The sequence below is a fragment of the Canis lupus genome, chromosome 5 (assembly GCF_048164855.1).
Source record: "Canis lupus baileyi chromosome 5, mCanLup2.hap1, whole genome shotgun sequence".
NCBI lineage: Eukaryota > Metazoa > Chordata > Mammalia > Carnivora > Canidae > Canis > Canis lupus.
Genome location: NC_132842.1, coordinates 61432668 through 61504756, shown reverse-complemented (window position 1 = coordinate 61504756; position 72089 = coordinate 61432668). Strand labels below are relative to the sequence as shown.

General features: G+C 46.4%; 2 long non-coding RNA genes across 3 annotated transcripts; one reads left to right on the top strand and one right to left on the bottom strand.

Moving 5' to 3' along the window:
• The first annotated feature begins 36168 nt into the window (after window positions 1–36168).
• Window positions 36169–55643, top strand: LOC140633011 (uncharacterized). 2 transcript variants are annotated; one of them, XR_012030640.1, is made up of 4 exons: window positions 36169–36335; window positions 47608–47767; window positions 48647–48840; window positions 55428–55643. It is a non-coding gene; the product is annotated as an uncharacterized lncRNA (long non-coding RNA). The 2 variants fall into 2 exon arrangements; XR_012030639.1 differs by having other exon boundaries at window positions 48638–48840.
• LOC140633012 (uncharacterized) lies at window positions 44404–56690 on the bottom strand. Its single transcript, XR_012030641.1, has 3 exons — window positions 56630–56690; window positions 52528–52621; window positions 44404–45403 (listed from the first exon to the last, which is right to left on the bottom strand). It is a non-coding gene; the product is annotated as an uncharacterized lncRNA (long non-coding RNA).
• Window positions 56691–72089: the final 15399 nt, after the last annotated feature.

The following is a 72089-nucleotide window of genomic DNA, read 5'->3' as shown; positions in this document are numbered from 1 at the left end:
TGGGATTTGATCCCGGGTCTCCAGGATCACGCCCTGGGCCAAAGGCAGACACTAAACCACTGCGCCACCCAGGGATCCCTCACAGCAGCCCTTGTAAGAAGGTTGAATGGGCAAAAAGATATGCCCAAGTCCCAACCTCTAGAATCCATGAATGTGGCCCTATTTGGGAAAAGGGTCTTGGTGAGTGTAATTAAGCAAAAAACTTAAGACGAGACCACTTCGGATTATCTGGGTGGGCCCTGAGTCCAGCAACAAGGGTCCGTAGAGGGGCAGAGAGGAGGGAAAAGCCATAAGAAGACAAAAGCAGAGACTGGAGTGGTCCAGCCACAAGCCAACGAACCCTGGGACCACCCGAAGGTGAAAGAAGCAAGGAAGGATCCTTCCCTAACGCCTTCAGAGGCAGCACGGCCCTGGCCAGCACCTTGATTTCAAGCTTCTGGCCTCCAGAACTGCGAGAGAATACTTTTCTGTTGTTTTAAACCACCCAGATTATGAGACCTCGCCACGACAGCCCTAGAAAGCTAGCATGGCTCTGCAGGTTAAGGATTACTACCATCCCCATTTTATAGATAAGGAAAACGAGGCACAGAAAGACTGAGTAACCTGCCCAAGGCCACACAGCTGGTAAAAGGTAGGGCCCAGATTCCGATCCCGAGTCAGTGCTCTTAACCACGATGCCCAGCAGGGAGCGGTTATGTGACTCGGATGTACCTCCGCAGGGCAGATCAGGATTGGACCCCAGACACTCTGACTGCAGAGTGCACCAGGTTCCCCTGGGCAGGAGCGCCCCTTAGCTTTCCAGTCCTCCCCTAAAGGGCCCTTTTTGAGGCTTCTGACCAAGGAGCCGCATTCATGAAGTGGTGGGGGGCAGAAGAACAGGTCTGCGTCCTGAAGTTGCCCTCCAAATAGGAGCATCCTCCTGGCCGACTAGGCCCCAGGTTGTTCTACAAAAGACCATGATTTACACAGTGCAATCCGACACCTCCTCGCTTTATCTTCCCACAATTAAGCAAAGCCTGTGGTGACAAATGGCCCCCACGCCCATGGCATCACCGCTCCCAGGGACCCTGCCCTCAGCTGCAGGCCTCTGAAACTAATTCATCCTTTTCTGGCTGCCCAGGTTGGAGTTGATAAATCAAGCTAGCTTGTGAGCCAATTACAAGGTCATCGCTCAATGGAGAGAGAGGATTGCCTGGAGTTTCTGAACTTCATATTTTATTAGAACAGCTGGCAGGCCTGGGCCGCTGACCTCAGGAGAAGCATGGCTTCCAATCCGTCAACACAGCCCACCTTCCTGGACAAGGGGCCGCCGTTCCTCAAACTCACAGGGCTTGGTGTTCAGCCCTCACTGACGGGCCGTGGACACAGGGGTCCGAGGGTCCCAGGTCCCTCTACCCTCTTCCAAAGCTACCCCATAGCCCTCTTGCTTTCTTGCCTCTGAGATCACAGGTGAGCCTAGCCCAATGCCAGGGCAGGGGGGACTCCAGCCTCACACAGCTGTTTGGATTGTGGCATTTACTGTTCAAACCTTGACTCCATCGCTCACTAGTGTTTTGTGACTAGGTGCAAATTCCATACCCTTTGTTGACTTTAGTTTCCTCACCCATTTCCTGTGAAATGGGTCATGAGGATTAAATGAGATAATACACATGGTTCCTGCTTTCAGAAAATAAAAATAAATTTCTCATCGTATGGCATACTTGTTAAGTTTCTGGCACAGAAGTTGCCATACGATGGGTTTTTGCAAAGCCAGGCCTCAATGTCTCCCTGCAGAAAGGCATTGAGACAACCCAGTCTCCTTTGGAATTCTTGAGGTCAAGGCTGGCTTTGGGGAGGATGGGCAGGTTGGCCATCATGGTTTTGCCCTCCCTTCCAGCCCCTTGATCTCCTGGGTGCCAGAAGGGAATTGGTAGCCCCCTAACAATCAATTCACCCCTGTACAAATAGTAATCACATTTCTTGAGTGTGAAGCCCTTATCTTGCTATGTAAGTTAAGATTGGGCTCTGCTTCATAAAATAAAAAACTGATTGATGATGGCTTGAACCAGTGGTTCTCAAGGAACGATACCCAGACCAGCACCATCAGCATCACCTGGGATCATGTTTGGAACAAAATTCTGAGACCTCATCCCAGGCCTACCAAATCAGAAACTCTTGGCACTGGAACCCAGCTATCTCTGTTTTAACCAGCTGTCCAGGGACACCTGGGTGGCTCAGTGGCTGAGCATCTGCCTTTGGCTCAGGGCGTGCTCCTGGTGTCTCAGGATCTAGTCCCACATTGGGCCCTCCACGGGGAGCCTGCTTCTCCCTCTGCCTATGTCTCTGCCTCTCTCTGTCTCATGAATACATAAATAAAAAATGTTAAAATAAAAAAAAAACAGCCCTCCAGGTAATTTTAACACATGCTAGAAGCTTGAGAACAGCTGATTTAAGCAAATATAGAGGTCAAGTCTATCCCTTAGAATAAATCCAAAAACAGTCCAGAGCCAATGAGACCTCTCAGAACCTTTTGTTTCCACCGTCTTCAGTACATGGATCCATTCTCAAGATCACTTTGTACTCCAAGATGGTGGCTGGAGCTCCAGGCACCGTGTTTGCCTTCCAGGCAAGAGGAAGAGTGTAGCAAGGAGGAAAGGACAATAGGCTTATCTCTGTTGAGGCAGACCCCTATCATGCTCCTGGGAACTCCACCACCACGGCCAACAATTTCCACTTATACCTGATGGGTCAGTCTTAGCTGCAAGGGAGGCCAGGAAAATGATCTTTTATCTGGGCACTTTGTGGGCCAGATAAAGACAGTTGAGTCTGTGGATAACAAGGAAAAGGGAAATGGACATTGGGGGGTACCTAATAGACTCTCCCACACAAACAACCTCTCTGCTAATCCTCCCAGCAACCCTCAGAGGGAAATGTGTTAACTTCCCTCACTTTTCAAGTTGAGGGGAATAACCTTCAGAGAGATCAAGGTCAAGTTGCTAGAAGGAGCTAATTAACCTTGGCTTCTCTTGCCCCCTCCCCCTAGGCTCCCTCTCCAGCTGCAGGGGCACCTGGGGGGTGGGCACGGGCTTATATAACTTTCCCCTTCTCCAGATCCTAACAATTTACTGGCCTTCCCTCCCAGAGCCAGGAGGTTTCGGGCCTGATTGGAGTGGGGGACAGGAAGAGAGAGGAGGGTTCAGGCTCTCTCCCGAGCACAGGAAACCCCTTCTCTTTCCAGAGGTAAATAGTAAAACTTAATTAGCAGGTCACACGTGCCAGGCAAGTAATCCACAGGCTTTCAGAGGCATCCGTTCCACGTGCTCAGAGGGAATACTGCGAGCTCCCTTCCGCCTGGGTGCTGAAGCTCACGCCTGCCTGTACCGTTGGGGCTCGCTCAGCCACTGAGGGCCAGGGCTGGGGGCTTCCTTTCCCAGGCTGTGTCCGTGGGGTGCTGTCGAGTGAACCGCTCTGACCCAGGCTTTTTGAGGAGCCCAAGGTGTGGCCTCGGACATCTCTGCAGTCAGAGCGCTGACCACTAGACACGTGTCCCTCGTCACGTGGACTCACTGAAATATTTCCGGAAAATGGAGCTGACCAGGAGTGGGGAAAGAAAGCAGGTTCAGAAACACAGGGAACAGGTCAGGGCCTCGGGTTAGGTGGGGGGGTCACGGGAGCTGTGGTTTAGGAGCCCCAGCAAGGCTCCCTACTCTCCTCTGAAAGTTCTCCCCCTCCCTCTTGGCCTCCAACCAATTGCAGGCTTTGCAGGTCACTCCTTAGAGTTAAGCACTGCTCTGTCTTTTGGGTTAAGAATTACCCCATTCAGGGGCACTTGCATGGCTCAGTTGGTTAAGCCTCGACTCTTGAATCCAGCTCAGGTCATGATTCCAGGGGCGTGAGATTGAGCCCCATGTCAGATTCCGCGCTGGGTGTGGAGCTTACTTCGGATTCTCTCTCTCCCTCTCCTCCTCACCCATGTGTGCATGCTCTCTCTCTCTGTCTCTCAAATAAACAAATAAAATCTTTTAAAAAACAAAGAATTAAAAAAAAAAACAAAAAAACAAAGAATTGCCCCATTCCTACCTTATCAGAGCTGTACATCCAGTCCGCAGGCATACACTGGGAAGGAGCTTGGGGTCTTTTTTTCTGGACAAGAAGGCTTAAGTCTCTTTTCTCCAGAAGGATACAAAGAAAGAGACATAGACACCTGAGATGGGAGAGGTAGAGGGACCTGGGGAAACAAATAAAAGACCCCAAGTCAAGTTTCCCTCTGTCCCTTCCCAGCTCTGAGCCCACACAAAACTTAGCGTATCTGTGCTGGGCCTCAGTACCCACCTCTGTGAAAAATGGGGATACTCTAATCACGGGTCTTAACTGTCCTAAACTTTGACTACCCACTTTTAGGTAGAGACTGTGTATTGCATATATATTTTTTTTTAATTTTCTGTGTATTGTGATGTTTTGACATCTTAAAAAAACTGTTCTGGCTGGGAGAGACTGTCTCTCCCTGGCAGCCAATTCTTAGAGGGAGCAAAGGGCCCAGCTGGAGCATGTCTTTGATATGCAAACTAGCCAATCCAGAACCTACCTGTACCTCCTCTTTTTGCCCATGCACCCAAGAGGCAACATATTCCTCTGCCTTCATCATCCCGGGGCCAGAGGCCTGGCAACCAGAGACCACCCTACAGCCCAAAGCCCACGGAAATTATTCAAAGTTGCCATTCCAGGCTGTTCACCTTGCCCTGCTCTGCCTTTCCCTGCAGAAGCCCCCTCCCATCCCCCCTGCTGTCTTTCCCATGTGGCCCTACATGCTGTGCCTTCTGTCCCTAGAACCTGGGGAGTACAAAAAACGTTGTTCTTAGGATTCATCATTACTTACTACCGAGCCTCTCCTGTGCCTCCTCTTGTGGCTACATCCAGCTGGCCATCTCACAAAGAATATAAAACAGCCTGCCCCGAAAGTGGAGGCAATGATGTCTCTCCCTCTGCATCCTCCCTGGGCCTTCAGCCTTGGCAGGGTGGGGGTTGGGGTGAGGAGAGGCAGGGGGACATGAGGGCTCAGAGGGGGAGTAATCGGGTCAGTAGAACCTGGGATTGGGGCTTCCTGCTTCTCCAGTCAACTCTGGTACTGGAAGGCCCCTTCAGCAGGGCCTGAAGTCTGGCTGGGGCTGGGGTACGTGGTGGGGGCCCAGAGCCTCTTCCCCTATAGGTGTCAGCTCCTTCCCACCCAGGGCGGCCCAGCCTCAGGCAGCCAATCAGCTCAGCAGCTTCCACTGACCACCACCAGACCCTTCCTTCCACGCAGCTCACCCTAAGCCAGGCTCCGGATGCCAATTCTCTGAGGCCAGCCTGCCAAGCCTCAGGGTGAATGCCAAGCTCCAGAGGCCTCTCAAGGTTCCTCTTATTTTGTTCACCATTCTGCGTGCCTCTGCTCACCTGCCCGGGGCCCCTGCAGCCTCTGGGGGCAGGCAGGATTCTAAAATGGGCCCCAAGATTCCTGACCCCTCGTTATTCAATCCAGCACTAAGCTGGGTGTTGCTATGTCTGGATTTTTGCTGATGGGATTAAAAGTCCCAAATCAGTGGCACTTGAAATACCGAGATTATCTGGATGAGGCTGACCTAACCGTGGGAGCCCTTAAAAAGCAGTTTTCTCCCACTGGCTGCCGAAGGGGACTTCAGGGAGATACGCTGGCCTTGGAGAAAGCAAGCCTCCTTGCCGGGAAGTGCCCACCGAGAGGGGCACCTATTGGAGCCCAAAGCAGGCCCCGGCTCAGACCTATATGGATCCAGTGACCTGGGTCCAACAGCCACAAGGAAATCAGTTCTGCCAACAACTGGAGAGCTTGAACCCCAGGTGAGAATGGCAGCCCCAGACACCTTCATTTCAGCGCGTGAGGCTCTGAGCAGAGAGCTCAGTCATGCCAGGCGCAGACTCCAGACTTACAGACCTGTCAGCTGATAAATGCGCGCTCTTCAGTCTGCTACGTTTATGGTAGTTTGTTACACAGCAATGGGAAATAACACACTCTGCCTGGAGCCTCTCTTCCTCCCTCACACAGGCTCTGTCCTCCTTCACAGACCCAGGTTAAGCCTTCATTTCCAAATCTTGACATCTATTCAATCTCCAGGAGGGCCCAAATTAAATGCCACCTGGGCTGTGGATTTTTTCCAGAATCCACCTGAAAGCAGAAATATCCTACCAGCCCTGTTCCCTCCCATGCTCTGTACTCAATGTTTTAGCCATGTTGGGCAAATTAACATTCTAGGGATATTTCACGCATTTCCAGACTCCTGGGCCTTTGCAAACACTGTTCCTTCTACCTGGAATGTTCTCCTCTTCCCCTGACCCCCTCTACTCCAAACCCTTCAGAATCCTTATCACCTCCTCATGAAAGCCTTCCTGAAGAACAAAAAGTGACTACCACCTGGGTTCTATCATACTTTTCACTTTCTTGGGCTATAGCAGTTTTCCCTTCTCTTGGGATGACTTGTCTATCTACCTCCTACAGGAGGTTGGAAGTTCCTCAAGTGCAAAAGGCCTCGTTTCATCCTTCTTTCCAGGCTGGACACAGTGCCTGGCACCACCAGCAGCTGCCCAAGTGAAGGATGCTTGCCCTACCCGATTAGCTTCCCCCCAAGATACATACCAAGTTGCCAGGGCCTGGGTCAGGGTTTGGCATTGCAACATCCCACATCCCTTATTATTTAGCAGTGGATCAGATTCTAATTGGTCCTCGCTTGTCTGACCTCATGGAAAACAAAAACAGCCTTCCATCAAGCTGCAGGGGAGGCTGTAACAGGGAAGAGCCCCAGGGAGATGGCTCATCTTCCCAGATCTGGGAACCGATGGTCCACTGTTGGAAGATGGGCCTTGTGGTTTGCCCACTGGTCCTGCTTGGACTCCAGGACTGCTCACCTGAGGTCCACAGGCCCCGCTGTCATCCTCAGCTAAATCCTCTGGATACTGGGTCAGGATTGGAGCAGCCAGCCAATAAGCATCTAACTCTGGAGATGCTGGGCCCACAGAGGGGCCTGACTGGTGAGGCCCCAGGTCTGAGGAACAGGGTTTCAAGGTGAGTGGCGGTCTGCGGATCACTGGGGCTGGCCACCATCAGCTTCAGCAGGAGAAGTTGCAAAGGATCCCTACCACCACCACCACCCGGGAGTCACATGACCCCTTGGAGGTGACTCCTGAGCCCAGGGCTTTGAGGACCAGTGACCTGCCCCAGTGAACTTGGGGTCTGGTGGCCTGAGCTTTGCCAGCTATTGATGGAGAGACTCAGGCAAATCATCTAATTTCTCTGAGGCTCAGTTTAATGTGGCAGTAAGCAAGGAATTCATAACAGTAACTTCTTCTGAGGGCCTTTGAGAGGGTGACATGAGACAACACATGAAAAGCTTAAGCACGTGCCTGGCATATAGAAGATGCCGAATAAATATCAGCAATAATGAAGATGCCGGTGACGATGATGATGATAGAGATGATTCTTCTATCCTCTGCTTCAAGATTCTGGCATCTTCTGGCATCTTCCAGCCTAACCATAGGCTCAGAAGGGGGCTCCCCGTACCCTGAGAGGACTCCTGGACTCCTCTCAGGGATTGCCAGGGTTCCGAGATGCAGACAGTGGGGTGGGTGGTGGTGGAGGAACTTTCCGTTCTAATATCCACATGTTGCCTCGTAGTTCCCAGACCTCTTGCAGCGAGTAGGGCCTCGTGATTAATGCTGGTCGATGAGCAGAGGTGGGGAGTGTTACTTCTGGGCCAAAGCATTTGAAAGCTGATTCTCAACCTTCTAGTTGTGGAAGCCACATGTTGAGACAGCGGGAGCTGTTGGGATCACGAAGTCAGTGCATGGGGACCAGGTGCCCCTGAGAGTCTCTTCATCTACAGAGAAATTTTCATGGGTGACAAACGAGCTTCTGCTGAGTTCAGGCAAGTTTACCTCAATACTGTGGTATAACCTAGCCTGTCCTGAGAAATGCAGGATGGCTGAGCTATTGGATGCCATGCTGGTGATCAGCCCATGAGATGAGGATGCAATTTCCAAGTGTCACGATGCAGCCAGTGAATGCTTTAATAGGCAGACTCCATCGAGAGGAGCCAAAGCCATTTGTCTTAGAGGGAGCCTGTCTGCTACCAGGTTCCCAGGGTGGAGCGACAAATGACACCACTAGGAGAGGACCGGATCCTACAGAGGGAAGGTAGAGGCAGGAAAAAGGGAGGAGAACCAGAGAGTGCAGAAACAGCCCAACTCTTGTCTTGGGCTTTGTGGATTTTTCCCCAGGGAAGAAGTGCTTCACACCATCTTCAGTCTTGGATGAGTTCGTAAACAGCCTGTAGGTAAGACTGTAACACCTCTACTCTCCCTCTTCACTCAATATTGAGGGCATCGCTGAGAATTTACACAAGGCGGGTCCTCATGCGTCTCTTTTCAAGAGCATTATCTATCCTCAGAGTCGGAGCAGAAGACAAGAAGGAAATGCCATCTCCAGCTGGCATTCTGCTACAATATGTCCTATTACCCGGGGCACTGGGGACCAGGTCTCAGCCGGGCCCCTCTCCGAGGCGGCCGAGGAGGGCAGCTCTCCACCGTGGCCACCAGCCAAGCACAGCTCATTTGCTCCAAGACCTTAACAACAAACACACAAACCCTGAAAGCCATGGGCCTCTGTCTCCCTCCTCCCGTGGCTGATGGGGGAGCAGGAGGAGGCTGAGGTTATTGAAATGCTATTTTAAACTCCAAGTCAGTGTTAACCAAAACCTTGAGGCTGATTAAACACGACCTTTGGGCCACGGGGCTCCAGCTCAAAAGGCAAACAGCTTCCACCCTCTCAACAGCTCCAGGCTTGTTTATTGGTTTGAAAGCCCTTAAGGGGCCCGCCAAGCAGAGGGGTGAGCAAGGGGAACTTTAATATCTAAAGGGAAAGATCAAAAGTACTTGACATTTCTGGCAGAGAGCAAGCACGTATGTATCTTTATATGTATAATGTTATAGCTGAGCAGAAGGGAAAAGGCATTTCTTCTCTGGGTTAAATCAAATCAGGCCACATGTTCTTGATCTTGACTATGTTGTCTTGTAATCTAACCAAATTTAACTGACATTGAGCATTTCTGATCCGAACAGTTAACATGGAAATGTGGCCCAAATAACTTTATATACATTCTGAACATGAACTCGGTTCAGTCATCAGAAATGATGGGAAAGGCTCCCTCCAGGGAGTCAGGCACAGGGGTGGCTGGAAGGTAAGGCTCCTGGCTCTTTGTCATCCCTCCTGTCGATGCAGTCGCTGGGGAAAGCACCTCCACATGTGGGCAGACTATTTCCACATCTCACCCTGGGGCCTTGGGATTATTTCCCAGCTACCCAAAAGAGGGGAGATGATCTTGACCTGGCAAAAGCATCCAATGGGCCACCAGGTCCAGGAAGATCCCTGAAAGGTGTCTTTGGGATTTATCCACATAGAGGTTCCTGATGACCTTGGCCAGGGCAGCTTCAGTGTAGTGTTGGGTGGAAGGCAGGATGGCCTTAGATGATAGAAAAGATGTCCCTCCTCGGAGCTAGCAGAGTGCTTGGTGTGGAGCAGGTGTTCAGTCAACATTTGTGGGATAGATTTTGAATAAATGAGCCTGCAAGTGACTCAAGTAGCCGGTAACTCAATAGGCATCTCCTCTCCTTGTTTTTAGCTAATTGAATACTCTTTTAGTTCCAGAAGGCAATGTACCCAGTCCCAGGTGATGGAACATGATGCATATAAGCTCATCATGACAATCTTACTGTTCTCCCAGCTTCCTTTGCAGCTACGGTTGGACATATGAACCAATTCTGGCCAATGGAGACCTAAGTAGTTGTCTGCTAGAGGGGGAGGTCTTGTGAAAGCTTTTGCTTTCTTGGTTGAAGGAGACAGATGGCATTGTAGCACCCACTTCTTCCCTTTTCCTCTTCCTCCTACCTTCAGGGAGGACCTACCATGACGGGTGACTAGTTGTCATCTAAATTTGTCCCTTTCATTCCACACTTCAGAAGTGTCCCCAAGAAGTTGTCTGCCTTTCTTTCCATCTGGATTTGGCTATAACCCTAATTCTCATCAGTGGCATATGAAAGGCAGTGCTGCATGTCCCGGGTGGGCCAAGAAGTGAGTGTGCCTTCTCTGTGCGCTCTCTCTCTCTCTCTCTCTCCCCACCCCGCTTCACTGGATGTGTATGCCTGACAAAGATGAGGCTCCAGGGAATAATGAAGATACAAGATGGAAGGAGCCTGGGTCCCCAAAGCACCATGTAGAGGACACCACCCAGTGATCAGAAACACCAGCACTGGAGCGTTGAGGGTCTATAGGGAAATTTCTACTATGCTAAGCATTAACATTTGGGGGATTGTTTGTTATAGATCTGGTGCTACACTGATGAACACACTTTCTATATACTTGGAAGCAAGTTACTTAAACTCTCTATACCTCATTTTCTCTTCTGCAGGTGGAGATATTTGTAGTACCAACCTCCTAGGATGGGTTGGGAGAAATACATACATAATGCAATCAGCAGAGTGCTCATTATATAGTGTTTATTATATGTCAACTAATTTCATCATTATTATTACCATTTCTTTTTTTTAAGATTGATTGATTGATGAGAGAGAGAGAGAGAGAGAGCACATGAATGTGGGGAGGAGCAGGAGAGGGAGAGAGAGAGAGAATCTCAAGGAGACTGCCTGCAGAGTGCAGAGCCCGACACAGGGCTCTATCCCATGACCTGGAGATCATGACCTGAGCCGAATTCATGTGTCAGAGGCTCACCAGACCAAGCCATCCAGGTGCCCCTATTATTAGCATTTCTGAATCAGGAGTGGGCTACATGACCCTTGAAGTCCCTTGTAGCCTTGAGATGGCATGATTCTCTAGCCAGATCCGGAGCAGAAAGAGCAAGGAGATGTGTGTCTGAGCCTGTGCTACATCTCCAGCGGAGGGGAAAAAAAATGCCTACAAGGGGAGGGAGAGATAAAGTATGAGGCTCCAACTTCCTTCCTGCTGCATTCTCTGCCTCGTGCAGGGTGGGGTGGTTCCTGGAGCGCCTTCATTTCTTAAGCTGATGAAATATCGATTGGAACTGAGATCCGACATTCCGTAATCAATCTTTCCTCCCCATTTTTGCACAATTCATGCTATGAGACTAGGATGTTTAGTTGTTGTGGTTTGCTTCTGTCAAGCATTCCTGGAACCCTCTTAACATCTGGAGGGGAAGATGAGAAACACAGAGAACCCTGGAACAGATCCTCACTTGGCCTTGTGATGGGGTGATGCCTCTCTGAGCAGAGGGAAAGAGAAAGGGCCAGTGAGGAATCAGGAATGCAGCGTTCCAGTAGTCCAGTCCGGATTCTTCCTCTTCACAGCTCTTCTCCAGCCTCAATTTCCTTTTCTGCAGAATGGAAATCATAATGTTTCCTACTTAACAGGACTGTAACAAGAGGTAAATGAATTAATACATGTAAGATTATTAAAATTATCGCTGGCAGCTAGGGACGCATTCAGCTGCAATTAACAAACAATCCTTCAACAGTGGCTTAAACAGGTAAGAGTTCATTTTTTTTACACAACAAAATGGTTATGAACAGGCAGCCTGGAACTCTAAGTGACTCATCAGCAACATCAAAGACTAACTGTATCCTTCATCTTCAGTCCTGTAACCTCGTAGTCACAATGTGGCTGCTGTTCTTCCAACCTTACAGCCACATTCCAGGCAAGAGGAAAATGGAACAAAGAAAGAGAAAGAGGTAGTGCATGTATTGTCATCAAAAATGTCCCCATAAACCCTCAGCTGTGTCTCATTGACCAGAACTGTGTGGTCAACCCTAGCTTCACAGAAGTATAGGAAAGCCATTTTTTTTTCTAGCAAAGCACATTGCAACCCTGAAAAAACTGGGATTCAGATGGTCAGCAAAAAGGAAGAACAGATCTGGAGTGGGGAACCAGCAATTCTGCTTCAGAAGTAGAGGGTCAAAAATTATTAACCACCTCCTGACAACAACCCCTCGCTACTGATGCCCCACATTTCAGCTGTAGCAAACCATCGACTGAAGCAAACTGAGAGCCAAGTATTAAATAGTTAGCATTTTACAATCACACATTTAAGAAGCAGCTCACTGTTTTCTCTGCCACAAGCTATTTATAGAGCAGATTTCTAATAAACACAGATTGGCAGCTGGGGGTGGGGAGAGGTCAGCAGTGCACAGGCACGGCTTTATTGATGCCTTGTCAATCAACGGCTCTTATTTTGTTGTTTAATTTTTTTTAAGTGCATGTAAGCACTTTCCCTGCTAATAGCAGATTTATTGAACAGCTCCACAATGGAGTTCATCTCTCCTGTAGACTGTGGCAGCTGATTATCAACTTTGTGGCTTCGGGTCGGAGGGTAAATTAACCCCATATCCGTGGCCCCTTCCAGGGGAATTACAGGGGTCTAGACAAATTCAATAGTGTCCAATAAAACGTCCCACCTCTCCTACTCTGGGCACCTCACACCAGGCCTCAGCTTTGCTGTCGAAGCAAAGGATGTAATTTGACAAATGGAACATCCAGGCATGTGGTCGTGTTGGCCATTTTGTTAAGACCAAAGGAGAATTCCCTTATCTGAGAGGTTGGGCCTCTCTGAGAAAGCAGACTTGCTCTTCCTGAGAGCTCACACTCCCTGCTCGGACCAAAGAAGTCTCCTGGTTTAAAACCACACATGGCCCCTCCCTACCCCACCTTTGACCCTGCCATTGCGGCCAGGCCCAGCCCACCTCTTCTGTCTCATTTCCCCATCTCTGCATCTTTTATACCCACTCCAGCCAGTTTGGTACTTGCTAACCTCTAAACACATGTGGGCATCTCTCCTTCCACACCTCGCTTGGCCTCCCCCACCTGTCCTCTTCTCTGACCTACCATCGCCCCCCACAACTTTGCCACTTGTCCAACTTCTTCCCATTCTTCAAGGCCCATCTCCAAATCTTCATTATTTAAGAAGCTACCTTTGCTCCTTTTCAATGGATGGGGCCCAGTCCTTATGAAGGCCCGTTATTCTGTGTTGGTGTTTCTGGAAGTCCAGATAACAACCACTATGATGATGGCGATGATGATGATGATGATGATAGTGATGATAATGGTAGCGATAATGATGATGGTGGTGGTGGTGATGATGGTGATGATGGTGATGGTGATGGTGACAAAAGGCAAAGACATTTCACATTTATCAAGCTCTTAGTATGCACCAGACAGGGAGCTTTTCCTGTATATCCTACCTTTATAAGAGCTCCATGAAATAGGTGCTAACGTTATTTCCGTTTCATAAATGGGGAAACAGGAACAGAGTAGAGCTGTAATTGGCCCCGGGACCCTCTGCTGGTAAACAGTGGAGCCTTGTGCTCTAAGTGATACAGCTCAAGGCCCACACATTTCGCTTCATGTCTTTGTGTCCTTACCCCGTTCCTATCACCCATCACAGCTCAGTGTAACTACACCCCAGAAGGCAGGAACCCATGCCTATATCCAAAGGGCTAGCCTCCCCTACTCTCAGTTTACAGCATCTGAGAAAGGGAAACAAGATGAGAAATGGTCTAAAAAAACTCACTTGACCCAGAAGAGGAGGCTGTCAATTCTAACCCCAGGCCCTGGTGTGCAAAGACTTGGGGGGAAAAAAGTGCTTGGCTGGCAGCTCTGGCAAAATGAATCCCCAAGGGCTGGGGGCATGGTTCTCAGAGTTTAAAAGCCCCAAACCAGAGATCTTTTGGAAAAGAGATTGTCAACAGGCTCTCTAATCTGAAAACAATAGTCATCAACCCAGGGTTTACAAGACAGATTCTCAGAATACAATAGGTTTATGGTGAAGATTAACTCCCCTCTGGGGAGGGCCTGGCAGAGAACTTGTGCGTCTCTTTGTACATATTATCGGCCCTTTGGTTCCAGGAAGTGTTGTGGCCATGGAGGCAGATTGAGGCCCATTGCCTGGTGTCTGCTGTTCTTCCTCTGGCCAGGAAAGGGATGCCAGCAAAGATGGAAGTACTTAAAAAGGCATCATTTTTAATGACCCAGATCTGGAGATTTGACTTAGAAAAGGATTGTTAATCCCTCTCCTCTAGTTAATCCCCCTGTACCTCACCATTGAAACCAGTTAGCTGGTTAATCTTAGAATGAGCAAAAGAGCAGAGGACTTGAAGAATCTAAATGTCCTGCAAGGAAAAACCAAGACTGGCTGGATGGGGAGGAAGAAAAGAGTGGACCCAGGGTGGTGGTATTGCTGTTGGCCCCATGTAGGATTTGGGAGAGAACAAGGAGGTGCAAGGTAGGTGGCTTTCTTGTTATGGGATGGTGAGCAACTTGCCTGGATCCATGGCCCCCAAGCGCTCAAGTGTGCCAGTGTGCCAGTGTGCCAACGTAGCACTGAAAAGTTATTGAATCAGACAAGGATTGGGATGACAGGCCATTTCCTTTTGTGACAGGGCTGGACCAAATGGCTTAGAGCAGAAGTGGCAAAGCCAGACGGGTCATTGCAGAAGCCCCTAGTGCCCCACTCAGGGGCAGGCCCTTACCCTTCTGGTGCACTCCAATCTTCCCGCTGCCAGGATCAGCCTCTCTCTGCCTCAGGGCTTTCTCTGGTCATCAGATCTCTCACTGCTCAGACAGCCTGCAGTCATGACTGTATAACTACCCCACTTCCTCTCCTTTCAGGAGGGAAACTGAGGCATGTTCTTAGGATTAAACATCAGCTGCCCACAAGAGTAACTTTATCAGCTTTCTTCCCTACCCTGTCCTGCATCCCTACCCGCAGCACATGTGTCCCAAGCTCACCTCCCAAGTAAACTACTTGCTCTCCAATCCCAGTGTCAGGATCTGCACTGAGGGGAAGCCAATCTAGGATAAGGGGAGAGCTGGTCACAAGAATGGAGGTCAACATGGGAGGTGGACTGTGCCCTGTCAGGAGGCAAGTCCAGGCTCCTAGAGATGAGCTTTACAGGGAAGCCAGAAATCTACGTTTCTTACACGAAATGCCTTGTTTTCTTTGGTAGCAAAGGGATCCCAAGATAAAACCAGAAGTAGCCCCCTGGTCAAACCAAATGCAGTGAGATTAGCCTGCGGGCAACCTCTGACCCAGGGCAGAGAAGTAAGGCTGTAGGGAGGGATGAACTGGCACTTTTCAGGATGTATGCGGTGGGGATGACAGCTGGTCAGTCTCATTTTTCCTGGCAGGGCACTGAGATCTCTAGAGAGGCCAAGTGACAAAGAGAACCCCCTGTGGCTGTTCCACACGGCACCCATGTCCTTCTCCTTCTGCACTTTTGGAGACTCCACACTCCCGTGTCCCTCCCCCTGGAGGCCCTCCAGGCCTCAGACAAATTAGGTTCAATTCTCCACCCTGGGTGGGAGAAAGAATTAGGGATATCAGTGAATTGGAAGTGAGTGGGTCCTCTTTGAACATTTGGAAATTTGTCTTTAAAACACTGAAGTGTCTAACCTACCAGATGCGGCTGTTCGACCAGAGGTCTAGGGCTTCTGCGTCATTCTTCTCTGTTCTAGAAGCACAAAATCAGAATTGGAAATCACAGCATTCAAATGATGCTCTGGTCACAAGTAGTCACTCAGCCTCTCCTTACACACCCCCAGCCATGGGGGACTCACTATCATCCACATCAGTTCATTCTGTGGCTGGGTGGCTCTAACTTTCAGAAAGTCTTCCTTTCTATGCTGAAATCTCCCTCCCTGTAACTCATCCCCATTGGCTGAATTTTGCCTTGCAGAGCTACATACTTAAAATAACCAAACTCAGTGAGGAGGTAAGAAAGCAGGCTGAGTGAGGCTATGAGAATTTCCAGGGTGGAGATGGTGTCAGGGGTTTATTTCCCCATGAGACCAGTAAGAGGTTGACACCTGGCTGATGGGACACCCAGAGGGCAGAGCCACATGTGCCTTCTCAGGGGACAAGTTACCTGAGTCTCCAGGATGTACAGGATTTTTATATTTATTGAAGGAGACGCAGTGTTTCTCAAGAGTGAAGACACTGGTTTGATCCACGTTTCCCGTTCCTCTTCCAACATCGGAGGGTAAGTGGGCCATCAGGCCTGTCTCTGGCCCCCTCTGGGACAATCATGCCCAGTACGGGCAAACATTTCTCCTGGCTGGGATCGCAGCCCCCTCCCTATTCTGGCCACAATTCCTTAAGCTTCTTCTCAACTCCACTCATCATGCATTTTGCAAACCGGCACATGTACCTGCACAAATAATTGGAGATAAGGTCAAGATTGGGTGAGCCTTCAGAAAAAAATGTTATTTTAAATAACAACTGTTTTTAATATTAAAACAAAGATTGTATTATCAAGTAAATTACAGCAGAATAAACTTTTTAAAATAGTTTAAGCAACTTCAGAGATGGCCCTGGTGCCCCCTTCTAGCTTTGTCCTTACATGGCCTTTCTTCCAAGTGTGCGGGAGCTCTCTGTATCTCTTCTTATGTTTTTGTATAAAGATTTTATTCATTTATTCATGGGAGACACAGAGATAGGCAGAGACATAGGTGGAAGGAGAGGCAGGCTTCCTCCAGGGAGCCCGATGTGGGACTCGATCCCAGGACCCCAGGACCACACCCTGAGCTGAATGAAGGCAGACGTTCAATCACGGAGCCACCTAGGCGTCCCTGTGTTTCTTATAAGGACACAAATCCTAAAAGATAAGGGCTCCATCCTTACAACCTCATTTATAACTTTATATCCATATAGGCCCTATCTCTAAACACAGTCATATCAGGGGTTCAGGCTTCCACATAAGAATTTGGGGCAGATGCAATTTAGTTTCATTTCAAGCAGCCTGCTGGCATTGGTGGCTTTGGGGAGTGCCCCTGAATCGTGGAGATAACGAGTTCACACCTCTGTGCCCTTATTGGTGTTTTGTTGGGCAAGTCTGAGAAGTCCTGGGCTCTCAGTGGGTCTCCTCACAGGGAGGGGGGTGATGCCAGAGGAGGAGCCAAGTAGAGGGCAGTAGCCTCCCCTGTGCAGGACATATGTGAGGTGTGCATGCCTCACCATACTCCCCTTCATCATTGGCCAAAATCAAGCCAAGCTGGAGGCAGCCTTGGAGTATGCAGAGGGAATAGTTTAGAGCTTGGGAAACTTGGAAATCATCCAGCCCAAATCTGGAGTTTTTGGCCTATGGTCCCCCAGGTTCCAGATAGCAATAGGTCAGATCATTTTTGTTTGGACCTCCAAATATTACATTTTTTTTCAAAACCTTCTACAATCCGAAGAGCATGTGGTGACTTCTATAGTGACAATATGTTCATTTATTCACTAATTCAACAAATATTTATTGAGTCTCTACCATATGCCAGGAACAGTGTTTGGCAAATAGTGGTCCCCAAATACCTACTTTAATGACTAACTAAAATCCAATGTATTATTAGCAAACTCACCATTATGTGTGTGTGTGTGTGTGTGTGTGTGTGTGTGTAGGGCTGGGTGTTCCCTTAAGCAGGCCAAAGGGTTGGTTGTCTTATTTACATCTTTTTTTCTGTTGAATGAATCCATTTCCTCATGGTTTGAGAACATTCATAAGTTTTCACCTTGAGTCCAAATTACTGAGGTACAATGACTGATGACCTTCAGGCAGTCCAAGCTGGTTTGACCTCGGTGGTGACAGGAAACATCTAACCCCCTTCTGTTCGAAATCACCCTCTTCTCCCCACTTTCTCCCGCCCATCCTAGGAAAGGCACTCAGGGGTTCAAGCTTTGTGTTCAACAATGAAGATCCAGCACTCATAGTTCAATGAATCTTTCCTTTTTTCCACAAGTAATTCACCCAACTCAGTAGCTCTCAACTCTGACTGCATCTTAGAATTATCTTGGAAACTTTTGAAGACTAATGATGCCCAATCCCAAACCCAGGCCCTATGATTTGGTTGGTCTGGAATGTGGCCCAAGCATCAGATTTTTTTTTTCCAAAAAACTAAAGCACTAGTGTTAAGTTGCAGCCAGTATTGGGAAACATTGATAGTCATTTCCCCCAAGATAGCTTCAGGGTTCCTCTGAGGACCACAGCTGGATCATGGGCATAAGCTGGTCTCACCAAGTACAAACCCGATGCCTAGAACTTTGCTAGACGCTGTAAGTAGTTATGTAAGCTCTGAGCTTCAGTCATGTCATGTCCACAATGGGGTTAATTCTTCACCATGCAACATCCTGTGTCAATTCGCACAGAGACTCTAATAGTGGGACATAAGACAGGGGGCAGGAGCTGTTTTTGGTCAGGACAGCTCTGGGGGAGTCATCAAATCACAGTGTCTCCACCCAGTTCTCTCTTCATTGTCAGCCCCAAATAGGAGAGAGAATTAAGAAGCATTGCATGAATGTTTCCTAAATTGGAGTAGTGAGAACATATTATTGACTAGCTTCACCTGCAGGCCATTTTAGGCCATGACATGGTAAACACCATTCTCTCAAACTGTAGGTGTCTTGACAAAGAGCAGAAACCCAAACTTGTACAAGCAATAAAAACATCAACTATTGGGACACCTGGGTGGCTCAGCAGTTGAGGGTCTGCCTTTGACTCGGAGGCATGATCCCAGAGTCCTGGGATTGAGTCCCGCATCGGGCTCCCTGCGTGGAGCCTGCTTCTCCCTCTGCCTGTTTCTGCCTCTCTCTCTCTCTCTCTCTCTCTCTGCATCTCTCATGATTAAATAAATAAAATCTTAAAAAAAAAAAAAAAGTCAACTATTTGAGGATGCATCTTTCAACACCCAAGGAGAGACCACGAAACTGTGCCTCATGGAGGACCTGTCCATGGACGACCAGGGGCCCACCGCCAGGGTCTCTCTCAAGCTGCATAGCCTTGAATCGTTCCTTTTCTCTGGATCTTCTTCATCTTTCTTCCTCTGTAAACTGGCTTCTTTGTAAAGGGCAGCCAACCAGCATACCCAGAGTTTAGGCTTCCAGAGTGTGAGTAACACAAAGAAAGAGGAGCCTCTGCAAAGGCTAGTTCCAAAGGCTGGGCGGAGAGAGTCTGATTGTTAGTCAGGTGACCACGCCTGGTCCAATCAGCTACGTCCAGGGCTGGGATCTTCTGATTGAAATTTGGCTGGAAGCTGCTGTTCTCAGAGCAGGGAGGCCCGGAGAGGTGCTGCAGCCGGTGTCTTCTGTAGTCACACGTAGGGTGGTTTCGGTGACAGTCATACAGATGACCTGAGCTAGTCTGGGAGTTTAAAGGTCTCACCCACCACCCAGCTCACTTCAGGGCAGGAAGGCAGCGGCTGGGAGGTGAGCGCTCTCCCCTGGTGCCCTGACTTCCCTCCTCTCCCTTCATGCAGCTCTTGGGAGCTCTTGGCACAAACAGTCTCCAACCTAATTACCAGCCGGAATTAATCAAAGGTATTCCCAACTGCATGAGCGATGCTAGCCAGGAATGTCTCCGAGTTGAAATTCTTAAAATACTTTTGTTTATGAGGAAGTTTTACATGTTAACTTTTTCCAAAAGCCAGCGAGAGGAGCCTTCCCCACAGACATCTGAGAGCACTTTGGCTGTCCTAATTCGCTCATGATGTTTCATTAATATCAATTTTCTCCCCGCATCCCAGCCTGGCAGGTTCTTTTTACAAGTGTTCAATTCCCCCAACCTCTTTGTTTTTGTTTTGTTTTAACTTTTTCTTAAAATTCTCTCTCCATTTTCTAAGAAATTCTCCTAAATCTCCAGAATATACACATCTTTTGGCTTTAACAGCTCCATTTAAAAAATGGAGGACATCACAGACTACTTGGGTTTTTTGGCCCCCCACTTATAAGTTACAAGAGGGAGGTTGGAGGGAAAATCATCTAGAGAAACAGACTTTAATTGTGCTTCTTAATCCTGCCCTTAGGGTTAATGGTACTGAAATTCCATCTTCTCCCCCATCCCTCCAGACTCCAGGAGTCTTGAATGAGCATCATCTTACTTGGTCTTCTCAATGCCCAGAGACAGAGGGCCAGTAAAGAGTCCTAATCCACAACCACCATCGGCATGGTCAGAAGAAGTTAGTTGGATGTCATGCATGTCTGGCTAGTTTCTTGCCCCATGACAGTCATTCACTTATTTGCTCTCAGATCCATTCCCTATCGTTCTCCTTCTCTGTATTCCCAAGCTCCCTTGCCAACTGGCTTCTGGGTTCAACCAATGGAAGGCTCTGGCAGGAAAATGGGTGATGGAAAGAAGAGGAAAGTCAGGATATCTCTCTCTCTCCAGTTTGTCCTGTGATATCTGTGGCAGTGACCAGGTCTCTTCCATGGCTCTGATCCCTGGTGGAAAGCCTAGCCATGGGTCTAGCTCCCTCTTGACAACCTGAATCTTGTTTTTGGTTGCAACATATCATCCTGTTGTCCCTTCTACCCCAGCAGTGGTAGCAACTTCCTGAGGTAGCCAAAGTCTGAGTTGAATCATCATCCCTTGTTTGCCTTCTCAGGTCTTCCCTGGTCTGTGTAATCAGTTCCCTCTATTAAATTCTCTATGTTTGAACCATGTAGGGCACCTACGCACTCAAAATTAAAGTTCTCTCCCTGCCTATAAAACGGTGTGTTGCAAAACTATCAGTTGCAAAGAAATTATTTTTAAATATTTTCAATCCATCATGCATTGACACATAACCAGTATGCAGCTTGAACCACATGCTACTCACCATGCGAACTCAACAATAGTGGAACTGATCTACATTCTGTTCAATGAGACAAGTCTACCAAGCATGCATTTGGATGTCAGAGAAATGTCAAACTGTTATAAAAATTTCAAAACTTACTCTCAACCTAGATAGTTGTCTCATCAGAGCTCTCTTGAAAACAGTTTGCAAGCAGGTGTGGGAATGTGGACCACACTTTGAATTGCACTGTTTTTATTCACATATAGGACCATCCAATGGTTTGGAAAGTCTGGATGCAGCACAGATCATTTTTCCTTTGTGTTATGCACAATTCCCAGATAGAGCTGTATTTCTAGTCTAGACCATGTTCCCCACAACTTTCCAGTGATAAAGACATAACATGCTAAAGATAACACTTACCAGGGACTGACTTCCTTTTTAGACAGCTCATTTAATCTTCACAATGGCCCCATCTTGAGGTGCCAGTGTTATCCTCATTTTACAGAATAAAAAAGTGTATCTCAGAGAGGTTACATAGCTTCACCAGGATAACACAGCTTGACTCTCACCCAAGTATGTCTGATTCAATGCCCATGGTCTTGGCTACGATAGTGATTTGCCTGATTCATCTTGTGTCCTTGGTACTGAACACAAAGTCTGAGATATTAAACAAGAGATTATGAAAGATCTGAATGACCACGTGAAGCAATACCTGGTCTGTTCCTTCTTCTGCCGAATAGGGCTCTACCCAAACACCCTGCCATCGGAGCCCACTCTTTCCCAACCAAATTGTCCCCATCAAAATTCTCCTTAAAGAAGCCCTTTCAACCCCTCCAGGGCACCCTTCTCTGTTTCCTACAGTTCTGACAGCCTGCACCACACTCTCAAATTCATGTTGAATGCCATACAATCCTATTGTCCCCAGACTGTACTTTAGAGCACTTCTTGTCTCCCCATGAGTTTAGAAATTCTTCAAGAACAGAGGCTTTTATAATAACAGTGGCTCCTGGCACAGAGCTAATATTTATTAAGCACTTCTTGGCGCCAGGCATCACTTTAATTAATAATTGTTTTATATTCACAGCAATGCGAGTGAGGTGCTTTTATTATACCCTTTTGAGATATAAGGAAACTGAGATGAAGAGAGCTTGAGAAAGTTTCCCCAAGTCCCACAAGTAGGGGCTGGGATTTAAACCCTTGAATTGTCGGCCTCCAGGTCTGTACTCTTGGCCACTGTATGATTCTTGAATTTTCCAGATACCCCCACCTCTGTGAACTAAGTAGGTCCTCACAGTGTTTTAGGGAAGGAAGGAAGTACCATCATTGAGAGAGCTTTAGAGCCAGAAAAACACTTGGAGGACTTTTCACTTTCCCATTGTGTGCATGAGGACATGGAGGCTTAGGGTGAAGTGGCTGGCTCATGGTCACATGGCAAGCCCATGTAAGAAACATTAACGGGTATTCATTCTTTCTGATGGATGAAACTGGAGAGTATCATGCTGAGTGAAATAAGTCAGTCGGAGAAAGACAATGATCAGATGGCTTCACTCATATGTGGAATATAAGAAATAATGGAAGAGCCATAAGGGCAGAGGGGAAACTGAGTGGGGAAAAAATAGAGAGGAAGACAAACTATAAGAGACTTCTAATTCTGGGAAACAAAGGGTTGCAGAAGGGGAGTGGGGTAAGGGGGTAACTGGGTGATGGGCATTAAGGAGGGCATGTGATGAGATGAACACTAGGTGTTATACTATATGTTGGCAAATCAAATTTAAAAAAAAAAGAAAGAAAGAAGAAAGAAAGAAAGAAAGAAAGAAAGAAAGAAAGAAAGAAAGAAAGAAAGAAAGAAAGAAAGATCAGAGGGTGCTGAGTCCCAGCATGCAGATCTCCTGTCTACACCAGGTGGATTGCAGGCTTGTGGATATTTACTTGACTACTGAGCTCCCAAGAGAAGCATGCAGTGTTTTCTGGAACCCCTAACAGGCAAGCATTGATTCCAGAGAAGAAAGCATAAAACCCACAAATATTGGGAACTGTCCATAAAATTGAACGATTTCAAGTAAGGAAATGCAGCTAAGCATAGAGATAGGAGCCCTTGCCTGGCGGTCAGACGACCTGGGTTTGAAACCCAGTTCTGATGCATGCACTTTGGCAAGTCACTTAATTCCTCTGATCTTGTTCAAGTGTATGCCCTCTTGAAGAGCTTGCAATGTCCTAGAGATGGATCTAGCCCACCAACCCCCTAGCTGACGATGAAACCCTCAGCAATACAAGGGAGGACTCGTGGTGTGGGGTGGCAGAGAGGACTGAGGTCAGCAGTGTCTGGGCATGGCCAAAAACTAGTTCCCATAGAATGAACTAGAAAGGTGGGGACATTTCTTTCATTTACTTATTGCCTTTTTCCAAGAGCAAAAATAATGCTGACTTACCATTGAGTATTCTAAAAGTTCAGCAAAGAACAAACACATCCAGAAAACAAATACCTGTAATCTTACCTTCTGAGCATCTTTCCATCTTGCTTCTGGTCATGTTATTCATTTTATACAGAGGCAGGAGAGCCTAGCAGCGAAGAGCACAGTTTCTGGAGTTTAACTACCTATCATGAAACCCCAGCCCTTGCTTATACAAGCATGGGACTTTAGCCAGGTCACTTGACCTCTTGTATCCTGCCTCAGTTTCCTCCAATTTAAGCAGGGCAGGTGTGAGAAAAACACCTAAAGGGACTTGGAATAGTACCTGGTACACAGTAAACACTAGACAGTGTTTCTTCTTGACATCAGATTTAAAGTCTTTTCTGACATGATTAGATTTTTCACAGATATGTTTGTCTGAGCTTACATGATGTTCCAGTAAGGGATGTATCACCAATCACTTGAGAGGAGTTCAGAAATCCAAGGGAGGGACACCTGGATGGCTCAGCGGTTAAGCTCTGCTTTCTGCCCTGGGCCTGATCCTGCAGTTCAGGGATCGAGTCCCACATCGGACTCCCTGAGGGGAACCTGCTTCTCCCTCTGCCTGTGTCTCTGCCTCTCTCTGTGTCTCTTGTGAATAAATGAATACAATTAAAAAAAAGAAAGAAGAAAGAAAGAAAGAAAGAAAGAAAGAAAGAAAGAAAGAAAGAAAGAAAGAAAGAAAGAAAGAAAGAAAGAAAGAAAACCAAGGGAGACAAAGGGTGGGGCCTCTTGTCAGTGGCACAAGCCATATTCCAGGACTTTCTTTGAGGGTCTCTTTCTTTCATGAGGCACCACCATCTCCTGAAACATCCATCCTTCCCTCTGCCCGGGACACATCGACAGCTCTGCCCACACCTCTGGATCCTGTTCTCCAGTTGTGAGAGCTCATCCTTCTCCCTCTGCCTGCTTGGCTGCTGACAGATAGAAGATTCCAGGCTAACCATCTCATAGAAGAGCTCCACTCCTATTTGTTTGATGTTCCCCTTTGATTAAATTCGGGTTATGCATTTTTGAGAGGAGATGTTTCATTTTCTACACGAAAATATCAAATCCATTTGGAATGAATTTTGGTATGATGTATTTTTCACTTATATGAAACACCTCCTTCATCACATAGCAAATATTTAATTGTATATATATTATCTTTCTGTGATTCAAAAGCTGATGTCACACTGTTTTAATTACCATTGCTTTGTTATATGCCCCCAAAGCATAGGAGTAGTAAGTAAGTAGTAAGGAGCAAATTCCCACTTAATGATGCTCCTTTACTCAAAACCATCTTAGTTCTTCTCTCCATGGAGTTTTCTTTTTTTTTTTTTTTAAGATTTTATTTATTAATTCATGACAGACACACACAGAGAGAGAGAGAGAGAGAGCAGAGACACAGGCAGAGGGAGAAGCAGGCTCCATGCAGGGAGCCCGACATGGAACTTGATTCCAGGTCTCAGGGATCAGGCCCTAGGCTGAAGGTGGAGCTAAATCGCTGAGCCACCCTAGGTGCCCTCCCATGGAGTTTTCTTACAGAAATTTCCTTAGGACCCTGTGATCAGGTTCCTCAAAATACACCTTTGTGATTTAAGTTTTTTTTAATTTAATTAATTACATTTCTAGATCACAACTGACAGGATCAACCTTTCTGTCTAGGAGATCATGTAGGTATTGATCAAGCCTTCTGTGTCTTGAAAAAGTCTCGTATTCTTCATGAAGTTGCTGCCCATTTCTTGTTGAGCCGTTTACTATTTTTGAGTTTCTTATGACCGCGGATCCCTGTATCTCTTTTTCACTGTTATTTCTGGCTGGTTACACTTAGCTGGTAGGATAACAGAATGGTTAAGTTTGGCCTTCCTGGAGACTGACTATTCAGGGTTGAATCCTGAGTCGTCCTTCATTTCACTGGCCATATAAGGCAAGTTACATGAAACTCTGTGCCTCAGTTTCCTTACCCATGAAATGGGCACACTGATGGTATCTATCTCATAGGCTGTTCCAAGAATGGACTTGTAGGAGGGTGGCCGGCATATGTTCAGTGTTGACCAGTGCAATTTCCTAAACAAGCCCCTCTTCTGACCCCAGGGGGCTTTTCTCGGTGATACGGTGCTGAGTGAAGGGGAAGTGGCCAGGGCAAACCCTGGGCAGAGGGCTTTACCTAAGAACCTGAGAGGGGCCCTATGGTGGGAACAGCCAGGGGCGGGTCTGCAGGGAGGCTTTCCTTCCCTCCATGGGGGGACTGTGTGGTCTTATTCTCAGGCTCTCCCCTGCCCAGCACTCACCTAGTCTCATGCTGCGCCCCCTCCTGATGGCGACTCTAGCCCGGAGTCTCCCTCACCACCTCTCAACTCAGTGTTCAGAGGTGGGAGGGGTTCTGGCTCTCCATCCTCATGGTGTTTCCTGGTGGAGTCCGATAGCCAGCCTATGGCCAGGCCACCCTTGGAACAGAGGCCAATCATCCTGGAGAAATAGAGGCAGGCATCTGATTTTAGAAGGTTGGCTGGGGTTGGAGCAGATCCTCCAAGGAAGGGCTATTGGCCACAATGGGCATATCTAGCACCACAGGGGCGGGCATTTCAGATGGGGCCACCCAGCAGAGCCCAACAGTCCACAAGCAGGCATTCGGTGTGCATCCAGGAACCAGCAGAGATGCCTGTGAAGTAGACATCATAAGCTCTCTTTTATAGCTGGAAGGAGTGTGGCTTTAAGCGGGGAAGGGACTTCTAAGAGTCTTGGACAGAAGCATGTCGGCAAACGTGGGTCTTCAGCCCTGGGCTCCCTCCCCTCCCATGTGTCCCTCCCGAGGTAGGTGTCAGGTGAGCCGTACCAACACTTCCTTCCAGAGGGAGTTCAGGGCCAGGACATCAGGCCCAGTCTTGAATGATGTGTCAATTTGGGAAAGATGTAGGTGAGTAGGGGTGGCACGGTGGCGGGGGTATGAACGGCTGTCAAGGTGGAAGGGACGTTTGTCAAAGCAAAGGCTTGGAGGTGGGAAAGAACAAAGCTGATAGAGTCAAGTGTTGGTCCAATGAGGAAGACAGACGGTAAACTAAGTTGAGTACTGTGACCACTGCCATTACCATCGTCACGAAGTCCGTCTCCACCCTTAGCGCCGGGGCTGCGTCTCTCCTGTTCCCTGGTGTATCCTTAATGCTCAGCACATAATGAAACTCAGGAAATGCTTATTGAATGAACGAATGAGAGAATGAATGAGGGAGTGAGCGCTTCTCTGCAAACCCACCTGCCCTTCTTCGAAGGAGGCATTTCCTTTGCACCGTTAAGCTGATCTTTCTTATTTTTCAAGTGGAAAAACAACTTTTCCCCAGGTGAAAACACTTAAATGTAGCCTGTGAAGGGATCCCGACATGTCGTGTGTTCTCAAAGATATTTTGCCAGCGTACTTTATGGGGAGCATTTTGAGGCTGTGAGGAAGTATAATTTTCCTTGTGAAATGTCGAGGTTTCTTTTCTCGGTCATTTTTCATGTGCTTGTCACTTTCCCAGACTAATTGGTGGGCTCCCTTCCCCGGCTGTCTGTGCAGGCTCCTGCCCATCTGGCCTGTCCACTGCTCAGCACAGCCCACTTGGGCATCCGAGGGAAGCACCCAGGAAGGGAGCTGGGAGATGCAAGTCCTGTGGGGCTTTGGGGAGGTCTCTGCCTTTCCCTGGGCCTCAGTTTCTCTATCTGGAATGCAAAAAAGTTGAACTATATTAGCAAACATAAGAGAGTTCCAGGCTTTAAGGGGAGCCACTGCCTCGGTGTTGGGCAACTTCTAATTCTGGAAAGGTCTTTTGGCTTTGCACACTCAACCTTTTCTGCTTCCACCAGCAGTGGAGCTCACAGGCCTGCAGTACCCCAAAGCCCCCACGTGCAGTAACTAGTAAGACAGCTCTGCTTATGGGGTGAATGCACATCTCAGGGCCATAAGTCCATGCACAAGCAGAGTGTAATCAGGGGTCCTGGTTGCAGCACTAAGGGGGAAACCAAGACATGCAATGCAGTCCTTTGGCACTGAAGGGTTGATGGTCAGCCCCTCAGGAGTGAGAGGAGGGCCAGCCTTCAATAGAGGTGCCAGGTTCCCACTTTTCCAGATAAACTCTGGGAGACAACCAAGAAATGCATCCCAGGATGACCTGAGATGACCTGCTGGAAGGGCAGGCAGCCCTGGAATCATACCCTTGAGTTCATTGCGAGAGGGAGGGATTCCACATGTTCCAGCTCCACCTGCAAAGGCAGGCCATGTTTTGGCAGGGGGACAAGCTCAGGTACAACATCCAGGAGGACCACTCATAAGGTCCCTCTTTCCTGGTCTTCAGGGGGATTTCCGTCAAGTTTTTTAGAGAAATGGCCCAAAGGGTTAATTAAGCCAAACAGAAGTTGGTTATGGCAGAAAGCATATGGGCTTGCCAGCCAGAATGGCCTGCGTCCAAATCCCAGCTCCATCCCACTTCAAGTCCCCTCTGAAGCCACAGGGAGAACAGAGAGCCATTCTCTTCCCCAAAGATTTGCTGTAAGGATCAAAATCCATCTTGCACATAAAAAATGCCCAGCAAGTAACAGGAACTCTGGACATTTGTAAACTCCAGCAAAACATGTGTACCCTGGGAAAAGACAATGCATAAAAGGAATTTTAGAAAAAGGAAAGAATGCCGTCCACCCCTGGTATCCTGGGAGAAAAAGATCACAGGAAAGAATGATGTTGGTGTACGTGTGGTGGGCTGAATGGCACCCCCCACCCCCAATGATATGTCCACATCCTAGTCTCTCAAACCTGAGAATGTGACCCTATTTGGAAAAGAGGTCTTAGGACACGTAATGAAGTGAAGAGTCTTGAGAAAAGAGGTCCTCCTGGATAATCTGGCTGGGCCCTATCGCTAACGACGAGGGTCTGTATCAGAGAAAGGCAGAGTGAACCTTGCCACAAACAGGAGAAGAGAAGACAGACCAAAGAGGACAAAGCAGTGTGGTCACAGAGGCGTTGCAGCCCCAAGTCAAGGAATGTCAACAGTCACCAGGAGGTGGAGGAGGCGAAGACTGGACTCTCCCCTGGTGCCTCCAGAGGAAGCGCCCCTCTGCTGACACCTTTAATTTGGACCTCTGGCCCCCAGAACAGCAAGGAGATGAATTTCTGTTGTTTTAAGCCATCCATCCATGGTAATCTGTCACAGCAGCTGCAGGAAACTGGCAGGGCAGGGTGGCTGCAGACCCAGCTTCCGCCCCCTGGAAAGAGCAGACCCGGGAGCCCACGCTGGGGCCTGGTGCAGTTGGAGGAGCCTCCTATTGGCTGCAGGACAGAAGCATTTGCCCGGCTCTGCCTCCAGGTACCTTCTGGTCTCCACGGCCCACGACTATCTTCCTCTTCTTCTGTCCTCTTCTGGGATATTCTCTCGCCTGCATTGTGTGGGTCTGTAAACAAGTCCCCCAAGATGAGAGCGTGTAGCCCAGGGGGTTCAAGCAGGCTGTGTCTCCCAGGACACAGAAACTCCAGTGGAAAGCATCACAGGGCAGTGCTCCCCCCACGACTGCTCTCTCTCGGCTCGCTGAACCCCTGCGCCTCCTTTTCCTGAACCACTTCTCGCGCCTCCCCCTCAACCCAGTGAGCCTTCCCTACAGCTTTCCAATCAGCACCTTTGTTGTCTGTTGCCGCTGCTTGTGACCCAACCGCGTAGCTGCCAATCAGGGAGGTGATAGCTCAGCAAGGAAAGAGAGGCTCGGGAGATAAGGGGGGTGTCCTACCCTCCTCATTAGCTTCTCCCTGGTGGGGATGGAAAACTCAAGGAGACACGGGTCCCCTTTGTGCTTTATGTCAGTTGTCCCTTAAACAGAATGTCCTTCTGCATAGTCCTTGCCCATAATGATGCTGTTCCCATGGCCTACAAACGTTTGAATCCACAGTTCCTGGTGCAAAGTAGCTTTACTGATATTTGGCAGTTGACATATAGAGCATGAAGCATGGAATCTCTTATCCTCAGGGAAGTCCTGGTCCCGCCAAAGCTAGCCATAGGGGAAGGATGAGAAACCATTTATGGAAAGCCTGAGAAGATCCTACAAGTCATAAAAGCGACTATCTGCTCAGACTACTAGCCCTTTGCTCAACCTGTGAGAAACAGAAGGGACCTCAGAATTCACTTAGTCCAGAATCCCTAAGGCCTCGCTGGCAGGGAGCTTAACCCATGCTCATGGCAGACATTGCTAATCAATCGCAGCAGCCCCTCTCTGAGCTCTGCCCTGGGTGGTTTCAGAACCCTTCTCATGCATGGCCCCAGGCGGTGCCTACTGATTGAGTTAAATTAGCACAAAACCTGTTTACCTGCATTGACGGTGCCCACACTCCTCACTTGACAAATGGAGAGACTAAGAAGAGAAAGGACATGTTCCGAAGTCGTGGAACACATGAGTAGTAGATGCAAGACCCACCTTCCCTGGATCCCGGCCCCCAGCACGTCCCATCACCCCACCAGGGCTCTGGAGGGGCTGCCTCCTTGTGAAGCGTTCTCTGCCCTTATACTTCTGCTCACTCCATCCAAGCAGGCCCTCAAGATTGTAGTGTTTATTTTAGCGAATGCACAAATCTGGTCTCTAAAGGATGAGCATTAATAAAATATGTGCTCTAACTCTATGTAACAAGGAAAATATAGAATACATTTTCCATTCCCATTGATCCTCAGGCCACTGGCAATCCACCAACAATTGATTTAGCCATTTGATTAGTTTGGGGGGAAAACATTATATTTTAATGGGGTATATATAATTCTAAGTTACTGCTTTGAAGTTGAACCAAATATTAAAATTACCTCTTTTATGGATGCTGCACAGCTATGAAGCTTTATAATTGCAGCCTGGGCTTTTGTAAGGGATTTGAACTGAGGAGGTGATTTCTGCAAAGCCGATTGCGTGGTCCTGGTGACAGCCAGACTAGCCAGCCCTTTGAGGAGCAAAAAGACACAGACGCAACAGAGCCGATGATCACACCTTGTGTTTGGCCCACATTTCACAGTTATAGAGCTCAGTGGGAATCCTTCTGGGATGCTTCCCTTCCAAACAGCTCCCAAATCTGTCACTTCTTTCCATGTCCTCTGCTAGCTCCTGAGTCCAAGACACCACCAGCAATTACCTGTGCATCTGCATTTGTTTTTTACACAGATACCTTTTCCTGACCCACTGCCATCCATCATCCCCATAGCAACTGGAGAGATTCTTTTAGCAATGCAAATTGAATCAGGTCATTCCATGGTCAAGCCATTGCTTAAAATCCAGCCATGGCCTCCCATTGCCTCCAGTTGGTCAGCAAATTATGGCCTGGGGTCAAATCCGGCCCCACTCCTCCTTCTTACAAATAAAGTTTTATTGGAACACAGTCTCGTCCATTTACTTCTGAGCCCAGTAGGTACGACAGAGAGCTTATAGCCAGCAAGGTCTAAATTATTGACTATACGGCCTTTGACAGAAAAAGTTTGCTAACCTCTGACCTAGAGGACAAATTTTAATTTTTCTTTCCTAAGCCCATCAGGCCTTCTGTGACCTGGCCTGCCTACCACTGAACCTCCTTGCACCTCTCTTTCTGCTCAGTTGTGAGATTAGCCCTCCTTTTCCTTGGATAACCAATGCTTGGTGCTGCCTCAGGGCCTTTGTCCTTGCTGTTCACCTGATGCTCATTCACCTGATTGTCACATGACTGACTTCTTCCCCAGACCCAGGTCTTTTTTTTCTTTTTTTAAAGATTTTATTTATTTATTCTTGAGAGACACAGAGAAAAAGGCAGAGACATAGGCAGAGGGAGAAGCAGGCTCCCTGCAAGGAGCCTCATTCAGGACTCGATCCCAGGACCCTGGGATCATGCCCTGAGCCGAAGGCAGACGCTCAACTGCTGATCCACCCAGGTCTCCACCAACTCAGGCCTTAACAAAAACATCATATCCTCTGAGTGAGTGGCCTTTCTGGTCATTAATTATGCTCCCCTGTGCCCCCCGCCGGTCATTTTTTTGTTCATTGCTGTCTTTAATTTTCCTCATAGTGAAGGTAAATATAGAATTAGTCTTGCAAACCAGATGACTTTCAGTGTAAAAAGGAGGTGCTTTTATTCATTGTGCAGGGGCAGTAGATGTAATCGGGCACATGTGGTCACTCGATCCCTTTATATATGTATCTGTTCTGTCTTTCTCCCCGACACAGAGGGAACCCCTGAGAGCAGGGCTGGGCCTAGGGCCTGGAAGGGTTCTGGGAGTTTGTGTAGAGACGGTCTTGTACTCCTCACAGCCATCTCCACTGTGTCACCATCCCGCATCACCGCCCAGCACCTGGAACCAAGCTTGGCTGCATAGTGTCAGGGCTGACCCGGGGCCCTCACTCAGCCACTCCCACAGCCTCTTGCACGCACATTACCTCAAGTGACCCCTGTGTGTCCAGTGTAGGGGTCAGGGGGTCACAGGAGCTCCATTTTACAGATGAGACAGCTGAAGCTTAACATGGTGAGTGACTTTCCTCAAGGGGCCTGAGCCGAGGCTACAGACAAGGGCCTCAACTCCTCTCGCCAGCCCGTGGCCTCTCTCTGAGCCTTCAGGTGCCTGCCCTCCACCTGCCTTCCACAGTCCTCGTTGGCATCAGCGACCTTCTACAGAGAGGATGAGGAGCCTCTATAATGACTCTGTTGAGAGCAAAGCCAGAGCCACAGGAGCCAGACCCAGGCCCATTCATCTGTCCGCCCTGTGCTGGGGTTCAGCTCCCAGGACCATCTAGATTTGTAGCAGAAGCTTGTATATTCAAGGGCTGGGGGCGGTGCCTCTCCCCAGCTGGGCCATCAGCTCTGGGGGGCAAGGAGTGGGGGGCTCCCACAGTTCCTCTCTCGGAGTGCCTCCCGCATCGTAGTCATCCAGGACATGCGGCTACTTTCGAGCAGAAGCCATGCTGTCTCACCGATGTGCATCTCTGCCACTAAGTGCACACGTGGCCTTGGTCCCAGGTGAGAGGGCGGTGACTCTTCTCCACCCCAACCATCCTCCTTCCAAGATGCCATGAGTTGATCCCGCAACTAATCTCCACTGCCACCCTTGGTCTGGGAACCCGGCCTTGGATACCCTGCTTAGGCACCCCATGTCCCCTCTTAGCCTCTGGATGTTGCGACTTCCTGTCTCACTGTGCCTCTTCCAAAGACATCTGCTGCACCCCCTCCCCGGCCCTGCTCCAGCACCGCGCCCGCCTCCGCAGCCCGGCCCTAACAGGATGGCTTTCATCCTCATTCAGATACATATTGTATTGGCTGAGAAACATCAAAGGGGCCATGTCGTTACATATTCTATTTCTGAGAGGAGAAAAGCAGCCCCTTGCTTTATTAACGTGGCAAATGTTGACTCTTGTAATGAAAAATGCACAAACGCTGGGCAATTTTTGATGAATAGGTAATAAAGAGGAGGGCCCCGAATGGAAAGAATTAATTCCTCTTTGGGGTCTCCACTGCGAGGATGTGGGGTCCCTGTGTGAGGCCTCCCTGCCCTCCAGACAGGTCCACGTGGGCATTAAGACCCCAGACCCCCAGAAGTGGGCCCAGGCCCTGGAGACCAGGCGTGCCTACTGAGAGGTTCCAGCAAGGCCCCGGGACTCCAGCCCGTGATGCCTGCTAATCATTGCGCTAGTCGAGTCATAAACATGTCAGAAACAAACTGTTAAAGCGTGATCCGCTCTTCAGCCCTCATCCCAGAGAGGCCCTAGGCGGAGGAGGTACAGCTCTTCTCACTTCCCAGGAGTAGAAACTGAGATCAGAATGACTTTAATAAGCGGCCCCGGGACAAAGCACGAGATTTTGAGCCTGGAACCCAGTCCTGGGAAAGCCCACTCAAGAGAAGTTTCTAGATGCAGGGGGTCCTTTAGCTGCACAGATGTTGTGATGGAGGGAAGTAATTGTGATGGTCATTCTGTGACATTCTCTGGGCCTAACATAGTCCTCGGCACTATGCCCCTGTCAATACATGCGTGTCAACCCCGGAAGATTTATCTTGCCCAACAGACTGAACTCGTCTCCCCTGCCTTGTGCCTACCCCAGGGTGTTGGTTTGGCAGCTCAGTGTCAGGGCTGTAGGTGGGCTTCGGGTGATTCTCTTGGTCTTCTCCTCATGGTCACAAGTTGGTTGCAGCAGCCCCATCCATCACATCTTCACACTACAGTATACAAAGCAACTTGAGAAGGGCGAGACAATGTGAGAGAGGCAATTGTTGGGATGCTTTTCTCTTTTAGTAAGATGAGAGAAAAGCTTCCCAGGGGACATTTTGATGTAAGTATATATTCAACTTTTTCACATTGGATAATGATAACTTGAAGAAAGGTAAAAAGTGGGCAGCCTGGGTGGCTCAGCGGTTTAGCGCCGCCTTCAGCCCAGGGCGTGATCCTGGAGACCCTGGATCGAGTCCCATGTCGGGCTCCCTGCATGGAGCCGGCTTCTCCCTCTGCCTGTGTCTCTGCCTCTCTCTGTGTGTGTCTCTCATGAATAAATAATAAAATCTTGAAAGAAAGAAAGAAAGAAAGAAAGAAAGAAAGAAAGAGAGAGAGAGAGAGAGAGAGAGAGAGAAAGAAAGAAAGAAAGAAAGAAAGAAAGAAAGAAAGAAAGAAAGAAAGAAAGAAGAAAGAAAGAAAGAGGAAGCACTAAAGAGCAAGGAACCCACAGTATCTTCCTCAAAGCCTTGGTGGGGGCTTCTGTGGACCACTGAGCCCCTCCCAGGTTGATGCCTTGGCTTCCAGAAAGACTGACCTGGCCACAGGGAAGGCAGAGAGCAGGATTTCAAAGTGACCAAGATCAGCTCCCACTCCTGCCCAGTGGAATGGTGTTTGAAATAGAAGCTAAAGTAACCAAAGCGCTTGGGTGTCTCAATGGTTGCGTGTCTGCTTTGACTCAGGTCCTGACCTCGGGGTCCCAGGATCGAGTCCCACATTGGGCTCGGGAGTCTGCTTCTCCCTCTGCCTGTGTCTTTGCCTCTCTCTCTGTGTCCCTCATGAATAAATAAACTTAAAAAAAAAAAGAAACTAAAGTAACTTACGGAAAATGGACAAAGGTATTTTCTCTGCCTACCCAGCAATCATCTGTGTCTCTGAAAGCCCAGCAGGAGTCCCAGGGGATAATGAATAACCAGCAAATGAGAGAGGGAGGGGCAGGATGATGAGACTCAAAGATTTAGGAGGGGTTGGGGCAAGCTCCAGAGTGCTCCTGCTGGGGTGACAATGATGATGATCACATCAATAACTGCTGTTTGCTTTGCTTCTGCTGACTCTGTCTGTCCTCTGTTGGGCACTGTACAAAGCACGTTTTCTCACTTCCACATTCCAGTGCCCCGTGATGGGAATGGTATCAGCCCATTTTTTAGATGAGGCACCTGAGTGTCACAGGGCTTAAGTTGTCAAGGTCACATAGCTAGTGTGAGACAAAGCCATGGTCAGTCCACTGATGATGGATCTCAGAAACCTGGTATGAGGGGAGCAGGAACAGGTGGGGCCAGTGCTCTTCAGCCTCAGCTGACCCCACAGCCAGGTGTCCCCGGAGTCCTCCAAGCCTCCCCGCAAGCCTCCCTGTGTTTCCGAGACCCAAGTGCCTGGGGTTCCCAGGCTGCCCTTCCTGCCCCCCTTGGAGGAATACCATGCCCAGCACTGACTCAGACTCAGCCCTAAGGATTAAGGGGTGGGGACGTGGGCCTCAGGCTAGATCAGAGTTTCCCTGGTAGCAAGAGTGTGGCAGAGTGACAGGGTTCAAACAGTGACCTTAGTCATGACATCACCCCACATCTCTGCCAAATCCTAGCCTTCCAGCAGTTGCCATGGCTCCAGAGATGGGCCCTGCTGCCCGCCCCACAGGCCTCTCTGTGGCTGGCCTATCCCCAGCACCAGGCCCACTCTGCCGACACACACTCAGCCCTGAACCCCTCACCTGCATCTGTTCCTCCCACTGCAGCCTGGGTGCAGAGAACCCTCTGGGGCCAAGCCCTACCATTCTGTTCTATGGCTTCTCTCTCATCCTGCTTCAGCTCTTGCTTTTGGCATATGCTGCCATCTTGCTAGGTACAGCCTAGATATAGCCTTGAATATTCTGGTACTAACTCCCCACATCCCACCAGAAGTAGACTTCCCCAGATTATGGTGGCAAGCCATCCTGGATGGTGGTGCAGGATGTGCACTGCACAGAGGCTTCCTTCTGGCTGGAGGTGTGAGCAAAGCTAAACTCGGCCCAGCCACTGCACAGCAAACCATGTGACCTAGCGTGGGGCTGTATCTGCTCAGAGGAAGGGGCATCTTCTCGCCACACAAGGCACCATCCCTGAGCCAGGCCGCATCCTAGTTCCGGGGAAGGGGCAGATTTCCATACTACTCTCCAAGGTGCTGTACAAGCCAGCATTAGCCGAGTCACAGCAGGTTTTACTCCATTTCAGGCCTCCGTTTGTATAAGCTTTGAGACCTAGGGAAAGGCATCACCTTTCTGAGCTGCCTCAGTTGCTTTGAAGTCCATTCCAATCATCGGAACAGAAGCGGGAGCTACAGAGTGGGGCCCGGCCTTCACCAGGCAAGGGGGGATCAACACCCAGGCGGCTCTGATGTCAAAGGTAAAAGCAGACACCGCAGCCTAATTATTGTCCTGACCTGAGGAGGGTATTTGCTGTGGGCCTGCTTTCGGACAACTCGGCCCCGAGAGCGGAGGGAGCAGATTTATTTTCCAGGGAAACTTGAAAGTATCCGTGGCATCCCCGATGCTGTCGCTGATTGAGATAATTCAAGAGCATTATTTATTCATTACCTGGGGCTTTTTGGACTCTGAACTCAGAGGTTGGCTTCCCCTCCTTCCCACCCCCTCCCCTCTTCTCTGGAATATTTGTTACAGTTGCATTTTTCAAACCATTTACTGTCGAGAGGGTAAGTGGAGTGACACAGCTCATAATGTGCAAATAAATGGGAGCTAAGCTCGTCAGCTCGAGTGGAATGAATTATTGTCGCCAGTGAGATGCAGTGATGGGGAGCAGCTGCCCGCCGCCGGGGAGGGCTCCAGCAGGTACGGCGCTGGAGTGGCCGGAATAACACTTACCGTGATTTATCAGAGAGCACTTGAAAGCCCCTCGGAGGCTTTAAATAGGCATGAAAAGAGGCTTCGTGGCACTCGGGCCCTGGCAGGACAGAGCGATTAGCGGGCTCAGATGCCTGACCCCGCGTGCGCCTTCCGGACCGGAGAAGCCGGAGATCTTCAAAGGCACTCAAGAAAGATGGCCAAGTGGGGGCCGTTCCAGGCGAGGGGACTTGGAGCCAAGTCCCCAAGGAAGGGGGAGACTTCCTAGGATGAGGTGAGCAAGCAGGAGCCTCCGGGAACAGAGGCTGCCTGAGTTTGAGTTTGGGGGCAGCCCATGAGAGCTAGGGTTCTCTTGGTCAAGGTTGCCCACAAAGAGCAGTTGCATGAGAACTTGAGGCCTGTGGTTTGCCCACTGGTAATGTGGAGAGCCACCCAGAAAATTCTCCCTGCCCCAAGCATTCTCCCCTCTTTGCTTGATACGGTGCCTACAATGTCCCCATTACAAATGACTCCTTTAGGATGAGCAGCACCCTATTTGAGGAGGCCTTTTCAACTATAAATTCTTTTGAGAGACATAGCACAGCCAAGTTGTCGCCTGTGAGTGAATCCTGGGAGGTGTTCAGCCATTTGACATTTTTTGGACCGGATAATGCTTTGTGGGAAGAGGGGAGAAGCTTACAAGCTGCACCATAAGATGTTTTCAGCATCCCTTGTCTCTACCAGCTAGATGCCAGGAGCACCCATTCCCCACGTCATGCCAGTCAGAAATGTTTCCAGACATTGTTACACGCCCCCCAAGTCCCACCCAGGGTTGGACTGGTGGACTGGACGCCCACCGCTCTAGTGTAACACCTCTCAGGTTGTGCTGGAGCTATCTCTTGTGGATCTGTTTCCTAGCTTTGGATTTAAAACGTTTTTGAATTAATGTGTTTAATGAAAAGAAATCAATTTTAATTGAATTTAACTGAAAAAAAGGAAATAAACCAAAAGCTGTTGCTGAGCTTCCAGCTACATGTTTATTTACTACAAGACCTATGTAAAGTTAAGATAACAAAGATCACAAAAAGATGAAGAGTTTGGAGTTATTCGTTTTGGTAAGCTACACAACTTCAACTTTACTGCTACACATCTGTCCTTCCTCTCAAGTCTCCACCCATTTACTTATTATGGTTTGAATCCTGTCCTCCAAAGCTCACAGGTTGAAAACCTCACCATCAAGTATCTCAGAATCTGAGGTTATTTGGAAGTAACCTTTAGGACTTCCCAAAGGAAATCTAGTTAAAGTGAAGTCAGCAGAGTGGGCCCTAACCCAGGAGGACTGGTATCCTTAGGAAAAGGGAAAGAAACCTGGACATAGAGACAGGTGCACACACAAGGATGAGACTGAGGGCGGAGATCGGGGACACCGGGGACTCCTGGCAAACCACTAGACGCCTTCAGGGAGCACCAACCCCGCCAAAGCTTGATCTCAAGCTTTCAGCTTTCAGAGCTGTGAGGAAAGACATTTCTACCCCCCCACCCGCCCCAGTCTGGGGTCCTTTTTACAGCAGCCCTGGCATGCTGATATAACACTAATCTTTTCCCTTTGGTCATCATTAGTTTTATAGTTTAGGTCAACAACATGCACAGTCTCTTCTGTGTCCATAATCCCTAAATTCTTCAGTTTGAGTTTATGAGTTTATGTATCAAAATGGGAAAAATAGCCCCACTTGGGTCCTCTCCACTACTCATTCCAGAATTCTTTACTTTGATGCATCCCTAAATTGGCTAGATTTATTTAATCTTTCTTTCCTTCTTCCTTCCTTCCTTCCTTCCTTCCTTCCTTCCTTCCTTCCTTCCTTCCTTCCTTCCTTCTTTCCCCTCTCTCTCTCTTTCTCTCTCTCTCTCTCTCTCCCTCTTTCAGGAAGGATCCCTAGGTCCTTTATAACTAAGTTCTTGCATGCTTGAGAGTGTGTTGTCTTTATACCTGAGTGGTGGTTTGGCTGAGGGTCTTATTTTTTTCCTACGAGAGCATCATAAACATTATTGCCTCATGAATTGCAAACTGCAGTGGAGAAGTTGGAGGCACACCTGGCCATGTTCCTACTGGCTTGAGCCTCTTCCCCAATACCCTCCACACCACACCAGGTGATGAGATGTGTACATTTGACCTCCTTTGTCTTCCATGTTTCTCAACCCCCCCCCCATCATTTTGATATTTATACTTAGGATTCTCTTCCATTTCAGTGTTATAGTTTTCTCTGACCCATTTGCTCACCACCTCCCTGTCTGAATTTTTGCTCATGGGTATTTTTTGGTGGTTGTTGCTCTCAGTGGTGTATTCTACTCTATAAAGCTTCTGCTTTCTCTCCATTTCTTGCCTGAGTTTTGCTAGCTTGCTTTTTATCAAGACTCTGAGTTCCTTTTGTATAAAGACCATATTGCATATAAATCCTTTGAGTCTATGGAGGCCCATTTCTCCAACTCTCCCTCTGTTGCGTTGAGCAATTCTCCTGGTAGTATAAGCTCTTCATCAACTTTTGCTTGGATTTCTTTCCCTCCATCTGATTTTAATCTTTAGATCACATTTTGCTTATCCATCTATCCATCGATGGACACTTGGGTAGCTTTTACCATTTGGCTGTTGAGAGCTACTATAAACATGCTGTGCTACTATAAATGTGCATGTACAAATTTCTCATTGAGACCCTGCTTTCAATTCTTTTGTATATCTCCCCAGAAGTGGAACTGCTCAGTCTTATGATAATTCTATGTTTAATTTTTTCGAGGAAACACTAGACTGTTCTCTGCAGCAGCTGTACCGTGTTACATGCCCACCAACCATGTCCAAGGGTTCCAGCTTCTCCACATCCTTGCCAATACTTATTTCCTGGGTTTTTGTTTGCTTAGGCTTTTTAAAAAAGATTTTATTCATTTATTTCTTTGAAAGAGAGAGCACAAAGAGGGGTAGTGGTGGTAGAGAGGAGCAGAGGGAGAGGCAAGATTCCTACTTAGCAGGGAGCCCGACATGGGGCTCAATCCCAGGACCCAGGATCATGACCTGAGCTGAAGGCAGGCAGATACCTGACCGACTGAGCCACCCAGGCACCCCTGCTTATTTTAATAGTAGCCACCCTAATGGATGTGTGGTATAATATTCATTCTTGAACAAAAAGAAACTCCACTTCCCACACTTCCTGGTGAGGAAGGAATTTAACTTTCAGTGAAATTCAGCAAATAATGCGTCAGCACCTTCTATGGACAAAATGCTCTGCTGAGGGCTTTGGAGGCCAGGCAGGGGATAATTAAGAGCATGGATTCTGCTTCCACAACCCCCTGCTGCCACTTCCCAGCTGTGCCTGTCACTGTACCACTCTGAGCCTCAGTCCCCTCATCTATAACACAGAAACGATAGTAATAGGGTCCATTTCATTGGATCATTGTGGGGATTAGCTTATTTCATGTATGTAGAAAGATTCACATGGTGCCTGGCATGGTCCTGTTCTTTTTCATACTCTAAATTATTCTTATTTGCTACACAGAAAAGGCATAGCAGGACACATTTCCCCCTTGCCACAAGAAACTAACAGAACCCCACTTGTGCACCCAGTCCCCCTGTTGCCCTGTCCTGGGATCCTACCTGGCCCGGAAAAGTACCCAGATGTTATCAGAGCTCCCTCTGGGGGATAGGAAGATAGACTTCCTCCTTATACTTTGTTTTCAGTTTTACAAGCTTTGAAAAGTCAGCATAATTGTTTTATAGTTTTATAATCATAGCTACATGGTATAATAACAATGACATTTTATATGAGCACAGACTTCTAGCAAAAAAATAGTCATTTTTCTCTACTTGTCTCCATTAAAATCTACCTAAAACAACCACAATTAAGTCAAAATAGAGATAAACTTGGATTTCAACAGAGCGAGGATGTCTCTACATCCCCAGACCATTTCTCTTTATCTGGAACACACTTCTGCAGGTGAAGAGAACTGGCACAGCTCTCATCATGCTTCAGGAGGATCTGCTTTCTCTGAAAATAAGGTTCAACCCCCCTCTTAAGAAGACAGGAAATTCTGACACCTGCTACAGCATGGGTGGACTTTGAGGACACTACACAGAGTGAAATAAGCCAGCACAAAAAGATGAATACTATATAATCCCACTCACATGAGGTTCTTAGAGTAGTCAAAGACATTGAAAGTGGAACAGTGGGTGTTAGGGGGCTGGAAAAGCAGGGAATGGGAAAGTTACTATTTAATGGGGACAGATTTTCAGTTTTGCAAGAGGAAAAGTGTTCTGTGAATGGAATGTGGTGACAGGTGCTCACTGGTCACAATGTGCTTCAATGCCACAGAACCACACTTAGAAGTGATTAAGATGGTACATTTCATGTTGTGTAGATTTTACTACAATTGTAAAAAAGAGAAAAGAAGAAAAACTAAATCAAGAATTGGAGAGAAAACTGAAGCCCAGAGAAAAGACATAGGGCATTGCTGGGAGGCTGGTGCCCCACCTCTGAGGACAGCATACACATCTAGTCGGTGTTTGGTCCCAGGCTGGCTGCAGGAGAAGGGGGCCACCCTCCCTGCCTTCTTGGGGCTTCAGCTGCAGAGTCCAGATGAATGACCTTGGAGTCATCAGGAGATAAAATCAGATAGAATATGATCATGGGGCCTCAAGGCAGATGGTAGAGTAGGGGTGGCAGTTTTTTCTTTCAAGATTTATTTATTTATTTGAGGGAGGGAGTGAGGGAGGAAGGGAGAGAGAGAGAGAATGAGCGCAGGGAGGGGTAGCGGGAGAGGGAGAGAAGTAGACTGCTAAGCACGGAGCCCGACTCGGGGCTCGATCCCACGACCCTGAGATCACGACCCATGCTGAAATCAAGAGTTGGATGCTTAACCAACTGAGCTGCCCAGGTGCCCCGGCGAGGCAGTTTTTCAGAGATTAAATGCCCTGTGACTAGAATTTAGACGGCAATGGAAGAAAGAGGAGGGATAATTCAAATCAACACCATTCAGTATGATTGTCCAAGGGTTCACTGGGCTCTCTATGGTCCATGGCAAGGGTCACGTGAAAGGTTCACAATTACCCACCTTGCCTGGTCGGAGAGCAACTACACTCTCAGCAGGGGCTGCTGTACTTCCTGCTGCAACCAGAATTGCCTCTTATGTTTATCATCCATGCTCTAATTTATTCATTCATCTATAAACGATCCGTTCATTCATGAAGATAGAGGGTGAGAGACAGCACTTAACCATGTGCAGACATTGTGTTGGCAGACAAAGCCCCTGCCCTGTAGGAACTAACACTCTAGTGGGAGATACAGATTTTTGTCAGGTAATCACATGAAGGAACGGAAGTTGCAACCATGACCAGTGTTGTGCAGGAAGAGACACATGGCATAGTGTCTTCCATGAGTGGAAGGGATAATCTGCTCAGGCTATAGGGAAAACTTCCCTGACAAAGCTTGAGCCAAGACCTGAAGGATGAGCAAGGAAAGAGACCTTTGAGCAGTAGGACAAGCATGTGCAAAGGCCCTATGGTGAGAGGGAACACATAAGAACAAGGAAACACAAGACAAGTGCATAGCAACAGGGCACTGAGAGTGAGAGCCAGTGGCATGCAAGCTGAAAAGCCTCTCACGGAAGCTGTATTTTCATAAGGGACAGTGCCTCTAGCCAAGTCACTCCCTAATGATGATGTAAGACACCCTGGCAGTGCTCGGAGAAAGAGAGGTGATATACAAGGATTCCAAGTGGGATAAATAGCATGGGTAGGGAGCCTGGTAGTGGGAATGAGCATGGTGTAGCCAAAAATTCCACCTGCCTGGAGTGGAAACTCTAGTAAAGCATTTTGAAGGGCCCCTCTCTCGTGCCCCAATTGCCTTGCTTGCACTCAACTCTAGGGCCCCCCCCCCAGCCATCTTCCCCATCCCCTAGGGAGGCGCTAGAGGGGCTCCCAGCTTCTGGAACCTGGAACTCAGCTCACCTCTCATGTAATTACATTGAGAACATGCTAGCTGGACCTGAGCTTCCTTTTCCTCACATCACAGCCTGACTCAAGCTCTCTCTGTCTTCAACCCACCTGCCCTGGCTGAAAAAAATGTCCTTTGGTTCAAGGCCAGATACTTCTTGGACTCCATCAGTTTTGAGATGCACGTTTTTTTTTCCCCTCACATCATTGATATTGGGAGCATGTTGGCCGGGAGCAATCATGACATCACTGGTGTTACCTGCATGTAAGTGTCAAAATTTGCACAAGGAGGTCATTTCTTAGAAGGAAAATTCTGAAGACAGTAGTGCAGGATTCTTTTGAGAAAACACAGACGTCGATGACTCAGAGCTCAGAAAATCTGTTCTCTGAATATGAAGATGACTAAGGAATATCTTCACCAATTTATTTCACTTAACGTCTTCTTTTTAAAGTGTACAAATGAATGATCTCTGATAAAAATCTATGTTTATGTAAGTGTGAAAGAGTTCTCTCATTACGTATGAAATACAAATTCTAAGTGATTAAAGAAGCAGTATGATACTTTTAGATGGCGACTTTTTACTTTCTTAGCATATAAAATAATGATGCATTTCACAATTGACAGAGTCACTGAAATTCAGTAAAATGCATTCATAAATGTTAACACTGTTTTTCACCTCCCTCCGCCCCGCCATACACACAGGATATCCTTTGCTCTGTCTTATGCATCCAGCTAGAGCTGAATATAAACTTCTAGAAGGATGTGGATGACCAACCAGATACCTGCAAGTGATAATCAGATTCCCCAATATCGGGAGAGAAAATGTGTTTGGTTCACTCAGAAAGTAAATCGTCGGGTGAACACACAGGAGGAAGTCTGAGTCAATATGGGAGGATAATTTATTGAAATATTAATTAGAGTCTGTTCTCCCTCTATCTTCCCCTTCAAGCAGGTGGGCGGGCTTTGTAATTCTTGGCCTCTGGAGTTTTAGCAGGGCTGCAGACTGAAGCCGCCTGAAGTTAAAGGCTCTTCTGATCATTTGGGAGAGGAAAGCCATTGAAGAGATGGTGTGCTGTTGCTGGAGCAGGCTGGGGGGCCAAGAGGAGCCTTAGCATGAGAAGCAGGGAGCTCGGGGAGGGGGTTTGTGAAGACTCATCTAAGCCAGGACCTGCTCCAATCTCAGCAGAGCTCCAGGAGAGGCTGGACCCTAGTTCCATGATTCCTGGCTTCCTCAAAGGTTCTTATGTCTCACGTGTGGAAGGGGAGCTGGGGCCCTGCACCCAGAGGGGACTGTGCAGGAGGAGACAGGAGGGGCTTTGGCTGCGGAGGTCCTGGGCGTCCACTCCTCTCGGGAGGTGGGGCAGAGCCCACCTGATCTGAAGTTACAGGTCCCACCAAACTCAGAGCCCGAGTCTCCGAGTTCAAATTAAGTAAATGTAAAGAAAGTGACGGGGTTATGCTATATCTCAGGCACTTGAGTTTGTAAGCAGACATCTACAGCGCGTGACACCAGCAAAATTATTCTCCAGGCTTGGGCAGCTAAGCATCCCCTTCCTTGAGCACAGTCAGGGGCGCTGGAAGTCTGAAGCGCTGAGACCCTGCTGGAAGGAGAGTGCTGGAAACCTGAAGGCTGGGGCTCCCCACGTGTCAGTCACGCTGGAGACAGCTTTAATGGGCTTGCTGTCACGTGTCCCTTGAAGGCCAGCCCCCCTGGACGGGGCTGTTTGCAAACTCCTCTCCAAAGCAGCTTCCCTTGAAGAGAGTTGCTACACAATCATTACAAATTGATTGCAAAAGAGCTAACAATCATGATTAAATCATTAAATTCTTGTCTACGCTTCAGAGAGCGGTGAGAAAATTAACTTCCCACCAACCTAATTTTTTCCTGAACATGAAATAATGATTTTCTGCCCGTCTAATTACAAAGCCAACATCTGATCAAGCCAGCATCCAGAGGGGATTATCGCATGCACGAGTATTAGACCTCATTACCAGCTTGAGTGCAAAATTATTACATCTTGTAATTGGATGGTGAGATTTATATACAGATCGGCCCGGTTTCTGTAAGATTGTAATTACAAGCTTCGTTGGTTAGCTACTTATCACTCAGCACAGAAGAGAGGAAAATAAGCAACAGAAAAGGCATTTCATTAACCCATAACCCTATCAAGGGAAAGCCACTGTAACACCCATGTCTGCATTAGGGAGAACAGCTAAATTCACAGATGAAACAATTTATTATACTCTTTGCAAATGGGATTGCATTTTGTTTAACCCCTAATGAACTCTTTGGGTAAAGTGTCTGAACAAACCATTCATTTTATAGACAACTAGGTTCAATACAGTAATTATAAGGGGTAACTGACTGAGATAAATGCTCACCTGCTTAGAGGCAGTTGATTAGAGACACAATTGGTGGGCGCCGGGAGCCTGCTCCAGGGCCCGGGGGCCGGGACAGCCTCGGCTTCCTGCAGCGCCTGGGAGGGAGCAGGATCCCGCCCGGCAAATCCGCTGGACCCGCCGAAACTCTGCTCCTGCCTTCGTCAAGCTTGGCTGCAACGTGCAGGTTTAATAAAGCCGCAACGACGACACGGTTTAACAATTTTAGAGGCACTGGTGTGGAACGCAGAAATGTAAATACAGCCCGATGAGGGCTCTGCGGGCTCCAGATGCTGGACCTAAATTAAATGTTACCTTTTCACATGTTTATGGCACAACAACAGGCCCCGCACAAAGTCGGCTTGGTGTGGAACTGATGGATGATGTGACACTCGAGGTGGGTTATTTTGCAGCCTCCTGACCAGCAGTACTCTCTGCCAGGAGGCAGCAAACTCAAGCTTGTGCCGCCTCCTTTTGCACCCTGGTGAGTGTGGCATAGTTGGTGACACGTGAAGTTTACGTGATGCCCAGATTTCAGTGCGCATAAAGTTTTATTAGAACACAGCCACATCCATCTGCTTGTATTGCCTGTGGCCGTTTTCTGCCACCACATCAAGAGCTGCGAAGCCAGAAATATTGGTTATCTGGCCCTTTAGACAATGTGTGCTGATTCCTGTTCCATTCAGCCACACGCTCATCTAGTCATTCAACAAACAGCGACTCAGCGTTTAGTATGTGTTAGGTCCTGGGCCAGGTGCTGGAATACAGAAAAGGAAAGGCCACCATTCTAGCTCTCAGGGATCTCACAGGCCGTGGGGGGAATAGACCTGGACACGGTGGAGCTTCAGCTAGCTCAATACCTTCCTCCTTCTTCTGGTCCAATGTCCTGGATTTCCTCAGGGCAACCAGCCTCACCTTGACACGTGCCATGCCACCTGGCCTCCACGATGATGAGTTCGGAGATGGACATATGGTCCAGTCAGAGCCGTGAGCCACAAGCAAGGACCCTCTGTGGGGTGAAAGGAACACTGTCTTGTAGTGGAGTTAGGCCTCATTGTCCTCTGTCTGGAACCACGGGAAGCACCTTGCTGCCCCTGGAGCTTGGGGAAAAGGATAATCAAAGAGGTGGTGAAGAAGATGATACAAGAGACTGGATCCTGACATCACTGCTCCAGTCCGACTGTACCTGAAGTCAGACTACCCCTGGACTGTTCCATTTTATGAGCCAGTAAGCCTTTTGGCTTGAACCCACTACTGTCACAACAGAAAGAATGTACCTAATTTGTACAAGAATAACTACACAAGTAGGCAGGATGAAGTGTCCTGTGCAGGGTAGGAGGGGAGCTTGATTCTCCCAGGGACTCAAGGAATCCTTTCTGGAAGTGGTGGTCTTTGAGCCTGGGATCACAAGGCTGTCAGAGTTTTGATAAATGGAGAAAGGGAGTGATCTAGCCGCAGGCTGGAGGCTCAGCATGGGCAAGAGCAGGAGAGCACCGAGGATGTGCAGAAATCGTGTGAAGGAATGCTGAGAGGGACCGCTCAGGACCACAACAAACACTCTTCTCTCTTCTGAACCACTTCTGAGTAGCTTATCCCTAGAACCCAGGGGCTCATGAATACCAGAACCCTCTTAGCCAGGAGGTTGTGAGGTGATAGAAGGTGGATTACAGCTCTTCCACAATGATCTCCTGCTGGTGTCCGTCCCCTGGTCTGGTCCCCTCCCCTTGAAATGTGGGAGAAACCATCTCTTTGCTTCTAACCAATAGGATACGGCAAAGGCAAAGATCAGTATGCTGAAAACTGTAAAACACTGATGAAAGAAATCAAAGAAGACCTAAATAAATACAGATAGGCCATGTTTCATGATTGGAAGATTCAATATTTTCAGTGTGTCAGTTCCTACCAAATAAATTTATGGATTAAATACAACTCAAATAAAAGCCCCAGCAAGATTCTTTGTAGGAACCTACAAGTTGAGTCTAAAATGTACATGAAGAATCAAAGGAGCTGGAATGGAGAGATATGGGTCCAGCCTCCCTTTGGCACCACTCTGAAGTGCCATCTGGTTTCAGGGCTCTCCATAAGTGAGCCGAGACCTCAGGGGCAGCAATGCTGTGGGACAGCTTCTCCTTCTTCTTCTCTTTCGCCCAGTCCTGCCTTCCTCACTTCTTCATTAGGTGTATTCTCTGGGGCCAAGCTCCAATGGACAAACCTCCACCTGAGAGTCTGTTTCTGGGGAACCCAATCGAATGCAGTGAGTTTCAATCCATTTCTATAAATGAAAATATTGACTACTTAAAGGAGTAATTTGATGGTGAAAAGAAAATCAGACGAATGTGACACAGAAATTGTGTCATTGGGTCCATTTAGGAACCTTATCTACAGATTTATTTCTGATTCCTGACAAAGCCTGAGGGAAGAAGGAGATTTTACAAGGTATGTATATACCATATGATTACGTTTATGTAATCTCCATGGAGATGTAGAGCAGATGCATGGTTGCCAGGGGCTAAAGAGAGGGTGGGGAAAGGAGGGAATTAGATGTGGCTACTGGAGGCAACATGAGGAACCCTCATGATTATGGAAATGTTGGGTATTTGGACTGTATCACTGTCAGTATCCTAGTTGTGATATTGCAAGATGCTGCCTTTGGGGGAAACTGGGTAAAGGGTACATGGGATCTCTTAGTATTATTTCCTACCACTACATGTGGACCTACAACTTTCTCAAAATCAAAAGTTCAATTTATTTGTTTTCATTTTGACACTACACTATTTTTTCTTTTTTTTAAAATTTAAATTCAATTTGCCAGCACATAATACATCATTAGTTTCAGATGTAGTATTCAATAATTCATCAGTTGCCTATAACCCCTGGGCTCATCACATCACATGCCCTCCTTGATGCCCATCACGCAGTTACCCCATCCCCCACCCCCTCCAGTGACCCTCAGTGTGTTTCCCAGAGTTAAGAGTCTCTCATGGTTGGTCTTCCTCTCTGATTTTCCCCCACTCAGTTTCCCCTCCTTCCCTTATGGTCCCTTACACTATTTCTTATATCCCATATATGAGTAAAGCCAGATGATGAAAGTTTAATTTATAAAAGCAAGGAAAAGAAAAACATGGCACAGGCGATGGGATGGCACTTCATGGTTAGGATATAGAAAAATATGGATTCCGTTTTTTTAGTGAATGTTCCCTCTTGTTTTCCAAGCTTGCACGTGTTGCTGAAGGAAGCCTCCATGTTGGAGAGACCCATATGGCAAAGGACTGAAAGCAGGCTGTGGCCAACAGCTGGTTAGAAACGAAGACCTTAAGACCCTAGTAAACTAAGATCCAGCAGCCCCCAGGCCCTGAATTCTGCCAATGATCAGGTGAGCTTGGAAAAGCATCCTTCCCCAGTCAAGGCTTCTGATGAAACCCCAGTTTGGCCAACCCCTTGATTCAACCCCAGAACAGCAGACCTCGCTAAGCTGTACCTGGATTCCTGACCTATGGACACTGGGAGAAGATAGATATCTATTGTTTTAAGTGGCTAAGTTCATAGTAGTTTCTTTTATACATTTATATATAGCTAATACTTATACCAAAACAATCAAAATGCTGGTTCTTAGAATTTTATTTTGTTCAAGATAACACAAGAGAAGGAAGGTAGACAGAAGGAAGCCTCAGGAAAGGATGTTGAGCTATCATTATTCTGGAATTAGGTTCAATGTTAGTACCTCTCAAATTTTTCCTTTGAGGCATCATTCATAACAAAAGAGCATGTTTGAATATCTAGACCTGTGGTTACCAAATTTTAATGATCACGAACCACAAAGAGAAAAAATTGCACTCATGCACACACATACACATACATCTGAACAAATATGTATAATGAACAATACATTCTATATGCTTTTTCTTCATTGTCAGCCTCTCTCCATGAGAATGTCAGCTCCATGAGAGCAACATAATTGCATTGTTTATTACCACACCCCAGGGGCTCTAGATCAATGATTTGTTGAGTAAAGGAATGGATTTTTATGAATGCACATATACAAAAAATGAATTTTTGAAATGATGAGATGAAGATAAAATGAGCAGTTATTTTTAACATTTTTCTAATTGTGAGGGCATCATACTGTCATTAGCTAATATCCTATATTAGCTATTATTGTGTCTTATATAGCTATTATTGTGTCAACAGGAGGGATGTTGTTTCTAATTATCTTTTTTGTAAATTTCAATTGTTTTTAATCAAGTTCTTTCAGATCTTAATAGATAACCGTCGTTTTTATCTCATACTATGGCTGGTCAAAGAACCATGTGAAGAGAGGGAGTGACAGCCCCACCATACTCTTCTTCACTTCTACTGGCATTATTATTATAAAGTTTAACTGGTGTCTTCATGGAATCTTCTTCAGCCACTTGTCCTTTTTTTAAAAGGCTTATTTCATTAAGCAAGGTAAGATTATCTATAAATCCAATTAAATTACTATGTGGAAAGTACAACTCCTCAAAATGTACCGAAAGAAAAAAAATGAATACGAGAGAAGCTGTCCATCCACTCTTCTCCTCAGAAAACCTTGTAGAATTCATAGGACATACAATCTTTGTGACATAGGACAGAAAGTAGAAACTAGTGCCAATCTATAACTTTAAAGACTATTAAAGCTTCATTTCCTGAGTTTTTTATTTAAAAGTAGATTTATTTAGAGACTCGACCCTATTCCAACAATTTGTATGTCTCTCCTTGTGCCAATACCAACTGTCTTGATTACCATTGTTTTATAGTAAGTTTTAAAATCTGGAAGCATAAGTCTTCCTAGTTTGCTTTTTCAAAAGATTATTTTGGCTATTTGGGGTCTCTTGCAATTCCTAATGAATTTTTAAACCAACTTGTCAATTACTAAAAAGAAGTCAGCTGGGATTCTAAAAGGGATTACAATAAATTTGTAGACCAATTTGGGGGATATAAACATTTTAACAATGTTAAGTCCTACAACCTATGCACATGGGATATTTTTCCAGTTATTTAGACTTTATTTTATTTCTTTCAACAATGTTTGTAGTTTCATAAAGTTTTCACTTACATTATTTTCATTATTTATTAAATTAATGAATTTTAATCTATTTTATTATTTCACTTAATTTATTCCTAAGTGTTTTATTCTTTTTGTTGCTATTGTAAGTTGAAGAGTTTTCTCAATTTCCTTTTTAGATTGTTCACTGTGAGTGTATCCAATGTAATTGATTTTGGTAGACTCATCTTGTATCTTGTAACCCTGCTGATTTTCAGAAAGGATGTCAAGACCATCCAATGGGGAAATAATAGTCTTTTCAAAACTGGTGCTGGGACAACTGGTTAGCCATAAGCCAAAGAATAAAATTAGATCCCTGCTTCACTAGATTAAAAAAAAAAAAAACTCAAAATGGATCAAAGACCTAAATGTGAAAACTAAATCCATAAAACTCATAGAAGAAAATAGGAGTAAAACTTCATGACCTTGCGCTTGGCAAAAAAAAATTCTTAGATATGACACCTAAAGCATGAGCAACAAAAGAGAGAAAATAAATAAATCAAAATTCAGCAAAATTATGATTTATGCTTCAATGAATACCATCAAGAAAGCAAAAAGACAACCCACGGAACAGAAGAAAATATTTGCAAATTCTACATCTGATAAGGGACTTGTATCTAGGATGTGTAAAGACAAATATATAAAGACTCACAATGAAAAATAACCCAATTTTTTTAAATGGGTAAAAGAGATGAGCAAACATTACTCCAAAAACTACTATACAAATGGCTAATAAGTACATGAAAAACTGCATCATTAGTCATCAAATAAATACAAATCAAAACCTCAGTGAAATACCACTCCGTACCCATGAGGAGGCTATATAAAAAGTCAGACAAACAAGTGTTGGTGAGGATGTGAGAAAATTGGAGCCTCCATACACTGCTGGTGGGAGTGTAAAACGGTGTAGCTTCTTTGGAAAGCAGTCAGATGGTTCTTCACATGATTAAAATACAGAGTTACCATATGTTTTAGCAATTTTACTCCTAAGTATATATATACCCAAGAGAAATGAAAACATCCGTTTACACAGAAACTTATACATGAATGTATGCAGAAGTGTTATTCAGAATAGCCATAAGGTGGAAACAACCCAAATGTCCATCAGTTGATGAATGAATAAACATAATGTGGTATATCTATACAACAGAATGTGTTTGGCTACAAAAAGTAATGAAGTCCTGATACGTGGTACAACATGCATTGACAGCATTATCCCAAGTGAAAGAAACCAGTCACGAAAGATCACATACTATATTATTCCATTCATATGAAATACGCAGAATAGGGAAATCTGTAGATACAGAAAATAGGTGTGCAGTTGCCTAGAGCTGCAGGAGGCTGAGGGTGTAGGGGGTTATATTACAACATATCTTTTGAGGTGACAAAAGTGTTACAAAACTGGCTGATAAAAGGTTGTACATGCCTGTGACTCTATTATAAGCCACTGAATTATACACCTTAGATGCATGAATTGAATAACATGTGAATTACATCTCAATAAGCCTATTAAAGAACTTAAGTAGATATTTTTTTCCTGCTGGCTTGAACAAAAACATAATGGCTGGAGCTTGAGTAGCCTCCTTGAACCACTGGGTAAAATAATGACAGTGGAGCAAGAAGTAGAAGAGCTCTAGATCCTGCTCACTATCGACCATCACCCAAGTTCCAGACTGCTTACTTCTGTACTTCTACTGCATGACAGAGAAGAAATTTTCTACCTTGTTGGGTTTTTAAAATGGTAGATAGAGAAGTTCTGATACTATCTTCCCATATCTTGAATTGAATAACACTGTTTTCTTCCTTGGAAGATTGCTAGAGGACTCGAGAAGTAGGGTGGATCTGAAGGTAGAGCCCAAACAATCACAGTAGCTATTATGCCATTCCCCAAATATTTCTGGCTCTTTACATTTAAGTATATGGTAGGATTGCTCTTTCTGCTCCTTTGTGGCCAGATGGGACAATGGGACTGGTCCTGGCCAAAGAGTTATAAGCAGAAGTCACACAAGTCACTTCTGGGCTAAGCATTTAATTGCTGGCATGAGACATCTCTCCCCAGAACACTTTTCTTCTTACCCATAGTGACAAGTGCCACTCCCAGTGGGGCTGCTCCTGGATCCTGGTGTGAGCATCCAGCAGAGCAGAGCCCCAAGTAACAGGTGATAGACATGTTGTATCACAGAGAAACAAACATCAGTTGTTTTAAGCCACTGAAATTTTGTAATTGTTTGTTACCACAGAGCCTATACTGACTGGTGCACCTGCTGTGGCATGATAACGTTTCTTTGATGTTTTGTGTTTTAACTTTAAAAATAGTATACTCCATGGTAAATCAGTGATCATTTAATATAGAAATAACATTTCCCCTCAAACTGTTCAATTAAATGAAGGCTTCAGAAAGATATTGTCTTGTTTATACTGTGGCTTCTCATATCACCCAGAAGCATCCATGGCAAATACACCACAACCATATTTAATATATATATTATATATAAATATAAATATAAATATAAATATAAATATAAATATAAATATAAATATAATATATATATATATATATATATATATATATATATATATATATATATATCTCCTGGGGCAAACTCTGGGCTCTGAATCCCAGATGATACAACATAAGTACTTTGGAGAATCATCAAAATGTATCTGAAGGTATTTCTAAATAGTTCTATGTGATAAACGTATGGAAGATTCCAGTCTTTCTGGGTATGGACTACATAATGAACCATGACAATGAAAGGCACCACTAAGAACAACAGTAAAGGGTGCACATTGTCATCACAGCCAGGCAGGAATTCAAATCCTCCCTTTGCCAGGATTTTTACCTTTGGTAGCCTCAGCTTCGTCATCTGCAAAGCTGAGAGAATAGCACTCATTTCAGAAGATGAAAATAAAATCCAAGGACATAATGTTCTAATAATGCACTTCACATAGAGCCTGTAGAATAGCATACTGCAAAGCATGATAATTTCTACCCTTAATAATCTTAAGTTGGCAAGTATTAAAAGATAATAAAACCTAGTGTTGGTCAGAGTGTAAGTAAACAGGCATACCCAGCTAGTAGGAGTAGATGTTGGCTCTTTCTTTCTGGAAGACGCAGTAAAAATGGATATGATCTTACGACCCACTCCAGTTCCATTAGAAATCCTAAGGAAGTAATTAGACAAATATGTGAAATTCAATGTACAAACAACAAAAATCTTCAAGAATAGGGAATGTGTTCAATAGATTCTGATAAATCCCATGGAGAGTAGGAGTTTTCAAACTCTTTTGACTAGAATTCACATAAGGAGTACATATTCTATTACAACCCAGTATACACTAATATGTTTGATCACACGGAATCTTGATACAGATTCTTATCTTCCCTAATGCAATACATAGGATTTTTCTATTCCATCTAGTACTATTCTTTTCTGCCTCGTTTATTTTAAATATTGATCTTGACTCACTAAATTCATTTTCTTACTCACTAAAGAGTCATAAGCTGTGGTTTTAAAAACACCACTGTGTGTAGATTTTACAAAAGTTGATTTAGAATGTATATCCACTGACAAGGAAAGATGTCCAAAGAGTAACACTGAGTAAAAAAGAAGGTCACAAAATAGAATGAACAATATTGTCCTGTTTAGGTTAAATGCGTGTATGTGTATGTGAGTGTATTTCATCCAAACAGAAAAATACTCTGGAATAATAGACCACAAAATAAACAACAATGGTCATCAGAAGAGTGAGAGTGGGGGTTTGTGGATAATTTCATTTTCCTTTGGTTTGTCTTCCAGCTTTTCCTACAATAGGCATCTTACTTGTATACTTTAAAATGAGTTAGTTGCATAAAGAAATCAAGCGTAAGAGTATACAGAGTCTTGTCCAAAAGGAGTAAATGTGGTTGTTTAGATCCGTAGCAAGAACCTGAGGAGCCTAATCAGTTAAAAAAGCTCAATTGTGGGGCACCTGGGTGGTGCAGCAGGTTAAGAATACAACCCTTGGTTTGGCTGAGGTCATGATCTCAGGGTCATGAGATCAAAGCATGCGTTGGGCCCCGCACTTAGCAAAGAGTCTACTTAAGACTCTCTCTTCCTCTCCCTTTGCCCCTCCCCCCACAAATAAATAAGTAAATCTTTAAAAAGGAAAAAAAAAAAGTCCAACTGCTGTAGACTCAGGCCTCAGCCAACATCTAGGCTAAGGGCTGGGGTGAGGTTCTGGTCTCCTACAGCCGCAGCGCACCAGGCAACTTCTCACTCCCTCCATCTCTTCCTCCAATCCTCCCATCCTTCTTTTATCCTTCCCTTCCTTTGGTTCTTGCTTCCTACAAACATTTATGAAGCAATTCTCCATGCCAGGCACTGGGGATCGACAAAGGAAAAATCACAGCTCTGAGACCTAGTGAGGGCTGAGCTGAGCTTACTGATAGGCACGTCAGGGGGACCCAACCCAACATAAGAGCCGAGGGTCTACAGGATGGAGCCCTTGGGGAAAAGAGCTGGTACGGGGTTTTTAAAGCCAAGTAACTCGAAAGGTTTCTTAGACCAAGTTCAGTCTGGAGCATCTGCTGAGTAGCACCATCTGTGAGTCCAGGCAAAGTAGCTAAGTGACTGATATGAGTCATCACAATTTCATTATTTTGTTGGTCCCAATCAGCTTCCTGAAAAGATGTTGCCCCGTTTTGGGGAGGGACCCTGACCACTGGCCCTCCCGTAATCTCGTAATCTCTCAGACCCTCTGGGCTCAGTGTCCAACACATCTTCCTTTACAGCAAAGCCCAAGAATCCCTAGAATGTAGAGGTAAATGAACAAGGCCGACCAGGGAGAGGTCCTCTGGAAGCTCACATCCTAGAGCGCAAGCTAATAAAAACATAAATAAGGAAGTGCTTTGGGTTGTGATAAATCTGTGAAAATAATAGAACAGAATACTGTGACAGAGAGAACTGGGTGGTACTTGAGTGCCTGCAGAATCAGGGAGGACTTCTTGGAAGAGGTGACAATTAGACTCAAATCCCAAATGAAGAAAAGTCAGCCTCAAGGAAGAACACTTTGCAAAGGAACTAGCAAATGCAAGGACCTCAGAGAAGGAAGATCTTAGCTTGTTTCTGGACCACAAAAAGGCCAGCTGTCTTGAGTATGAGCAAGGTAGCATGCAGGGGTCCAGACAAGGGCAGACAGGCCTATCATATAGGCCCTGGTGGATCTTGCTGAGGACTTGGGACTTGTTCTGAAGTATAATGAGAAGCCACTGGAGGAAAGTGGCATGTTGTTAAAACATGACACCTTTGTTTGATATCATTAGGGAGGATTGTGTTAACACCACACACGCCCTGATATATCACATTGAGAAGGACACAGCATCACTAATGCAGTATCTGTGCCTCAAATTTGCATGATCTTAATCCAATCGTGAGAAAACATTAGACAAATCCAAACTAATAGACATTCCACATGATGCCAGATCAGCGCGCTTCCAACGTCATAAAAGACTGAGGAATTGTCACCGGTAGGAAACTCAAAAACCCTAGATGCCATGTGGTATCTTGAATTGAATCCTGGAACATTGATGTTGTAATATCAGGAGAAAAACTCATCAAATTTGAATGAGGGCTGTCGTTTCATTGATAGTTTTGTATTAATGTTAATTTCCTAGTTTTGATCACTTACTGTGACTCTAGAAGCAGTTAACATAGAGGAAGCTGGGGGAAGGGTCTATGTAAACTTGTACTATTTTGATAACTTTTCTTTAAGCCCAAAATAATAGGCTGACTTTTCTTCATTTGGGATTTAAGTCTAATTGTCACCTCTTCCAAGAAGTCCTCCCTGATTCTGCAGGCACTCAAGTACCACCCAGTTCTCTCTGACACAGTATTCTGTTCTATTATAATAATAATAATATATATCATTAATATTATAATATTATTATTACTACTATTATATTAATATTATTATTACTATTATTTTTTAGGAAGAGTGTGAGCACAAGAGCAGGAGGAGAGGCTGAGGGAGGAGAGAGAATCTCAAGCAGACTCCCACAGAGCACGGAGCCGACACAGGACTCTATCTCATGACCCTGAGATCATGACCTGAGCTGAAATCAAGAGTCTGGTGCTCAACCGATTAAGCCACCCAGGCACCCCCAAAATTGTTTTTTAAATAGAGCTTTAAAAAACAAAGCACGAAACATGTATCATACACTGGATATTTTTAAAACTATTCACCCACACAAGCTTGCCCATGTGCAGAAAACATGCAATGTAGGACTAGTTGCCTCTGGAGAAAGATCAGGAATGGGAGAGAGACCTACTTTCCATTGTGTGCCATCTTACCCTGCTTGAATTAACTACGTATAACTTTCATAATGAAAATGCAGAGCAAAAGTGTGCAGTGAAGTCTTTGGAGATTAAAAGAAAAGGCAATGCGTTTGTCCCACAGAGAGTGGATCACAGGGATAAGCATGGAGCAGGGACACCAGTGAGCACGTAGGTGTCCAGGATAGAAACGCGGGGGTCTGTGCTATGTTCAAAATAAGGAGAAGCAGAGTGAAGGGTATACATAACCCTCAGCACTATTTTTGCAACTTTTCTGTAAGTTTATGATTATTTTAAGAATTTCCAAGGAAGATGCAGTAGAGATGGTAAACTGTGAACAGAGTTGAGAAATGACATGGAGATGAACAGAACGCTGGTGGACTGGATGAGGAAGAAGAGAGACAGTGGGTCAGAGTGGCCCCCTAGGTGTAAGCCTGGGTGATAATCTCACTTCCTAAGATAGGAAGACTGGAAGGAACAAGATGAGACCATGACCCTGAGTCTGATTTAGGTGTTTTGGGACAATGGCAAAACCAGAGGGCACCGAGGAAGGGTGCCTGCTGCTAGTCTGTGCACAAAAAAGCAGCCAAAGTTTAAGGCTGGATGGCCTGTGCAGGAGCCCCTCTCCAGCCCCACCTTCTCACACTGGGGGCAGCCAGAGCTGAGAATGGGGAAGGGGACTGTACCAGTTCACTCGGTTAATGGGTGGGGGGAAAGGAGGAGACAGGCAGAGTCCAAGCTCCTGCTGCCTTCTCTCCAACATGCATGGTGCCTGCCTGGACATACAAGCACTCGTTAGGAAAGGCGAGCAGAGAAGGGGGTGCCTTGAATATGAAGCGCAGCGTCGTACAATATTTACTTATTTCAGCATCCCCTGGGAGACCCGCGGGTCTGTGGCTGGTCTCGTGGTAGGATCATTGTTAGGCCTGGGTGCATTATGATGTAACAGCATGAATGTTTCTGAGATGTTCTTATAGTTTTTCTAGGTACTTTATTTCATTCAATTTTCTGTCACCCCTGGGACCCAAATTATTCTATCCCATTTTACAGGTAAGGAAACCAAAGCCCAGAGAAATCAAGTGATTTCCCCAAGGCCACACAGCCAGTCAAAAGGCAGAAGTAACACTTGAATTTACACCTTCATATCACGAATTCCCACGCTGCTGCGTTAGAGCACGTTGCTCCCACTGTAGCCGAACAAACTCCTTGGCTCCTACAACTTAAGCACCAAAAGCAATCCCCAAACTTCAGGCAAGGGCCCTGCCATCAGTTCGAGCCCTAAATATTAACTCTCACCGGTCTTAATTTTCACACCAGGGAGATGCAACGAAGGAGCCTGGAGCATGGGCTTCAGAGGCTGGCCTTCCAGGGATCAGACCCCAGTCCCGCTCCTAACTAGTTGCGTGCAAGGCGTACAGTGCGAATCACTGTATGGAACATTCCTGTAGCATATGCTCAGAGCAGGTCTCATCAAGGTGATCAACCTGATACAACAGTAATGTCACCTACGTGGAAGGGCTGCTGGAAATTTCTGTAAGGGGAACCAGCTTCGTGTTTAGAACAGAGCCTGGCCTATAGGAAGCCCACAGAGTAAGCGTTGATATTACTACTAATGATATTATTATTAGAGCAAGAGTTCCCAATTTGCATGGCTAATAAAGAAGTGATTCCCCAGTGAATTTATCCCTCTTCCCAGACATAGAATGCACCTTATGCCTCACACCTGGCTAAAGGAAAAGTTGCTCTGTCTACACCAGAATTGATGGCTACAGTTTCCCATAACCATACATCAAGAGCCTGGACCTGGGGCCTGGACTGCTGTTCACGTCTTATTTTCACTGCCTCCCACCCCTGTCTCCTTGCTGACATCCCAGCCAACGTCAGTAGGAGATGATAGCTCTGAAGACTGGACTCTCCTGGGCACACGTTGCTCACTGCCGATTGATGTGTGAGCGAGCCTTGGGAAATGGTCCCAAACCCAGCGAACACGAGCCCTCTCCTGGGGGCAGGTGGTCTGCTTGGCCACATCTGCAGGGCTGTGTGAGATGATGGAGCAGCGGTGGTTGGGGCAGGGGTGGGGGTCCGCTGGGGCGGGTGGGCCGATGTGGTCCACGAGGTGAGCCCCTTCCTTTCCGGAGTGACAAGTCATCAGTGCCATTGGAAAACATGCCAGAGTAATCCTGCCCGTCACGACGCCTGTGGCTTCTGACCACACATGAAAGATGGTCAGACGCTGAACTTTTTGCTCATGCTCCTAAAAGGCTCCACTTATCCACCCAACAGAAAACAGTGTGTGTGCCTTTATGGCGTGTGTTGCCATGATAGGTTTCTATTGCTGACAAAAAGTAAAAGAAACACAAAAACACTGCTAGCCATGCCCATTTGTGGGTGCCTATGCCCTGTGTGCCTGGCCTTGTGTATGAGTTAGCTCTTCAAATCCTCTTTAGAACCTCTAGGGTGGTTAGGCTACTCTCCCCAAAAGCAGAGGCTCAAAGAGACTGGGGACGTGGTCCAAGGTCACAAAATTATCATTTGGCAGATTCAGGATTTGAACCCAGGTCTGTGTGAATCCAAAGCCCCAAGTGTTTGACAGATATAAATGTCCTTGGGAGGGAAAGACGGGGGCTGAGGGCATTCAAACTGGGGTTCGGTGACCCACTCCCCGTAACCATTCAGACCAAGGATCTCGCCTCAGGCTTGATGCCCCCCCAACCTCTGAAGCTAATGGGGGGAGTGTCATGAGGGAGGGATGGTGGGGGGAGACCATCCCCACCCCCTGGCGCTCCCATCCCCTCCCAGCCCCCCTCTGTGTGCCACAACAGCCAATCAATACTGGCTTACATTTTATGAGACAAGGAGTTAACTTGTTCAATTATGGGGGAGACAGCTCTATTCTTTCGTAACAAGTAATCTGAGTAGGAAAATCGATCCTGAGAGGCCCCATGCACGCTGGCTAATTTTATATTATCCTTAGCCAATGGGCGAGCACAGAGTAATGGAGTTGTTGTTACAGTTCATTATGGGAGGGGGATCAATAGTGGGACAATCTGAGGCGCAGCAGCACAGCTGTGGCAATAAGGGGGGGGGGCGTGGGGAGGGCCACTGCCTTGCGTGTGCTCCCAACCACACTGCGGACTCCTGCCCCAGCCCCTCAGAAAGGAGCCCCTCGGGATGGAGGCCAGGAGACTCCCCGTGACCCAGGCCCCGGCGGCCCCCCAGCAGCCAGGCTCCCGCTGATGGAAAATGAAGGGAGGCAAAGCCTCTGTCACCGCAGCCTGGCTTGTGACCACCGCGTTTTCCCTGCTGTCCTTGCAAGTGGCTTTTGGACAGAACCCAGGGTTGGCCTGGCGGGGAATTCTCCTTGGCTTCTCGATGGCCCCAAACACTAATTCCTGGTTTTCTTCCTAAATACACGGCCGAGATAGACAGGCGGCCTCTGTCTTCTGTGTGCTCAGCGACCCAGAGATGCCGTCCCAGCTCCCCCTGGCTCCTGGGCAGGAATTTAATCTCCCTGGGGCAGTGGCTTCACTTCCAGGCGAGATCTGACATTTGGGTTGTTCCAATTTTCTCCCTTGTGACAGCGCTGCTGGTCCTGATTCAGCACTTTAGCATCCGTCTTGCATGGCCCTCCCCGAGCCCCTCAGGCGCTGTGCTTCTGTGCACGGCAGGCACGGCAGCAGCCTCTCGACACGATCAGGCTCCTCATCTATTTAACTTATTTACAGTATTATTTCGTCTCTATTATGTGTGACCCCATTTTATATGCATTGTCTTATTCACCCCTCAGAGCGCCTTCTGCTATGATCCCAATATATAGGTGAGTAAACCAAGGCTCAGAGAGGAAAAGCAATGGGCTGAGGATGCACAGGTATTAAAGGTCAGAGCCAGAATTTGAGCTTTTATCTGGCATGCCTCCAGCTCTGAAAACATTCCACAAGGCATTCCATGTCCTTTTGTTCAAAGTCTGTCTTCTCATGACTAGTCCACTGCCTGGCATACTTGTGTATAATGGGTATGATTTTTTTTAAGATATTTATTTATTCATGAGAGACACAAAAAGAGAGGCAGAGACACAGGCAGAGGGAGAAGCAGGCTCCATGCAGGGAGCCCGAAATGGGACTCGATCCCAGGACCCCGGGATCATGACCTGAGCTGAAGGCAGACACTCAACCACCGAGCCACCCAGGCGTCCTAGGTATGATTTTTTAAAAATATTAAATTAGGAGTGCCTGGATGGCTCAGTCGGTTGAGCATCCAACTCTTGATTTTGGCTCCAGTCATGATCTCAGGGTCCTGGGATTGAGCCTCACGTCGGGCTCTGTGCTCACTGGGGAGTCTGCTTGAGGATTCCTTCTCCCTCTCTCTTTCTAAAGTAAATAAAGAAATCTTTAAAAAAAATTAAGTCAACCTATTTTCATATGCTTCCTCCTCCATTAAACATGCTTTCCTGCCATCACCATACTATTATGGACCTAGGAGAGTGGGGAGAACCAGGCTTCGCTCTGCCAGGAGACAGGTTGGAGGGAGGAGGGGTCCCCGAGCACACAAGGAGGGAGGAATGGTAGCCATTCCTGTCCTGGCCAGTGTGAGAGGCAGAAGGACAGAAGTCGGGATACTTCATGGTCACATGTATGGAGGGCTAACTGTACGCCAGTAAGTAAACATCCTTATAACTACTAATTCAGATATACTAAAGTTCAACACGTTTTATTAATTTTGTTCTTACAGCAAACTTCGGGGTAGTTACCATTAGCATCCCATGCTGCAGAGAAGAAACCAAAGCCCTGGAAGTGTAAAGATCTTGCTGGATTTGAAGCCAGACTCACTACTTCCAGACACTATTATCCACAATGTTGTTCTGGAATAGAAGACAGTAGGATGTGTCTGGACTCCTCTCTCTGGACCCAAATCCCAGCGTTAGGGGTGTTGGGTTGAGGGGAGAGGAGAAACGGGGAGAATTGATGCTCCAATTCTTATTTGGAAGTCAGAGATCACTCAGCAGCGCCATCCCTGTCCCGAGGTGGGTAATGCAGTAGAATTAATATGACACACCGTATAGTTAGATGGGCAGAGATCCGAGTTAGCATTCGGAATCCCTTTATCTCCCATCAGGCACAACTGGGAGCCAAAGTTTCCAACAGGGGATGTGGAATTCAGCCAACTGTCCCTGTTGTGGACTCAACTGTGACCCCTAAAATTCGTCTGTTGAGATCCTAGTTCCTGTACTTCAGAATGTGGCTGTATTTGGAGATAGGGTCTTTAAAGAGACAATTAAACTAAGATGATGTCAGACAGTGGGGTCCTAATCCAATGTGACAGGTGTTCTTATTAGGGGAGGAAATCTGGGGACACGGAGAGACACAAGGGATCTACACACACAGAGAGAAGCAGTGTGAGGACAAAGCAAGAAGGTGGACACCTGCCAACCAAGTAACAAGGCCTCAGAAGACACCAAACCTGCCAACACTTCGACCTTGGACTTCCAGCTTCCGATGTTTAAGCCCCCCGTCATGGTGTTTGCCAAGCTGATTGAGGCAGACCTGCCATGAGGCTGCCAAGACAGGAGAAACAAAGTGACCTCCTCCTGGAAGGCTCAGAGTGAGCCGCGCACATGCAGGGCAAGATGGAGGATGTGGCCAGAATTCGGAGTTCCAGAGACCAGCACAGCCAAGGCAGGACTGGCTGTGTGAGTAAGGGAGGACCTCAGGCCCTGACCCAGGCCAGCAAACAGACCATGAAAACAGCAGCTGCAGTTACCAACCAGTCACCAGACATGGGAAAAGGGGCAGAGCCACAGCCCCCAGACCCTGAGGTGGTCTGCTCTCACTCTTCAGAGGAGCTATGGACAGTGAGGGAGGGGAAAGGTGGAGAGGCCTGGGAAGGGTCCTGGGGAGGGTTCTCAGAAGGAGGACAACTGTTCACCACGAGGACCAAACACAATGCTTTAAATAATAGCACACATGGAATAATTAACATCTTTCTCCTAGACTAGAAGTCAACAACTGTGGCCCTCGGGCCAAATTCAGCCTATGTGTTTTTGTCAATAAAGTTTTATTGGGACATAGGCATGACGCTTGTTGACACATGATGTATAGCACCAAAGCCTGAAATATTTACCCTCTGATCCTTTACAGAAAATGTTTGCCAACCTCTGCCCTAGAAGCAATGTTTCTGGAACAATGGTGGCTGGACTCTCTAGGACAGCTGGAGAATAGTTTGAAGGATTTCATCCATTCAATCATTTGTCCACTCAATCAGTCAACAAATATTTTCCCAAGGGACCACCATGTGCCAAAACCCATGCTCAGTACTAATGATTCAACAGTGAACAAAGAGTCACGGTTCTCTCGCCAAGGTACTTACAGTCTCGTGGGAACACAGACATTAAACAAATGATCACACAAACCTGCTGTGCTAAACCGAGGTGAATTCTATGCTGGAGAGTTTGAAAAATCTATTAAACCATATCTTCTCTTTCCCCAGAAGCAGATGCTGAGATAAGGGTTCAAATGCAAATCATTTATTTGGAAGATGGTCCTGGGAAGTACCAGCAGGGGAGTGGAGAAGTAGGGCAGGGCAGGGAGGGAAGCCACAGATAGTGTGTAACTGAGCAGATGACCCTCTGAGGACCCCAGGGACACCGTGGGAATGCTCCTCAGAGTTCTCCCACCCAAGGACAAGGAGGCTGGGATACCAACTCCCCATCTGTCATTGGTTGAGGGCTGCTCCCTGCGGCATTGAGTCTCCTGCTCTTCCTGCTTGTCCTCACCTGGTTGACGTGGGGTCACACGTGATCCCTAAGCAGCCTATCCTGTGTAGGGTGATACAGAGAGGATGAGGGTGTCTGGGGTGGAGGGGGACATTCTATCTGCCCTGAGGTTGAAGGGAGCCTTGGGAAAGAGCATTCCTACTGAGGGAGCCTGTGGCTCCTGACCCAGGCACAACAAGCTGCTCCCTCCTTGAGGTCCTCAGCACCCTTCGCTTTAATTAGAGCACTTAACGGGAGGTGTGAACACTGTCACCTTGGAGGAAATGAGCCATGCCATATCCATTTTTCTGTCCCCAGAGCCTAGTGCTCTGTGCCCAGCACACAGTAGGACCACAGTGAATGATGAGTGAGCATCTTCCCAGCTTTAATGGGACGACAAGAGCTCAGGAAAATTCTCCTTCTGTCTGGTGCTTTCTGCAGACAGCTCCCAAGGGCTTCAGGGCTATATACTAGAGAAGCCCTGCCCACATTTAGGGCAAAGAGGCGGGAGGAGCTCAACCTCAAGAAGGTCATGAGTGCAGAGGACACAACCTAGGTATTGGATTTTATCTGATCACTGAACAGTGGTTCTTAAAGAGAGGTCAAGGAACCGCTGGGGGTTCCCAAAACCTACGCATTGTTTTCACTAAATACTAAATACTGAAACATCATTTGCCTTTTTCTTATTGTCGTTTTCTCATGAGTATACAAGGGAGCTTCCTCAGAGACTATTTTATATCTACAAAAATGTAAAGCTGTGCCATGCTTCATTATTGTTATTTTTAAGTAAATGAATGAATAAATATTGCTTATTTTTAATTTCTAACCTGGTAAATATCAATAACCTATCTAAACAAAAAGTTTTGGGCTCCTCAACAATAATAAGTTTTGAAGGGAAGCAGGCTCCTGAAACCAAAAAGTTTGAGAATGCCCATGTTTGCCAATTGTTCACTATCAATGTTCATGGGGCAGAGACCATAGCCCACTGTAGAACCAGTCACTTTCCCACTTTCTCAGCTGCCCTTGCATCTCGGATGTAACCATATGACCTAGGCCTATCCTAACAGATACTTCTTGCCTATCTTTGGAGGGGGATGCTTGTGATCCCAAGTAGGACATAGAGTAGAGAGGCGTCTAGTAGTGGCACCACATCCTGATCTAAAAGTCAGTGGAGGCCATGGGGCTGTAGTGGTGACTGGCCTTTAGTAGCGGCGTCTCCCTGGCCGGGGGTTGTGGCATGATCCAGCTACAACCTGGCTGTCTCTTGGCCTCCCTGCTCTGAGCTACCATCCCAGCCTGTCTCTGCAGGCTGTCCGACAATGCTGCGAGCTCTGGCAACTTGCTTGTGATCTCTGTGCCTCAGTAGACACAGTAAAGATGATAAAAAAGTGTGGGAAGGATCGTAAAGATTCAACGAGGTAACACATGTCAAGCGCTCCATGCCTGGCACGGGGTAACCACTCGGTATGTGTTGGTTGCCTTTGAGATGAGGATGATGAAGAAGGTGATAGTTATCGTGATGAATCACTGCCACTGGCTGTGCTGCTCATCGTGGCATCACTGGGAGGCCCTGAGGCCTCATCCCTGACCTTGGTGCTCAGCGCAAAGGAGCATGTGGCCCTAATCAGGGATATGCTTCCAATAATTCCCCTCCTTAAATCAGGCACGATTGGTTTCCGCTGCCTGCCAACTGAGAGCTGCGATGGATCCAGTGAAAGAGACCAGGCTGTACCACGTTTCAGAGGCCTCCACTGAAGAGTCAGTATTTGTGCCTCTATGGCATGTTTACATAATGATCCTCCTTCTGTTGACTCACTTCTTCACTTAAATAAATTTGCGCACAAAGGGTTTGATGCACTAGTTCCCATTTTTTTCCCCTCATAAGAGTCATAGATAATTGTTTGGTAAAAACTCTCCGTCTCCGCACCCCCTAAAATCCTTTCCTGTACTATGAGTTCCATGATCTGGGGAATTTGGGCTCCCTGAGCAGCGGGGCAGGGCGGGCAGGGCAGGGCAGGTGGATGGCTGGCGTGGACTTGGTGGCCCGGCCCTGATTCCCTCACCAGGCAAATAAGGCTACTCTGAAGCTGTTCCATGGGGATTGGAGACAGTGCAGGGTGCTGGACCGGAGTCTCGGTACCCAGGAGGACCTGGATACGAGTTTCCTTCTCCAAGGCCACATGTTTTGGGCAATTGCTGGCTAGATCTTGTCTCTCCCAGCATGGTTCTGGCCTCACTTCTACGCTAAGATCCCCGACTAGTTCTTGAAGAAGTAGAGGGCTGATGAGCAGGGAGAGGCAGAGCTGGGGAAGCTGAGTGTGGGGAGGAGGGAGCAGGAGGGGGAGCTGGGAGAGAGGACCGAGGAGGAAGGGGGGGAGGACTCTCTAAGCAGGTGGCCCTCTGGGACCTGGGCCCCGCCCCTTCCTCTCACCACCCACCATCTACTCAGATCTTGGCTCCCTTTCCAGAAATGCCCAATGGTTCACATTTAATTACTGCATAAAAAAATTGGAAAGTAGAAGAGGAAGAGTTAAATGTTCTCCTAAAAGGAGGAAGCTGTAGCTAATCCCAATTAGGAGGAAGTCCCAGGCTATTGAAACGCTACAATCCAATTACATCAGGTAAAATGAATTACTCCGTTAATGCTGACTTATTATGAAGACACCTTCTTATTGCTCTCATTAATAATCTTTAGACATCATTTTAGCGCATATTGGCTGCAATAACATTTCTATTAGCATCATGGTGGAGCAGGGCTGACAATTAAAATAAAAAATAAATCAACCCAAGGAGCGAACAAACGTAATTATAGTTCAGAAAGAGCTTTTATGTGTATTTGATTAGTCAGTGGAACAGCGCCTCCTTTCTTGCCTTGATTTTGTGTCAGCCCCAAACCACACATAGGCTGCAGTGAGAGGAGAGGCTGAGGAGTGTATGTGAGAAGCACAGAAAGACAGAGGCGATAAGGGAGCTTGTCAATCGAGGAAAGGGTTCCTGGCTCTCTGGTGGAAACTCCTTCTCCTCTCTGGGTCTCTGTCCCTCCTATTTCTGAAACAAGAATTTTAGAAGATTTCTAATTTCTGGATTGAATCTCTCCTATAGTCTAGAGCTCTATAAAGTCTGCCTGCGGCAGAGGATTGAAGATCCCAAATACCCCAGAGTGCCAGGAGGCAGAAGCCTAAGAAAAAAGAAAAATTGTTTTTGCCAAACAGCTGCTATATGCCTGAAGCTTGGTTTCTTCTAGAGCAGAGGTTCTCAACTGGGCAGTCTATGCCCCAGGAGACAGTTTTGATTGTCATGACCTGGAGTGGGCTTAGGTAGATGCTACTGGAATCTTGTGGGTAGAGGCCATGGATATTACTGAACATCCTACAATGCACAGGACATCATCTGACCCCAGCTGTCAGTATTGCTGAGTTGAAAAACCATTCTCAGACTCTGTACTTTTGTACAACCGGAATCAGATTTCTGGGGGCAGTCTTAATGGAAACCAAACCTCTTTGGCATCCTTGGTGAGATGATCTCTACTAAACACAGAATGAAAAGTCAGCAGAGGAATTCAGTAAACTTAAATAAAAACTTAAAAATTAACTATTAAATTCTTAAATAATTGTATATTATTCTTCAATTATTCTATATAGAGGCACACATTAGCCTGTGTCCCTCAGTGCCCTTAGCTCCAACCCCCTACTCAGACCTTGGCTCCCTTTCCAGAAATATACACACATAAGTAATGCCAAACACACACACACACACACACACAAACACACACACACACTGCCTCATATATATGCATACATAATGCTTCATATACATATATGCATATATAATGTCATATGGATACATACACACACACATGTGTGTCTGTGTGTGGAGATACTTGTATCTAATGACCTTCTAAGGTAGTGTGAAAGAAAAGGCAAAATACTCTAAAGTAATTACAAATCAATATGAAACACAGCTAAAAAGTCCTTGGGGAAATTGCCAAGTCTGGGATTTTGCCTGTGTCTTCTGAAGCCCTGAATTTCATAGAAATCCTTCAGAGATTTCCCAAACATTTCATTTAAAATTATTTTTAAAACATAGTTTTAGCTATTTTAAAAAGTGATTTTTTAAAAATCCCTATAACTCTCAAGATGCTGGATACCAAATTTAATACACCCAGGGCCACCAAATCATTAACTTCGGCTGACAGGCAAAATCACTCTGGGACAGACCGTGAAGTTAAGCTTCTGCTTCCAGCTCTGTATCATTAAAGAGCACCCAGAATTTGCAAATTGAGCTCTTTATAACTACATATCTGAGAGAATCTGGATCTTATTGATACTCAACAATATTCAGGATGAAGCTGGATGCAAGAATAAAATAAAACTTGTGATTCTCAGCCATCATTTCTACTTTGAAATGGGGAAGGGAGTCCATCAAGAGAAACTTACTATAATCCTTGATTGGCTTTTAAAGCTTAAATGCTGCATTTTAACCTTGTATTAGCTTTTGATTATTGCATAGCATCTACCACAAACATAGAACAACATATATTTATGACCATACAGCTTCCAGGGCTCCAAAGTGTGGATCCAGCAGAGTTGAGTTCTATGCTCAGGGGCTCATGAGGCTCTTACCAGGGTGTTGGCCACAACTTGGTTTAGTATCTTCTTCCAAATTCATCCGGGGTGTTCACAGAAGCTAGTTTCTTACAGTCAGAGGCCTGAGATTTCTGTTTTATTGTTAGCTGCCAGGTGAGGGTCACTCTCACTAGATCTTAGATTGTCCTCTTGTAAGGAAAAGTCTGATGTGTGAAATAAAATAAAAGTCTGATGAGAAAGCCCCCAGCCTCTGGATGATGAGTTCCCTCCCACAAGTTAATCCTTATAAACAAAAGAATCTTGTTTTCAAATTTAAAGGGTTTAAATTTAAATTTTCAGACTGTAGCCTTTTTTTCCCCACAATAGACTTTACATGCTGTGTCCAATTAATCCCACTCAGCCCCATACTGTCCATGTAAACAGTTTTAAACCTCTCTGGATTAATCACCCTTTGCTGCATAAGAAATTACCCCCAAATCTAGCAGCTGAAGACCCCAAATATGCATTATGTCATACAGTTTCTGAGAGTCAGGAATCCAGCAGTGACTTAGCTGGGTGGTTCCAGCTCAGGATCTCCTGAGGCTATAGTCATCCAAAGGCTCGACTGGGGCTGGTGTCAGTGCTTCCAAGCTCACTCCCTTGGACACTGGCAAGAGGCCCCAGTAATTTCTTGGTCACATGAGCCTCTCTGTAAAATAGAACTACTTGTGGCATGGCAGATGGCTTCTTCCAAAACAAGGGGGTTGAGAGAGAACAAGTGATGTGTAAGAGAGAGGATGTGAGCAAACAATCAAGACAGAAGCCAAAGAGCCTTTTATAACCTAATCTTGGCAGTGACATCCTGTCACCTCTGGCAAAGTTTACTGGTCATATAGATCAAGCTTGGTACAGTGTGGGAGGTGACTACACAAAGGTGTGACAACCAGGAGGCAGGGAGCATCTAGGGCCATCTTGGAGGCTAGCTACCATATTCTCTGTACCTCATTATTCATCTGTAAAATGATGTTAATGATGTCCCAATAAGTTAATATATGTAAAGGCAGTTAGAATCATTTCTGGGATACAGCAGACACTAAATAAACATTACTTATTGTTATTTTCACTATCAGTCTTATTTGGGTGATACAGAGCACAAGGCCTATGAGCTTGAAGAGCCTATAAAAATAAATTTAGGCAAGAATAAAAATTATATGCACCAAAACATGAAAAGAGAACTGCAAAATCATAATTAACATATGTCAGACCTCCACTCCCAGCTATGAGTTTGTAGTAGATGACCCTCCCACTGAGAGTAACTAGAAAAACTGGATAAACATTTTTAAAAATTCTGTTTGAAGTCTTCAGAGAAATACCAAGCAGCTGAGACCTGAGGGACCATGATCCCAAAGACAAGTGAACTCATCAAGGTGAGCTTGAAGTTCTCCACCATTTTTCCCCTTGGGCCATCTGCTAGCATTTAAGTGGTAGCAATGGAGAGGCTGAGACCTAATGTCAAGGCATCTCAATACCTGATTGCATTAAAACAACCTGAACCTGCTCTCATTGCCTTCCAGAAACAAAACTCCCTGAGAAAATAAAACAGCAGCCAGAATCTCTACAATTTTTTTATACAAATACTTGGTAATTCAATTAAAAAATTGCAAGACATACCAGGAGGCAAGACCAAAAGAACACAAAAATCAATTGGACAGACTCACAGGTAATCTAGATATTGGAGTTATCCAATGTGAACATTAAAGCGACTGTGATTCTATGTTAAAGAAAAACAGGGGGGCGCCTTGGTGGTTCAGTCAGTTAAGTGTCTGCCTTCAGCTCAGGTCATGATCCTGGGGTCCTGGGATCAAGCCCTGCATCAGGCTCCCTACTTAGTGAGAAGCCTGCTTCTCCCTCTCCCTCTGATGCTGCCCTTGCTTGTTCTCTCTCTGTGTCAAATAAATAACCTAAAAAAGAAAAATAGAACTTTCTAGAAAGAAATTTTAATTCTAGGGAATTTAACCAAAGAACTAGAATCTGTATTTAATCAGCCAGATAGAAACTCTAAAGGTAGAACATATGATAGCTAAAACTAAGAACTTAATAAATGGATTTATCAGATTAGACACAGCTAAAAAGAGGATTGATGATCTGGAAAGTATGTGGGTAGAAAATATCCAGTTTGAAAATAATCAGAGAGAAGAGAAAAAGCAATATTTTAAAAGATAGTGGCTAAGAATGTGGCAAAACTGCAAAATACATCAAGAGATATATTCAAGATGCACCATGAGCCCAGAGCAGAATTAAATACAGAGAAAAACACATCATAAAATAACTATTGAAAGCCAAAGATGAGAGAAAAATCTTAAAAGCATCTGGGGAGATTCATACACACACACACACACACACATACATACACACACATTTTGTCACCCAGCCAAGTGCATCTCAACCAAACTCTTAAGACAGTTATATTTTACTAACATTAGAAGGGAATTGGGTATGCCTGTTAATATGTTTGATATTCAGTGGTCAGGCCATCATCAACTAGTATTAAATCAATGCTTTGCCAAAATTCAAATCCATGTTGGTAGCCCCTGAGTCCAGTGCTGTCACTGGTATTCTGGGCTGTCTCCTGGAAGCCACTTTGCCTCTTTGCTCCCCACCTCCTCACCTGTCAACTGTCCATACCACAAGATTGTTATAAAAAAATAAAATTACTCCAACTGAAAGTGCCATATAAACTGTAATTCATGCTTAATAAGTAAGATTCCTCCTTTTCAGGAAGCCCTTCCTGATTCAGCACTTCTAGAACCACCTTTGGAGTTTAGGACTCCTCCATCACGCTCCTGTCATATTCTTACCATTTCTGCAGCTCTGTACTAAAATCGTCTGTAATGCACTACTTTTCAGACTAAAAGAGCGGCCAAGGTGGCAGGGTAAAGCCTTAAGTCTAAATTCACAGTGTCCACAGTCAGTTTTACATTAAATATGGGCTGACCAAGTTACAGTGTGGTGGCCCTGTAAACTCTTCAGGGTTTACAATTCTAAAATTTCTGGGTGATTACTATGCACTAGGCACTATGTTGAGAGTTTGCAAACATTTTCTCATGTAATCTTCATGACAACCTAAGGGAGATACTGATATACCTATTTTATGGACGGGAAAACTGAGGCTCAGAAAAGTGAAGCAAGACATTCAGAGTCAGCCAGCTGGAAAGTGGAGGAGCCAGGATTAGAGTCTGTGTCCATCAGATGTGACTCTTAATCATTCTGTTCTTCCACCTGTTGTGGGCCAGCCCCTGTGACCTTCTGGGAAAAGTATGTAATTTTGCATCCTCCTCGGAGATGGGTCCTGACACCTGCAAAGGACACACACACAACAGTACCCCAGAGATGGACTGACCAGGACCTTTCCCAGCAGCCAGTTGCAATGACTATGAGACTGCACAGGAACTCAGAGCCTGAGGCATGCAGAATGAATTCCCCTTATGCCATCCTAAGAAAGAGAAATCAAAAGCCTGTCTCTTGTTCCAAAGCTTGAGGTTAAAGAAAAAAATCCCTAGCCACAGGTAGTTAAGTGATTATAAACTGTAAAAATAAATCAGCCTGATATAATTGCTCCAAGGAAAAAGATGACCAACATATTTAAAATGTCCATGGTGCCCCCTTTCCCATCTCCATTTGGCATCCTCTAATTACCTTCACATTTCATTTCCATCAGCAAGATGACCTGTATTTCCTTCGAGAAGTGCTGGGGAGGGGCCTGGCTGAGGAGCAGGGCCCCTGGTGATAAATCAGGCTCGCCATTAGGAGTGAAGTGCTCATCTCGGCAGCGCTAAATGCAGGATTTATAAAGATGTCTCCGCCATCCAGCCCAATTGTGGACACCATAATAAATTCATGAACGGGTGCCAGGGTAGCGCACTTCATTATGTGCGAGGCTCCTGGCCATTAATCTAGCCAGGCGGCGGGCAGGATTCCTGGGGAAGGGAGACAAATTTATGCGGCCCAAACTTACTCATTCCATTATGGATTTAATCGGCCCAGGCTCCAGGCTGCACGGAGGCGAGGGGACCATTTTTTACACTTTGGATCAAGTGTTTGTAACTCCCCGTTGTGTCTTATTTCTTCTACAATAACGCCCTAATTTTATCCTTCACACTGCTCTCAGGGAAAGTCTTCCAGAGACCTTCATTGCTGCCACTTACTCCGGATGAAATATTTATACAATCAATTGACAGAGAGCATTTTCCTTTAAATGTTCTATTAACATGGAAATGCTCATATGCAAAATGGGCCCAGGAGCCTCTCTAGGCTCTTAACCCTTTACTTGGCCACAGAGAAGGTGGGTGCTGTCTCCATCCTCTTGTGCAGTCCATGCATGTGTGATGTGTGTTCAATGTGTTCGTGCATGCACACTCCATCATTTCTACTATGAGGGATTAGGAATTCCTTTGGCCTCTCCTTGGAACTAAACTCCAGAGATTGTCTAGAAGCCACCAGATCTGCACCATTCCCACAGTGCCCTGCTAAAATAAAGACTTTTCAGTTTTTTAGTGCCTACAACAAGATCGGCAAATACTTGGCATATGGGCCACCACCTCTTACACACTAGACAGCATACTTTTTTCTAGCTAAGCACAGACAAGTCCTCAGAATCCTTCTCAACACAGGCAGATAATACCAATGAATCTTCATTAACAAGGATAACAAGAATTACATCGCTTATGTAGGGCTTACGATGAGCCAGCAGCATGCTCTGTGATTCACTTGTAGTAATTTGTTTCATCTCCATGACAACCCAACAGGTTAAGTACTGTTATTATTCCCACGTTACAGATGGGCTGGGGAACAGTGGATAAATATGGTGGATAAATATGACCAGAAGCACACAACCTGTGAGTGGTATGTTCCTAGCCTATGCAAACTCTGGAGTGCAGCACTGGAGGCCTTCCATGATTCACTAGGCTCTTTCCCCAAGCATACCAACTAATATTGCTAAAGAGACC